This window comes from Dipteris shenzhenensis, chromosome 4 (genome assembly GCF_047967505.1).
Source record: "Dipteris shenzhenensis isolate YYH24624 ecotype China chromosome 4, Dip_SZ_1.0, whole genome shotgun sequence".
In the NCBI taxonomy this organism is placed as follows: Eukaryota; Viridiplantae; Streptophyta; class Polypodiopsida; order Gleicheniales; family Dipteridaceae; genus Dipteris; species Dipteris shenzhenensis.
Window position 1 is genome coordinate 18,364,710 of NC_141599.1, and position 72,089 is coordinate 18,436,798.

Below are 72,089 nucleotides of genomic sequence, written 5' to 3' on the forward strand. Positions count from 1 at the left end.
AAACTTTAATTTTATGCAAGCATGCATATTATAGGAGAGCCTCTAAATACATACCTTTTGGGTCTTTAAAGTGAAGACAACTAAGGCTGACCTTCACATACAGAAACAATAGTTGGAGGATATGGAAAGCAACATTACGAGGGGAAATGGTGACAACAAGGATGAGTTGGAGGATCCTTCCTACCTTTAGCTCGAGGATGAGGATGATGACTTTAGCAAGGACACACAAGAAGGGGGAGACAACAATAGCTCCAATGATGAGCAATAAGGATGGCATGCTACTTTGTGGAGCCTTTTTGGGTAGAGCGTTTCTATTGTGGTAGGTCTACTTGTCCTTGAATGTCATTTTGGAATGAAGAGCTTGGAATAGGCATTTGGTTCTCTTGGCACGTATGTGTGCATGCCTGCATGTGCGTGCATGAGTGCGCATGCGCGCGCGCACGCACACACACACGCATGCACATGCACACACGCACACGCACACAGTATGCTAAGAAGGAGCTTAGTCCCAAAGGAGCTTGGGTTCTGTGGAATAGGGAGCAGAAGATCCCGGATTTTGTGGATGTGCAATTGGCGAATGATGTGGTGGTCACTTAGAAGGTCATCTTTGATCCGTTTCTTAATGCATGTTGAGGGGAAAACAAGTTTGGCTCGTGGAGAGAAGACTGTTAATCCTTCTGAAGAGATTGGTTTACGAGATGAAGGTTCGAAGCCTACGTTGACCTATAAGGGGAGTGAGGGCCACGGATATGTCGATGCCAAAACTGAGCACTTGCAATGCCTTGTTGGAGACAGGGAAACGCACTCTCCACCCAAGCATTGCAAGGCTTAGTTAAGAAAGGAGAAAAAATAGTCCCGTGCGTCCAAAAAAGCCATTGTGACATCTCTAACTTGCCCTGCAATTCTTCAAATGGATCAAGGAACTGCATCTTGAACCTCATGTTGAGAGCTTTTGAACATCGTCGTGGGGATGGATGCTTGGCTATGCTGGGCTAGCCCTGGCATATTTGCTAGCCGGTGGACGGTCGGTGGGAAAGGGCCCTTAGAGTGCTTCCCTGAGTTTGCTAGTGGCTCTGGTTCAATGCCACTGGTAGGGGGAATTTACAGCCCCATAAAGGAAAAATGCTAGCTCAGCTACGTGCTCTAGCAGTTCATTGCCAGCTCAGCTTGGAGCTGAAGATTGGATTCCAGCCCAACATTCCATAGCTGGACTAGGATGATGACCGGTTGTGATTTTGCCAGAAGTCATCAATTCCTCTTCTCTTTAGCAAGTTCCTTTTTGGCCTGCCACTTTTAAAGTGGAAGCCTAAGTAACGGTGTTTCACCTCATGAGAGCGAAAATGGTTGTTTTATTTATTTCATGAAAATTAGAATTGCACATGTTGTCCCTTCTTTGTAGTCCAAGTGCCACCCAAGTGTCCTCTCGTTCTCTCTCTCAACTTGAAGCTAAATTTCTATTTATGCCCCTCTCTTCTTCTTCTTCTCACGTTTCAATTTGCCCCGGCAGGCCTCTTGAATATATTCAACTTGTTTGGTTTTGTTAGCGCGATACGTATGGGGTGCATGGTGGAGACCTACAAAGCATTGCAAAGAAGGTTCCACCCGGTGGTTGCATCCTTCATCCTTCACGCGGGGACACACTAAGCCTTCATGTCTCACCTGCGCTATCAGCTGCCGTGTCCCGAGCCGCTGTGATGCGGGGAGGTTCTCTTAGGAGGGCCAAAAGGGAAAGACAAAACAAACAAGGACCAATGATAAAGCCAAAAGTGCACGTGAAGATATCCAGTGTAAATGGAGCACGTGAAAATGTATATCCATTCAAACATTTGATAGATTTTGAACTTTGAAGCTGCAGTTTCGCCGTCACAGCAGATAGCAACATGGCTTCTTGCACTTCCAGATTGCAGATTATCAACAGTTCGCACAGAACCACTGCCATTTCCCTTTTGCCTCACCATATCCGCTCCTCCTCACATTTCTTCCAACCAGCACAGTTCTTCCTACCAAAAGGTTTTTTCATGCAGCGACCTTTGCAAGATTTTCGACATTTCGTTCGCATGCATTTGAACATACTTTGCTGTTGTAGCTCCGTGCTCGGGAGCTCGCACACACTGCCCACCTTAGCTAATCTTTCGGAATCCGCTCTGCAGGGCCGAGTGCAGCGAAACTTATAGCAAAGGGTGCAGGCATATGTGGCCATGCTGAGCCGCAGGTACTAGACAGCGTGAGCCGAGAAGCTTGTCCTGCAGTGAAACCGGAGATCGACATTTCTGCGTTTTCCGCTGTGGACTTGCGGGTGGGACTCATAGTAAGCTCATGACCTTGGTCCCATATAGCGACTTTGCGTCTGCTGTGCTGTTTAAATGCATATAATCTTACGGATTGGGACTAGCTCATTGACGCGCCTTCATTGAATTGAAAGAAACAACAGGAGGATTTGGACGATGCTCTTCTTTCCAAAGTTCTTGCAATGTGATCTTCAATTCTCTGCTGCCTTTCGCCGAACGTGTCTTCTTGAAGAACGTTGAAAATCGAGTGATTACGTTCTTGTTTGCCACTAGTAGTGACTCTTGGTTAGAAGACCAAAAATACAGCAATGGAACTTATGGATTATAAATCTTCTCATGTTGTGTAGATAGATGCACAAGCAGTGCCGGATCAAGAGATGTCTGCCAAGCGAGGGAAGCCAACGAATAGCAGAAGATACCTTCGGCTCTCAGTATAGTCTGTTGCCTTCCTAGAGCCTTGCTTGTTCACCAAATTGTCTAAAAGTGCATTGTAAAGGCAAAGGTCCGTGCATAAGTGGTTCGAAAGGAAAGTGATAAGGATTAAAAGAAGTGTAATCTTAAGTCGCCTGTGATGTCTAGGTTTTTCTTCATCGTTTATAACATTTATAATCTATAGTGGCAGGTGATGTCCGAGTTGCTCTCACCAATTATAGCACACAAGGTGAATGAATACGTGGTTTAAAAGTAAAGCGGTTAAAATATAGAGGAAAATTGGGATTAAAGAGGGGTAGTCTAAATTCATAGATGATGTCTATGTCATTCCCATCACTTATAGCTGAGATTGCCTTTGATGAGCTTGGACTTACCAAATCTTTCAGTAGTTGTTGCATTTTTTTCTATGTTGTTGGAGGTCCTTTGTTCGTTTTTCCACCTGTGTGGGGTGTCCTATTACAAAAAAGTTATCTGATATTCTCTTCCCCTGCCTTTAACCAATGCTTTGTCATCAGTGTTGAACTCTTGCGCCTCGCAGGCTGCATGGGAGCTGGTTAGGTAGTAGTCATCTCAAACATGTGTTAAGCTTGTGTCTTGTGTTCTTGAAAAGACAAGTTTGCCCATGGTAGTCATTGTCTTCCGCTTTTCTTGAGATTCTGTGCCATGTTTTTTGCATCCTCATTGTCAATGTTAATCTCTGCCATCCAAGTGGATGCTTGCCTTCTACTATTATGGGGCTTGTTTGGAACCTGTCTATTGGAGTTCAATGCATTGTGTACGTCATATCCCAGCAATATGGGTCATGTACCAGTGATCTTGGAGATGCCACATCACGATTTGTGGAGAAGAGCTAAATATAGATCACTTTTGTTGCCTTGGCTCATTATGTTGGTGTTTCTAAAGTTGCACTGCGCTTGCTTTGCTCTTGTCCATATTGTTAGAAAACAGAGGTGGAGGTTGCTTGCTACAGCCAACACTCCCCACATAGGAAGATTGTTAAAAAGCATATGCCCAGAGACTACACCCAAACCACTTTTTTCCTTAATATGTATTGGTGCATAGATAGAGAGAGAGAAAGAGAGAGAGAGAGAGAGAGAGTAGTAGATATTTATTGTCCCAAAGATGGACAAAACCATGCACAAAAGGTTTGCACAGTGTGCCTTCATCTAGCAGCAAGGTGCTGCCTAGGTGTGGACTCCTGTAACTCCAAATTGTTCTTCTACCTCCTCGTGGCACCTTCGAAACATTGTTAGGCCGTGCAAACATGCCTTCTTGCTGTTCCAGTGGATAGCCAATGGTAAGGCAGTGTTTGGTGCTTGATCCTTGATCTTCTTGCTGCTTCCATCTGCAGCCAATGGTGAGGCACAAGCTTCCCTTGATTCCTCTTCTTGTAGGCAGCCTGGTATGAGGGCCTGCTGTAGGTGTCCTGGACCTTCCTGCTATGTAGGCAGCCCAAAGCAAGGCACCTGGAACCATCAACAATGAATATGGAATGTCCCTGTGGGCCAAGCCCTTGGAAAATGCCCGACCAGTCTGCAGACTGTCCCGACCCAGTCTTGCAGACATTTGAACCCTTCTGCCACGTGGCAGTGCAGTCTGCTTCTCTGTCTGCTGCAGGTTTCTGCCCTGCCTCAACCTGCCACTCCAAATGGAACCTGCTAACTCTGCAGGTCTGCAGATCTATCTGCAGCCCTCTGACTTGGTCTCGACAGCCTATCCTTGCAGTGTTGTCCGTTCTTCAAGCTGCTACTGCCTCAGTCCAGTATCCTGACAGCTCTCCTTGCAGTCCATGCTGCCCATGTGGCAGCCCTGCTTATTCCTTCAGATCTGCCCCCTTGGCATACCCTTTCTCTGCCCACGAGGCATCTCCCATATGCTGTTGGTACAGCTCCCCCATGTCCTCCTCATTTGGGGGCTCCTAGGTGGGGAGTGACCCAGATAAACCCAATGCCCCCTCTCACCGACGCGGACCAATACCCACTTGTTGATGCTGAGAAGCACTCTGGGACAATTCAGAGACATCCTCGATCATAAGTCTTTCAACCCGTAGATCCTGCTCCTCCAGGTCCTGTCCCATGCAAGAAAACCATCTTGGTACAAAGGTAACAATCCAAGGTAGTACAAAAGGTCAATGGCACCATCATCCTCGATTAGGAACCCAAAAGTGTTCTTGAGTGATCCTGGCACAAACATTATCCAGCTGTCCCCCTCAAAATCTAAGGACAGCCTGGATCCTGCCAAGCACTACGCTTTCAGGGTGTCTGTTTCAACTCTTCTTCACTCTGGCTATATCTACAACCAAGTCGTTCACCCGAACAATGAGATCCCACTGGCTGATCCACAAGCCAAGTGTCTTTTCAGAAGTCCTAGATATTTAGTTCCAGATGAGCTCCAACTCAGTAATCCTCTGGTAATAGTGTACATTTTCACCCTGTAGATGTCCCTGTCCCCACCGTGAAGACTTCTAGGGCACTGATACCATGTTAGAAAACAGAGGTAGATGTTGCTTGCTACAGCCAATGCTCCCCGCAATGGAAGGTTGTTAAAAGCATATGCCCAGAAACCACACTGTGCTAATTCAAATCACCCTTCTTTCCTTAATGTGTACAAATGCACACACACACACATAGAGAGAGAGAGAGAGAGAGAGAGAGAGTAATTGAACTGGGCTCAAGAGAGTAGAAACAGTAGATATATATTGTCCCAAAGATGGACCAAAACCATGTGTGCACAGTGTGCCACCGTTTGGCAGTAAGGTGCTGCCTAGATATGGACCCTTGTGACTCCATGCAGTAAGGTGCTGCCTAGATATAGACCCCTATGGCCCAAGATTGTTTCTCCTACCTCCTCGTGGCACCTTCAAAACAGTCAGCCTGCGTGTTCTCCTAGATTTTCAATGGGCTGCGCAGTGAGCCCCACGAACATGCCTTCTTGCTGCTCCAATGGACACCCAATGCTAAGGCAGTGTTTGCTGCTTGATCCTTAACCTCCTTGATGCTTCCATCTGCAGCCAATGGTGAGGCAAAAGTCCCCCTTGATGTAGCAGGAGATAGACTGATTCACTCTCTCTCTTGCTCAACACTAACTGAACTGATGGAAATAATGCACTCAATACACAAGTGATGCTGTGGATGTGAATGAGAGAATCAGAGAGAGAGAATATAGTGGGCCTCCAAGAGGAATATATAACTGAATGTATGAATGCCCAATGGCTGAATACAACTGTATGAAGGGATGAAACCCTCATTACCAAACTGTGCTAGAATAGACACTGTAGAGAGGAGGTGAATCCTCATGGATGCTCCCTGTAGGCCAAGGGCTACCCTGCTGGTCTGCTGCTGGGGATCTCGGCTGCCTTTGCTGAGCACTGAAGACCCAAGACTGGATCAGAAATGAGGGACCAAGGGGTTGCCTTTTATAGGCCCCTTTGGGCCTAGAAACTGGCCGACTTCTTCAGTCTGCTGCACCGACTGGCTGACAGGACCATCAACCTGCTGGAGGCTGCACCAACCTATACTTTGCTGACATGGTAGTCAACGCTGAGGTCATCGCTGCTATGTGGCAGCTCTTGCTCCGTCTGCACTGCGGACCCACATATGTTTTGAGCCATGACACATGAAAAACTAGATGCATGGTCCATGTCGAAGGTAACTGCAACTTCATGGACACATCATTCACAACCTTGATGATTGGAAAAGGTCCAAAACTCTGATGAGAAAGCTTCGGGCACTTCCAATCTGCTTGAGACGCTTTTTCATGATCCGAAGATAGACCCATTGCCCTTCCTTGTAACTCCTTATGTCACACCTGTGCTTGTTGGCTTGCGTTCAGTGGGTCTCTTGGTCTTTGGCAATGCGTCCTTTACTGACTTGGTGATTTACTCACAGGTCTTTGTGATACGATCGGCTTCGTATACCTTCTGGGATGTCCTGGTGAGAAGGGACTTGGATTTCTTGCCGAAAGCTGCTTCATAGGGAGTTTGACCCATGCTGGAAGAATGGGTGTTGTTCAGGATCCCTTGAACTAGGGGTAAATATTGTTTCCAGCGGGACTGACCATCCACAACATAGCACTTCAAAATGTCAAATGATAACTGGTTGTAGACTTTTGTCTCGCTATATGATTGCAGATGAAAACTGCTGGAGAAATTGAGTTTGGTACCAAAGTTGTTGAATAGGGCTCTCCAAAAATGACTGGTGAATTTGGATTCCTTGTCGGATACAATACCACCATTTGAGAAAAAGACGAGCTGTCTTGTGCATCGATGGTACCCTTGCATGGAATAAGCATGACACACTTGCTAAACTTGTCGTACCAATAATTGGTAGAAGGTTTGTAAGAAAGTCCATGCTAATCTACTCAAAAGGATGATCCGGAATCTCAAGGGGATAGAGTAATTATGGTAGCTTCCCGTGGGATACCTGTTGAGATATCGAGCTCCACTCGCGATATGCCAGTGTGACCGTTGTGCATTTATGTCACCGACTTATTAGCTGCAGACGCGGTTGGTACATCGCCGACGAATAATAGCTGGATGACAGCTATCCTTATCTACTCTAGTTCGTGGCTCAGTTAGTATGCCACCTTAGTTAGTTGAATTTGGTTTGAGACCCACATATAGGGTTCTTCTATTTCTTTTGTACTAGAGTTCTTTTGGCTTTCACAACTAAGAAGAGGAAAACTGTTTTCAGCCTCCACCTTTGTGTGTATTCCCCCATTGTGCATGTGAGAAAGCCGCAAGTGAGACTCCTTTCCTCTCTCCCACTCTCTTCACATGGTATTAGAGTCTTGTTCGTGGTAAGGAGCTCAAGAAAGCAAACTAAGTTCGCGGTGTCCTGGTAAGAGGACCAGTGTTGCTTTCCTATTTCGAGTTTGGGAGCAAATCTCTGCAGGTAGCACAGCCAGAAGTGCAAGAGTGCACTGTCTCAGATTGAGACGCCCTTCGCGGTGTGGCGAGAGCGCAGTATATGCTGCGGGCGAGGGTGAAGCTCTCGGTGACTTTATTTTTTTGATTCGAGGCCATTTCGGGGCCCGTTTTGAAGGCGGAAGTTCTTCGCAGGCACTCAGAAAAAGACCTTGTTTTTTGTTGTGCGACCACTGCTCGGCTAGTCGGTGAAAAGTTGCCGCAGAAATTGCATCGTATGCCTGTGTGCAGAGATATTGGGAGTTGCAGAATCATGCTTGTTGCCTGTTGATGCAAAATCGTCACTAGGAAAGTGACTGTGTGGTCAAATACCACCTTCGTCAGTTCTGCAGATCTGCCCGTGTGAGGCAAAAGCTGTGTTTTTTTGCAGTGACAGAATATTTTGCAGTGTTCTGTAATGGCATCTGATTCTCTTTCACAGATTGTCACTGAAAAGCTTGACAAGAACAACTTCCAGGCATGGAAGTTTAGAATGACGAATTTCCTTATGGGAAAAGGCTATTGGGAGTTCATTACAAGAAATGAAGAAGAACCTGTTCTTCCTAACGTTCCCAGTCAACAGGAAATGCAGGCATTTAAAGGATGGCATGAGAGAGCCAGGAAAGTTACGTACTGGCTGTCTATCAGTATTTCGGACTCTATGATTGTGCATATTCAGGATGCAAGTACGCCAAAGGAGGCATGGGATACTTTGGCAAAAATGTACAGCACAAATACGCAAGCCAATAAAATGCAGCTCAAACAGGAGTTGCACAATGTGCAGAGAGAAAATTTGAGCATAAATGACTACCACATGAAGGTGAAGAAAATTGCAGATGCACTTGCTTCCATTGGGTCGCCAGTGGAAGATGATGATCTAGTTTCTGTGACCTTTAATGGTCTAGGAAAGGATTATGCACAGTTCCGGACATCCATTGCCGTCCGTGAAAAATTTCCTGATTTTGAAGAGTTGTTTGCTCTTCTAATTTCTGAAGAGCAGAGAAATGGGGGTGCATCTTCTTCAGGAGGAACTTCAAAAGAAACTGTCTTCTACTCAAATGCTGGAAGAGGTAGAGGCAGAGGTAGAGGAGGCCGATCTGCAGGCCGTGGTAGAAATGAGAATATGCAGCAAACTTAAGAAAACCAGTCCTATGTAGGAGGACGTGGTAACTCTAGAGGCAGGGGGAGCCAAAGAGGCCGTGGTGGATGGCAGAGAGGCCAAAATGCAAACAGCAATGTTGAATGCTACTATTGTGGTAAAATGGGACATATGGTTAAAGACTGCTACAAAAAGCAGAATGACATTATGAATGGAAAATTGCAGCAAGGCAATTATGCATCTTCTAGTAGACAGGGGGATGACAGAAATGAGCATCTATTTATAGTGCAGCATATGACCAACTCTGTGACAAGTGCAGAAGAACGAAATGATGTGTGGTATGTTGACTCAGGTGCGTCAAACCACATGACAGGTCATGCAGAATGAATGCAGGATGCAAGGAAAATGAAAAAATCAGAATTTGTGGAGACTGGTGATGATACTGCACATCCTATTGTGCAGATTGGTAAAATTCCTTTGTCTATGCAGGATGGGAAAAAGAAATACCTGTCCGATGTATTTCATGTCCCGAACATCACCAAGAATCTGGTTTCTGTTGGTCAAATGGTTGAGCAGAGCTTGCAAGTCAGATTCAATCCTCATGGATGCTTTGTTGAGGATATGAAAAATAATGATCGCTTGATAGCAAAAGGAAAGAAGAAGGGCAGGATGTTTACGCTGGATGCGGACATGCCTGAATTGAGTGCAGTAATGTTTGCACATGGGACCGGTGTAGTTGCAGATATTGATATCTGGCATAAACGCATTGGTCATGTTAATATACAGCGACTTAAATCAATGCAAGCCCAAAATATTGTTGCAGGATTGCTTAAATTCAAGGTTGCAGAAATGCATAAGGTTTGTGAAACCTGCCAATTTGGAAAACAGGCAAGGAAACCATTTCCTAGGCATGTTCAAGAGAGTAAAAAGCCATTGGAATTAATCCACTCTGATGTGTGGACTACTAAAGCTGCATCTATTGGAAGGTGTCACTATTTTGTCACTTTTATTGATGACTTCAGCAGAAAAGTTTGGGTGTATTTTATGAAAAAGAAAAGTGAAGTGTTTGGGTACTTCAAAGCTTTTAAAGCTATGGTTGAAAAAGAAACAGGCTTGCAAATAAAATGCCTAAGGTCAGATGGAGGGGAAGAGTACCTCTCAAATGAGTTTGCAAGGTTCTTGCAGGAGCATGGTATAAAGCAGCAATATTCATGTAGTCATACCCCACAGTAAAATGGAATTGCAGAAAGGAAAAACAGGCATATTGGAGAGGTATCTCGGGCTATGCTAAATGAGAAAGATATACTAGATTATTATTGGGCTGAAGCAGTTGCTACAGCAGTTTACATAATGAACAGGACTCCCACTGCAGCAATACATGGCATGACGCCAGAGGAGATGTATACTGGTAGGAAACTAGACATTTCTCATTTGAAAATTTTTGGTTGCATTGCTTATGTTCATGTGCCAGCTGAGTTGAGGTCCAAGTTGGATCCAAAAGCTGAGAAGTGCGTCTTTATTGGTTATTCTCTGCACAGCAGAAAGGGTATAGATGCTATAACCCTTCTACTCGTAAGTTTACAGTGAGCAGAGATGTTCTTTTTGATGAGATGAGCAGCTGGTATAAACCAGTAAATGTGATGATTGATGTAGATGCACAAAATGGTAATGTTGCACAGAATTCACAGTAGCAATCACAAAATATCAGTGGACCTGCAATGTTCTCTAGCAGTGGTTCACATACTTCACCATGGACAGGCAGATTGAGATCAAGAGAATCTCCTCAAAGCAATGCAGATAGTGGTACGCAGGTATCACGAAAAGAAAAAGAGAAGGTAGATCAGTCCATGTTTGATGTGAATGCAGGTCACTCTTATGTGGATGGTGAATCCAGTGGCTCAGAACAGAGCATTGATGATGAGTTGGGTATTCCTTCTGTTGTTACACCTGGAGTAAGGAAGACCAGGGATGTTTTGAGAGCACCTGGAAGTGAGCCTATTTTGTGCAGGTCTACCAGGGTTAGGTATCCTGTGGATAGGCTGAAATATGATGGATTTACAGCCATTCACTATGCCTATATGGTCAAAGTGATACAGGAACCGGAACCCACTTCTTTTGAGCAAGCCATGGGAAATAAAAAATGGGAGAAAGCCATGGATGAAGAAATGGATGCCTTGGATGCAAATGCTACATGGGAATTGGTGCCTTTGCCTAAAGACAAGAATGCAATTGGCTGTAAGTGGGTTTATAAGATCAAACACAATGCAGATGATTCTGTGAATAGATACAAGGCAAGATTAGTTGTCAAGGGGTATGCACAGACATATGGCATTGATTATGAAGAAACATTCAGTCCGGTTGCAAGGATGGCAATTGTAAGAGTAGTCATTGCTATGGCTGCATCAAAGGGATGGTCTTTACATCAGATGGATGTGAAGAATGCCTTCTTGCATGGTGATTTACAAGAAGAGGTCTTTATGGAGCAGCCACCAGGTTATGTTCATGCTGTTCATCCTGAGTTTGTTTGCAAGTTGAAGAAAGCCTTGTATGGCTTGAAGCAAGCACCTAGAGCATGGTCTGACAAGATAGGACAGTATCTTGTCACCATTGGCTTGCAGATCTCCAAGGCAGATTTCTCACTCTATGTGAGAAAAACAGAGAAAGGGATTATGTTGCTTGTCATTTATGTTGATGATTTGATCATCACAGGTGATAGTGATGAAGATATCCTTCATGTAAAAATGCTATTGAAGCAAAAGTTTGAGATGAAGGATTTGGGAGAGCTGCGTTATTTCTTGGATATTGAGGTGATTAGATCACCAAGTGGGATACAGCTCTTGCAGAGGCAATATGGATTGGACATGCTGTTCAAATATGGGATGACAGGCTGTAAGCCTATTTAAGTTTCTTTGGAGCAGAATGTGAAGCTAAGCTCAGATGCAGGTGAGCTTCTGAAAGACCCTACTATGTACAGACGCATAGTAGGAAGTTTGATTTATATGACTATTACCAGGCCAGATTTAAGCTATGCTGTTGGATTGGTAAGTCAGTTTATGCAGGCTCCAAGGAAACCGCATTTGGATGCGGCTAGACGCATACTCAGGTATGTGAAGTCCACGTTGCAGTATGGACTATTTTATGAGGTTGGGGTTCAGATACAGTTGCATGGATACACTGATGCTGATTGGGCTAGTAGTATTTCTGATAGACGATCTATCAGTGGATATGTGTTCTCTTTTGGGAGTGCTGCAGTCACTTGGAGCAGCAAGAAACAGCCTACAGTTGCCTTATCGAGCACAGAGGCTGAGTACAGGGGTGCAGCAATTGGCTGCATGCAAGGTAGCTTGGTTGCATAAGCTACTCTATGATATGCATTAGTCTACAGATGGGTCAGTTGTCATTTATTGTGACAACATGAGTAGCATACACTTGGCAAATAACCCAGTCTATCATGCTAGAACAAAGCACATTGAGGTGCATTATCACTATGTGCGGGAGAAGGTCTTACTAGGTCTTATTGATCTAGTTTATGTCAGCACAGAGGATTAGGTAGCTGACATATTCACGAAAGCATTGGGCGCAGAGAAGCTGCGCAAGTTCAGAGACCTGCTTTTTTTGCCGAAAAAACAGTGCTAATTATATTACTTCGAGAACAAGATACAAAAGGTCAGCTTATAGCTGACGGGCTGCGTTCACAAATCGGCACAGCCCTAAAAGGTAACAAAATAAATCACTCTCTCACGGCGGGATAAGGCGAGTGTGAATGAACAGCCATCGGGGTGGTGAGTCGCGCCACCGAAGGCCCTGCGAAGTCTGCTCGAAGAAGAGGCCCTGTGTGTCCCAAGCCCGGAGGAAGCGTCTCCGCTTCTCCCGACCGGACCGGAAATCTCCCTGAATCTGGTCCCACTGGCCTCTGAGGGTATGAATAATCTCGCTCCAAATATCAGTCATGATTTGGGCAGTTGATAAGGAGGTGCCACCGAGGATCTGCGCGCAACGCGAGGTCCAAATGTGCCACCCTGCGATGCTGCTAATAATCTCCCAGACTGGCTGCCTCTCTTGAACTCCTGTATCCGCCTCTGCTAGGTGCTGCGGGATACCCTCGAGCGGCCCCCAAGTTCCCTGTGTGATAAGGAAAGTGGGGTCTTGCTGGCATGCCTCGAATAAGTGATGTAGACCAGGTGCGGTGCTGCACCAACAGAACGCGCCCCAAGTGATCAAACCTAGCTCTGGTGCTGCGCGAGTGAGAATCTCGAAAGTCCACCTCCACACTTCCTGGGCGCGAGTGCAGCTCCACAGGCAGTGTTTTGGTGACTCCTCAACCTCATGGAAGATCTGACAGCGTCCGTCCTGGCCTATCTGTCTCAACCAGCTCCCCACCGGAAGACCTTTGTGGGCGAGAAGCCACAGGAAGTAGGAGATCTTTCGCGGCCGCCAGCTCTCCCACAAGGCCTTTCAGAAGGCCTGCAAAAAGAATCTGGAAATACCCTGTGCATACTCGCTGGGCCGCTGGGTGGGGGGCGGCTCTGCATCCTCCCAAGAACTCGCCTGCCCAAAGTCGTGCTGTAGGCAAAGAAGGAGGTCGGCCCCTGTCCTGTCACAATCTCTGCCAAGTCCACTCTCCTGGGTCCCAATCAAGCTCTGACAAGGCCCGCCCCTCCCAGAGCCAGAGTCGCCAAAGCTGCATTTGATCCTGCTCAATGCTAGGATCGGTACGCCAGACCTTCCCCAAAAGGCCTACGACCCGAACCCTCTGCCATGGGAGTAGGGGGTCGATGAGTGCATCCTCTCTCCTGAGTCGTCCATCCCCCATAACCGCGAAGAAGGAAATAGAGGAGTCGTCCATACGTCCTGCGACCACCAGTGGGATGCCACGGGGGGTGAACTGTCCCAACCAACGGTCGTCACCAGGCATGAGGATCTGAGGCTCAGGTGGAACCAACCAATCAGCTGGGATCGCGTCGTCGATCTCCGTGCGTCTCGCCTGGGCTCCACGTGCACCTCCAGCTGCGACTGTGAGATCAGCCGTCTCCAAATGTCTGTACGTGTCCCTCCAAACTCGAAGGGACCGGGCTGGCCCCCTCATCCAGCCATCCCACTTGATATGTGATCTCTCCCCCAACTGAAGGCCCTCGGCATCTCTGACCTGATCATTCCAGATAAGCGGCTGGCGATCGATCTCCTCCTGACAGCGGGGAGGGGACTGAATGAGACTGAGGCGGAGCCGCCTCCAAACCATGAGGAGGCTACGAGCGAATGGGGAGCGGGGCGGAGTGAGCGGGGCGGAAGTGAAGATCCACCTGAGGGACGGGAGCCACTCTCCACCTCGGCGCGGGACACAAGAACCGACCCCCTGTTGAAGTAGCATCTTCCACGTCTGCCCCCTCGGGGTCAAACCGCGGATGACTAACTTGCCTAACAAGGCTTGACTCTGCAGCTCTGGATCGATGACCCCCAGGCCTCCCTCAGCCTGCGGAAGAATGACTGTCTGCCAAGCAACCCTGGCTCTGGTATCTCTGAGGCCATCCTCCCCGGACCAAAGGAAGTTCCGAACCAGCCTCCTAAGCTGTGCCACGCTGGTTCTCGAGAAACACCAAGAGGAAGCCACAAACCAAGCCGTGGCAAGGAGGACTTGGTTGACTACCAAGGCACGACCTGCAAGGGAAAGCTTAGCAGTGCTCCAGAAAGCCAGCTTCCGTCGGATGGAATCTAGCACCAGGAGAAACTGCTGAGCTGGCGTGATGTCCAGGCCGACCTGAAAACCCAGGTATCTAGCTGTCTGTCCCCGCGGGATCCACCTGAAACCCAAAAACCTCCCCCACTGAGAACGCGCCCCGGGGTCTGTGAGAAAATCAACTGATTTGTTCCAGTTGATTTTCGCACCAGCAGCCGAACAGAAGACCTCCAGGGCCATCCTCACCCTCTCCAGCATCAACTCATTGTCCTGGACATACAGGGCTGTGTCATCCGTGTACTCCGAGTCCAAGAGGTCCGTGTCCTCCCGGAGGGGAAGGCGAACACCCCTGATCCCTGTAGACCTCGCCCGAAGGTAGTAAGTCATAGCCTCGGCGAAGAAGAGAAACAGGTAAGGAGCAAGGGGGCAGCCCTGACGCACTGATCTCTCCAAGCTAAAACGCTCACCCATCCTGCCTCCAATGATGACTCTGCTAGAAGTTGTCCTGTACAAAGCTGAAATACCGTGAATCCAATCTGCTGGGAAACCTAGCCGCTCCAGAGTCCCCTCCAGAAAGGACCAGTCCACTCGATCGTAGGCCTTCTCAAAGTCGAGAAGTAGGATGGCAAGGTGTGATCCGCTGTGCTGAGCCCACTCCGCCGCCTCTGAAAAGGTGAAGACATTATCCAGGATACTGCGATCCTGGACAAAGCCTGTCTGAGTGTCATGAATGAGGTCTGGAAGTAGAGGCCGAACTCTGGCGCTGATCATCTTGGCGAGGATTTTGTAGGCAGTGGTAAGGAGAGTGATCGGGCGCCACTGACGGATCTCCTGTCTATCTCCTCCCTTCGGGATGAGGCAAATCAGTCCCGAGGAGAGGCTCTCTGGCATATAATCGCTGCTGAAAATCCTCTGAAGAGCTGCTAGGAGGGGCTGATGGATCTGGTCCCAGAAGGAGGTGAAGAATGCCCGGGATAGCCCATCCTCACCTGGGCACTTCTGTCCATCGATGGCCATCAAGGCCTCCAGCATCTCATCCGTGGTAAACGGTGCCAACAACGTCGCCTGCATGCTAGGCTGGACCAAGGAAGGAGTGTGCCTCCACACCTCCTCACGGGCACGACGAGTACGAGGAGCAATCGGCTCCTGCTGGAAAAGGGTCCTGTAGAAGTCGGTGGCCAACCCCAAGACCTCTCCCGGATCCGTAACGATGTGTCCCTCCGCTGTCCTGAGACTCCGAAGTTGATCACCTGCAGCTCTCTGGCCATGTGTCCTGAAGAACTCCCTGCACATCCGGTCACCCTTCGGAGCCCAGAAGGAGAGAGAGGCGTGATAGGAAAACTCTGAGCGACGCTGGAGTGTCTCCTCAAGAAGGGCTTTGGCTCGAAGGGCCTGGATCCGAAGCTCCTCTGAGCCCGGGGATGCCTGCTGGAGTCGCTGAATGGAGGCGAGGTCCCTCCGCCGAAGAGCTCTCTCTCTGCCCCACCACTCCTGTCGAACCTGTAGGGCTGCGAGCTGGCAGATCTGGCTGGACTCCTGCAAAGCCTGCTCCACCGAATCAACCAGATCCGCGCACTCGCCCCAGTCTCTGTCCCAAAGACTGCAAATACTGCTGCGCACGTCCTCCCTCGAGAAAATGGAGTCGGGAATCCGGCATGAGCGGGGGGGAAGGGCCTGAGCTGCCGAATCTAATGATAAGAGCACAGGCGCATGGTCGGAAAGTGTCATCCCTATACCGGCCTGACCGCCTCTGCTGATGGCCCAATCACTAACATAAAATCTATCCAGCCTCTCCAGGAGTCTGCCTCCTTCCCTGCGGAAGCCCCACGAGAAGTCCAAGCTCCCGTGCCAACGTCGGAAGGACGGGTCTCGCCAACAGTCCCTTCCTCCTGTCGCAAAGATAAAAGAGTCCCAAGCGGACTGCTTTGCCTGAGGCATACCTGTAAACTCCGGTCCTCTGCCCTGCTGGTCCTCCAAGGTCTCCAGATTGTTGAAGTCACCTCCTACAATCCAGGAATCCATGTCTAGGAGAATCCCTGTAAGTGTCCTCCAGAAGGTGGCTCTACAACGGAGATCTGTGGGAGCATAAATGGTGAGGATTCCAACTCTGGAGCCCTCCAATTCTAGGCCTACCCAAAGGGCACGACCTGGTATCAATGTGCCATGACCGAAAACTCCCTGGGCTAGCTGCTCTCCCACGGAAGTACAGACTCCACCACTCCTCCCCAGTGCGCCGATCGAGGGCTCCCAATAAGTGTGAGAGCGACCAGGGAGAATCTTCCCGCATCTACGAGAGTGAGCCGCCGAAAGCTTGTGCTCCTAGAGCAGAAGTACATCCAAACGACCAATCACTGCTGGCTGAAGTTCCTGTCTCAAAATGAGCTTCCTAGGACCACGGGAGCCAGAAGAGTGAAACCCGTTCACATTCCAGGATACGAGGTGTAGGCTCATGGTGAGGACTGGGAGGTTGCGAACAACTGTCTGCTCGCGGTCGAAGTCGAAGAAGAAGCTGACATTTCGGAGTGGAGGCGCTGGCGCTTATGGGAAGGTTTGGAGGGGGAAGCGGGGTCGTCCTGCCCGTCCTTCAACACCTTCATCAAAGGCGAGAGGCCTTTGGTACCATGAACGAAAGCTTTCTCGAGCCAGCTCGAGATCTCTGAGGTGGACATCCCGTAGAAGGCACGGAGTTTCTGAGGAGTCCAGGCTCTGACATCTTGGGGGAGGGGCCAAGACAGGGGGGGCCTGAGGATCACAATCAGTCTGAATCGTTTGGCGGCGTAGCGCCACCGCAGGCGCACGTCACCCTCGGACCACTGAGTCTCGAGAAGCTGCCCACCGGACGGGCCTATCCAGGAGCAAACCTGAGCATGCGTCTGCTCCATGAGAGCCTCCCAGACCGAGTCATCTGTCCAGGTCTCGGTGCCGTCGCTAAGGAACGTGAAAGCAAAGCTAGGGCCATCCCTAGGGGCCAAGGCGGCTATCTTCCCATCCGTCCCTTTGCGGAGCAGGAAGATACTGATGTCGAGGCAAGCAGGGAAGGTCCTGAGGTCGGCCACATCCAAGTAGTCCCAGGGGCCAGATCTGTAAAAGTCGCGGGGGAGCTCTCTCTCCTGAAGCTGAGGCCTGTCAGAGTCTGCCACTGAGGGGCTAGCGGATGGAGAAGCCTGCTCCGGTAGTGGTGTAGACTCAGGGTGTCCTGCCAGCGGAGGGGGAGGGGGAGGAGGCTGGGGAATAGGCAGCTCAGACTCCTCAGGGGCGGCTAGCGGAGGAGAAGAAGGAGGGGGAGCGGGGGCTGCCCTCGGCTGAGGAACTGTCGGTGCAGCTAGCTCTGCGGGAGAGTTGAAAGAGGCGGGGGGGGGAGGGATGGGGCTGCATCTGGAGCTGGGGCTGAGAAGGAGGGGGAGAAGACTGAGGAGGACGAGGGGGCTGAAGCTTGGGGTCGGGAGATATGGGGTGCAGTTGGGGGATGGGCTAGGGCTGAATGGGAAGAGGCTGGGGAGAGGAAGAGAGGGGGACCTGAGGCTGTGGAGGGCGGGCTACCGTCGAAGAAGATGCTCTCCCATGTCCCTGGGGCGGCTGCCTGTCGGGTCTCTGAGGTGCAGCTGCAGGCTGGGTAACGTCTGCCTCCTTGCCTTTATCAGAAATCTTCTTGTTCTTTCCTCTTTTCCTTCTAACCTCAGTCCAGCCGCCAGCTATCTCTGATCCGGGCTCCGGCTGCCTCTGCTCCTCCTGGTGTGGCTGCCCGGAGGGGGGGGGAGGGGGCGGAGAGGGGGGGCGGGGGAGGCCGAGAAGAGCTGGCGAAGCGTGGGCAAACAGCCGCCAGGTGCCCAAAGCCGTGACACCTCAGACACTGTCCTGGCTGTCCGGTGACTACCATGCTCTGGGTGATGCTGCCGGCACCTGTCACGATCTCGATCACTGCCGGGAGAGTCGTAGGATCCGCCACAGCCACACGGACTCGGGGGGCTATTGTCGTAGTCACCGCATCGGTGAAAGTATCGTGCATAACCCAGCCGAAGTGGGAGCCCAGGTCCCTAACAATCGGCCGCAGCTCAGCAGCAAGACCAGGAAAAACTAGGGTCACTGGATGGCGAGGTATATGGAACCGAGCATCAAAATCTGCTGCGCTGAATCCACGGTACCACGGGACTATCATGATAATCTTTCCATCCACTGACGTGGGGGAGCTAGCAATCAGGTTGCTCGCAGCTTTCGCATTGGAGAGTTTAAGCCAGAAGATGCTCCTTCCCATAAGGGCCACCTCCTCAATATGGCCGTCCTCTAGCATGAGAGTGGACTGGAGCCAGTCCCTGATGGCTGATCTGGAGAGGGAATGTCCAATGACTCTGCCATAGACAGAGGTAAGGGCAAAGTCATTGGCAACTTCCTGAACCCGAGATGATTGTTGCTCTGTGAGGATGACGCGGTAGGCATCTGGAGAGGGAGGGACCGTCTGGGCCTCCGGTTCCGGGCAGGGAGCCGCCATACCGCCAGGACAAACTGCGAGGCTTCCGATGAGGAAGAGGCTGCCACCCAAAAAAGGGGGGGGTAGAAGTGGGAGGGTGGAGCCTGGGTGTGGCGGGAACGGAGGTGGCGCGGGGTGGAGGCGTGGAGGCGGGGAACGGGTGAGGTGGGGAGGCGGGAGCGGAAGCGAGGGCGGGGGAGAGGCGGAGCGGGGCGAGGGGGCGGACGGGGGGCGGGGGGAAGGGAGGGACGGAGGGGCGGGGTGGAGCGAAAGGGCGGGGGGGGGGTGGGGGTGAAGGCGGGAGGGGAAGGCGGGGGTGGAATGGGAGGGCGGAGAGGCGAGAGGGGGCGAGGGCGGGAGGCGAGGGGTGAGGGGGCGGAATGGGAGGCGGAGGTGAGCGGAACGGTGGAGGGCGGGGTGGAGCGAAGGGGTAGCGGGGTGGAGCGGAGGGGGTAGCGGGATGGGGGTGAGCGGAGCGGTAGCGGGGGCGGGGGTGGAGCGTGGCGAGGGGGGGCGGAGCGAGGCGGGGGTGAGGCGGGGAGTGAGGGGTGAGGGCGGGGGGGTTGCGGTGAGGGGGGGGAGAGACGGAGGTGCGAGGGGGGGGGGTGAGGACGGAGGGCAGGGGTGAGGCGGAGGAGGGGCGGGTGTGGCGAGGGAGGGCGCGGTGGCAGCAGCGGGTGAGGGGAGGTGAGGCGGAGGGGTAGGGGCGGGAGAGGGCGAGGCAAGGAGGGGCTAGGGGGAGGTAGAGGTACGGAGGGGGAGGGGAAGCTCGCAGGAGCAGGTTAGATTCAAGTTGGAGAGTTCAGATACCTGCTTGGTGTGCAGGAATTGGGATTGAGCTCGAGGGGGAGTGTTGAGATATCGAGCTCCACTCGCGATATGCCAGGGTGACCGTTGTGCATTTATGTCACCGACTTGTTAGCTGCAGACGCGGTTGGTACACCGCCCACGAATAATAACTGGATGACAGCTATCCTTATCTACTCTAGTTCGTGGCTCAGTTAGTATGCCACCTTAGTTAGTTGAATTTGGTTTGAGACCCACATATAGGGTTCTTCTATTTCTTTTGTACTAGAGTTCTTTTGGCTTTCACAACTAAGAAGAGGTTCAGCCTCCACCTTTGTGTGTATTCCCCCATTGTGCATGTGAGAAAGCCGCAAGTGAGACTCCTTCCCTCTCTCCCACTCTCTTCACAATACCTTCACTTGCTGGTACACCTAGCAATAAGATACATATACATATACATGGACATCACTGCGTAAATGAGGCCAAATAAAATTTCCCTCAATCTTCTCGAGAGTGCTTGCAACTCCTTTGTGTCCCCCTGTTGGAGAATCGTGCATATCATAGAGGATGGTAGCACAGTATGAGGGCAACACACAAAGGCGTCCTTTGAAGAACAACCACCTGTCATGTATAGCATAGTCGCTTGGGCGTGGGTCTAGCATGACTTTGTACCATGGTGTTTGGAATTTTGGATCTGTATGGTATTGGTTGCGCATCTGTTCTATAGAACACTCTTGTACTATGGAAATAGACCATTCCTCGTCTGCTAAGAGCATCTGCTACAACATTCTTTGAGCCGGGTTGATACTCGATCATGTTGCCAAAATACTGAAAAGTATGGCTCCATCGGGTCTAGCGATCGGACCATTGACTGGGGGACATGGTCTCAAGGCCTGATGATCTGTGCGAATGGTGAAATCCTGGAGTTCATTAAGAAAATGTTTCCATGTCTTGAGGGCATGGATGACTTCACATAACTCCTTGTCATAGATTGAGTATCTAGTCTTTGCTGGAATCAATTTGCATCCCTCGAATGCAACTGGGTGATGGTTCTGCTCTAGAACTGTTCCAATGGCAAAGTCGTTGGCATTGGTCTAGGTCGATCCCATTGTGCCAATGCTAGGCGTGGTGCTATGGTGATTGCCTCCTTTAGCTGGTTGAAGGCCAAAAGAGCTGTTGGAGTAAAGGTGATAGGCTGTATCTTGGCCTTTACTTCCTGTAAAAGGTCGGTGATGGGAACTACAATTTTTGCCATGTTTTGAATATGTTTCTTGTATGCCTGGCAAATGCCCATAAACATCCGAACCTCCTGAGCCGTGGTAGGCTCCTCCCACTCCACGGTATCTTTCAACTTGGTTGGGTCCAGGTGAACATCTGTCGGAGTGATGATGTACCTCAAGTAATGTACCTCTTCCAAGAAAAAACTGCTTTTATTGGCATTGATGTATAACTGGTTGTCCTTCAGAAGTTGACAAACCCGTTGAACGTGCTTCACATGCTATGCTAGAATGTTGTCGAGAAACACAAAGACACTCTTAGTGATCATAGGTTTGAAGATCTGGAACATCATACGGTTGAAGAACATGGGTGTCCCTATGAGACTGAAGGGCATCACCACAAACTCATGCTGGGCTTTCTTTGTGCGGAAGGCCGTCTTCTGAATATCCGGCTCATGAATCCGGATCTGATGGTACCCACTCTTCAGATCAATCTTTGAGAACATCTTGGCTCCATTCAGGCGCTAGTCAATCCTCGGCATGGGGAACCTGCTCTTGATGGTCAGCTTGTTCAATGTGCGGTAATCCACACATCTGAGCTGAGTTGTCCTTCTTTTTTAGAAAAGGATTGAAGCTGCATATGGTGAATTATTGGGGCGGATGAAGCCAATGCGTAACAACTTTTCTAATTGCTGCTCATAGGAATTTTCTTAGCTTCTGATTGTCCTCAAGCTGCAATTGTACGAACACTTGAGTGAATTCATTGGCATAATGATTCACTGACTCGGTGTCCCCCTGGCGTAGCTCGTAGAATTGACTATGAAGCCTATCTAGGTACTGGGGTGGCAGGAACCATGATCGAAAATCTTTCACAAATTCCGTCCAGCTGTAAAGAGGTGTCTCCTCATCTACATCATAGTGGTCTCTTTGCCACTTGAGCCACTAGGTGACCGCCTCGCCGATAAGGTGCATGGATGCTAGGATGCTAGGATGCACCGCTCATTGTCTTTTGTAGGCATCACAGAAAAATAACTTTTGAATTGATTGAGCCACGAAGTCAACACTAAGGGCTCCTGCTAACCATCGTACCGTGTGAAGTTCAGCTTCCCGGAAAAGAGGCCTGCATTGGAGATGGAAGCCCTCTTTTTCGCCCCTTGCTGGTTGGAGGAAATGAGCAGCTGGTGTCGTTCTTTCTTCTCTTCTCGAGCGGTACGCTCTTGGTCTTCCTTCTCTTCTTGAGCGGTACATTCTTTGAGCTCCCTGGCCTCTTGAGCCTCATGGTCCCGGAGTTCCTTGGCTTCTCGAGCCTCGCAATCGTGTTCTTCTTTTGCCTCTCGAACTGCCCTCTCACGCTCTCTAGTAGCCTTCTCATGATCTTCCTGCATTTCCTGAAGCTAGGTCATGCGGCTGAAGAGAGCCTCGGACTGTTGTTGCTGCATCTGCATCATAGTCTGCAACATGGTTGTCATGGCAGACATGGAAGCCTCTGCAGGATTCTGTGGTGGTGGGGGTTAGAACGTGATCCCTCTTCCTCTCTTGTTTTGGACTGCTCACTAGTGCTCATGGTGTCCTTTACTGGATCTTGTTTGGACCATAAGTTGTGGGACCCTCCCTATCTCATGAAAGAAAATTGAAGCTTTGATACCAATGTAGCGGGAGATAGATTGACTCACTCCTCTCCTGCTCAACACTAACTGAACTAATGTAAATAATGCACTCAATACACAAGTGCTGCTGTGGATGTGATTGAGAGAATCAAAGGGAGAGAATATAGTCGGCCTCCAAAGAGGAATATATAACTAAATGTATGAAATGTATGAATGCCCAAAGGGCTGAATACAACTGTATGAAGGGATGAAACCCTCACTACATAACTGTACTAGAATAGACACTATAGAGAGGAGGCGAATCCTCACTGGTGATCCTTGTAGGCCAACGGCTACCTTGGTGGGGCTCTTGGCTGCCTCTGCTGAACACTGAAGGCCCAAGACTGGATGAGAAACAAGGGACCAAGGGGTTGCCTTTAATAGGACCACTTGGGCCTAGAAACTGGCTGACTTCTTCAGTCTGCTGCACTGACTAGTTGACAGCCCCACCAACCTGCTGGAGGCCGCACCGACCTGGACTTTGCTGATGTGGCAGTCAGTGCTGACTGCTGACATCAGCACTGATGTCATCCCTGCCACGTGACAGCTCCTGTGCCACCTGCACTACTCCTGTGCTGCTGCTGATCTGACTACTGCTTGCGCGGCAGCCTGTTGACGTGGCTGCCTGCATGGCAAGGGCTGTGTTGGCTGCCCGCGTGGCAGTCCAGCATGGTCATAGGCTTGTGGATGTCCGTTGGATGGACAAAAGTAGTAGAGCCCAGACTGCCTTCACAGCCACCCTCATCCACATTTAAAACAAGTGAACAACACAATCACAAGGTAAAAAGCTTTCATTGGAAACTCCCTGTCTCTACACACCTCTGGATACAACTCATACTCTGGCCACATTTCCACTGAAAGCTAAAAGAACCTACACAGCTCAAGACAAGCTCTCCTACTGACTGAGATCAAGCTCAGAAAATACATAGGAAACCCATGAAACATAAATCCCAAGAAAATGACAACTTCAGAACTCCAAAACTGCCATGAACACTTCCTGACAGCTCAAGGTATAAACAACCATGCTCATATCTGCCCTAACAAAATCTGTGAAGAACAACCCCGGATCTCTTTGACTTCAAGTAGCATATGCTCAAACACCACCCTGTAGAGAACCTACACCGTGAGCTATATAAGCATGTTATGAAATAGCACCTTGGACTCCATGAAGCTCACTTTTTATCATTTACATGCTGCCCATAGTCTCGTCATCACAAGCAAGGCTTCTTCTATAATCAACAATGGACATTGGGTTTGCTATAGCCAGCCACCCTCAAGCTCCTATCAAGATCCTTGAAAAACATGAAGTGAGGAAAACTCCCGTAACATAGCTCGTCATCACTAGAGCTCTTCACTGTTGAGGTTCTTGTAGATGCACCTATCTGGCCAAAGCCTCTCCACCTTCAGCCAAGCTAATGTGTGCTTACACACATTGACTAGCCTCCTACAGCAACACCCGGTTCCTGCCTGTGGCCAAAGGCCTCACTAATCTCCAGTTTTGAAGCAACTGAGTGCTCACACAACAACTAGCCAACCCATGCACATTGCAGCACCCCAATACGTAGCAATTGACCTCTCCTGCTCATATAGTAGCGATGCCCATATCATGAAACGACCCCGTCACCTTCATGGCTCAAGCTTGCATAGTTTATTTCTTGCTCACAGATCACATTGAGCTCCCATCGCCCGACTATGGCTTTCACACCATGTTAGCCTCCTATTCACAGCATAAGCATGGCCAAACTCCCGCCGTCTGTGATCCTCCCAGCCCACACAGTATCGTCTTCATAGCCAAGTCCTACTGTAGAGATCCCACAGCTTCCATGGTCAAAACGCCCCCCCTCCATGCAGTCACAATCCCCCGTTGACAAAGGTCCTCCTCGGCGGCTTCCATAGTAGAGACCCTCGATCAGACTCCAACCACTCAGATTCCAAGCTTCAGTGAATGCACAGACAACTATTCCAGACTCCTTCAGCCCTCAACAAAGAACTCTTGCAGCCGGATGCTAGCAAAGTGCTCCCACGGTCTCTTTGTTGCTCACAAATCTCATGGAACTCCTGGACTCGCGTCGCCTATTTCCTCTAAGCTTGCGCAATAACAACGCCACCTCCAAAAACTCCTAGCAAGAGCTATCTATGACTCTTCTAGCAGGATCCATGAGCTGTTGCAGCTGCTCTTCTGCACACACAACACACATATCTCTTCCAGGCCTGGATATTAGCGATGCCCCAGCCAACCAAGAAGCTCCCAGCAAAGCAACAGTCGACCTCTTCCAACAGGACCCGCTATTGCCCGTCGTCAACAAGCTCGCATACTGCCATAGCTTCTGTCTGCCTGTTGCTTGGACTCCTCATCGACCAACTTCCTACGGCTCTCTCTTCTACTCACACACGACCTCTGCCTCATCCATGGTCCTCCAAAACTGCATAATAAAGACCCTTCCACCAGAGCAGCCCACGGTTGTGCCTCTCCAACCAAGCTCTCCCCTACAAACGATCCCCTCCTCCGTGTTCACGTGATCCCTCCCATCCAAAGCTCTCCATTCCTTCCTACGTAGCCACCTTTGCATGAGCAGGATGCCTTCCCAGTCAATCCAGCCACCTCAGCATAATTTGCCACCTCATCAGTGACATTTTACCACTCTCAAGACATTTCCCCCAAATCACATTAAATGCACATTTTGGACCTTAGTCACACAATTCCCACACACATTAGCATGCACATTAAGGCTTGCATGTACCCCTGTAAATCCACATGAAAAGCCCCTTGACATGGGCACCAGAATATATGAAATTCTCGTAACATGCAAGACTGTGTTGACTCAGGAAAATATAAAAAAACCCCTTCATGACTTGACTTTACATGACCCCAAAAAAGGATACCCTTGCTCTGGAGGTCTGGTACAACCACATTGCATCTCATCATATCCCAAAAGTTCCCATAGAAGTATCTACCATCTCAAGAAAATATCTACTTCAGTGTAGTGTCTTTTATGAGAGTGTCCATAGCTCAAAGCCACTACCCACTAGCTATGTACATAGCTATGTGCCTACTCATCAGCATGCAACAAGTAAAAAGCATATTTACAATTTTATCCACACACTGTGACACTTGATCCCTGTGATTCTTGCTATTGTGTAGGCAGCCTAGGTATGAGGACCTGCTGTAGGTGTTTTGGACCATGTTGCTGCTGTGTAGGCAGCCGAAACTAAGGCACATGGAACCCTCAACAATGAATATGGAATGCCCCCTTGGGCCCCTTTTTTATAGGGCTTGGAAGCCCTTGCCCGATCATGCCCGACCCAGTCTTGAGGACATTTGTCTATCCAAGACATGCACCCTGCTGCTACGTGGCAGCACTGCCAGCTGCATTTGTCTATTGCAGGTCTTTGCCCTGCCCCAACCTGCAGATCCATTCCAAACACAACCTGTTTACTGTGCCGGTCTGCAGATCTGTTTGCAGCCCTCTGACTTGATCCTGATAGCCCCTGTTGGCTGTCCTTGCAGAGCCTTCCCTGCTCCAGGCTGCTTCTACCTCAGTTGCAGTATTTTGACAGCTCTCCTTGCTGTCTATGCTGCCCATGTGGCAGCCCTGCATATTCCTTCAGATCTGCCCCTGTGGCATACCATTTCTTTGCCCATGTGGCATCTCCCATATGTTGTTGATACACCTCCCCCATGTCCTCATTTGGGGGCTTACAGGCGGGTAAACCCAACACATATACCCTTGCTCCTGAATCTTGTGCTCCCTGCTGGTTGTAGTCCTTGTTCTTGTTCATGAATATTTGTCTCACGGGAATCTGCAGCCCGTGGCATGCTGGATTGCCATGCTAGTAGATAACCATATCAGCAGTCCACGCAGGTGGCCACATCAATAGGTTGCATCGGCAGTTAGGTCAGCAGGTGTAGGTTTACAAGGCTGCCACGTAGGTAGCCACATAAGTAGGCAGCCATGCTAGGCTGCCATGTCATCAGAGCAGGGCAAGGCTTGCATCAGTAGCAGCAACAGGCACCACATCATCCTGTAGGTGCCTACATCAGCAGGAGGCACCATTTCAGCAGCACCACATGGCAGTCAGGGGTCAGCATGTCCAGACCAGCTAGGCAGGGGCATGGGATGGGTTGGTGGAAGACGCCCTGGTTGGTCAGTTTCAGGGCATAAGGGTCCTACAAAAGGGGAGCCCCTTGGCCCTCATTTCTCATCCCATCAACTAGAGTAGTTTGGGGGCTTCACCAACTCAGCCAGCAACAAGGGATTAGCGAGGATCAAGTTAGCCAGCAGCGGGGATTAGCGAGGATCAAGTTAAGGACAGGAATAGCAGATCAGCTTCTTCCCTGCTATCGTCTTCAAGTCATCTACAGGACCTGATAACTCAAGGTCAAAATCAATTGGTTCTAAGGTGCATGTTTCATGTATTGGCAGCTTGGGGAAGCCATATCTACATTCTCTTTGTGGTTTCTTACACCCTCCACAATGGTGATGTGTTTGAGGATCACGTAATGATGAGGGCAACAAGTCACCAACAAATATGTATTCCTCTATAAATGTGATTATGCTTGGTACGTCTGAGCTTGCAAGAGTAGGAGCATCTTTGATCCAGATAGCAACAGTTAGAGTTTTGCATCAAAGCAGTCCTTTCCCTCCTCTAGCACTTAGTTAAGCAATGAGGGTTTGGTCCTCTATACAATATTTTCATTCCTCTTTTGTAGTGAGGGTTCATCCCCCCCATACAGTAGTCCTTTTGGTTATTTAGACTTGTATTCAGCCATTTGGGCAAGACAGAGTGCATATCAGTGCAGGTAGTAGGAGGAGGGAGAGAGAGAATTAGGCTTTCTCCCTTCTACATTGGTATCAGAGCTTCATCCCTTAAGTGAGGGTTCATCCCCTCCATACAGTAGTCCTTTTAGTTATTTATTTAGGCTTGTATTCAGCCCTTTGGGAAAAACAAAGTGCATATCAGTCCACGGAAGCATTTTGTACTGATAGAGTGTTTTGCAGGTGGATATTGGATGCGAGACGCGGATAGTAGTTTCTGAATGTAAGTATGTGATGGATGTTGAAGATGCAGTGGGAAAGAAGGTGCTTTTAGTGGCCAACGTGCCACCTGCAGAAATTGAAGGCATCAGAAGTCATGGTAAGGCCCATAAATGTGGTTCAAAGGTTTTTTGTAGAAGAAAATTATGATGTGTGCTTTAAGGCAGTTGCAATAGGCTTCTTTTGAAATGTGCGTGCTTTCACTAATGCATGTAATGGCAACAAATGTATCGTTGCTTGCACTGGATTTGCAATTATATTTACAGCTCTTACCAATTTGCCTCACATCAGTGACAAAGCAGGGAGGCTTGGCCTGTGTTGAAACCCACATACCCTCTTATATAGATACCTAAGCCTAGGGCTTGCCTTAGTTGTCATGTCTTATATCCTGTGTCAATTCTGCCTTAAAAGTTCTCTGAGGGCCCCTGGTTGCATATTGTGCCAATCGTAGGAACTATGAATGTATGGTGGCTACCTTCCATAGCGAACCCTTACCATTGATGCAGTGACCCCTGGTAGGTTGTATTTTGACTTCCCACCATTTTCTTGTCTGAAGCATGATGCTAGTCTCATAAGACACCTTTGCATTAGAGTAACCCTCGCACCCCTTATTACTGCTGAGGCCTTGGTATACTCATAGGTCCTAGCCTCTTTGCCTTTGCTTACCTAGCCCTCATGGTTTCCCTCTTATGTTGTAACTCATGAGCACTGGTTCTGAAATTATATTGTGTTTAGCATCCCCTCCCCCTTAAGAAAATTCAGGTCCCTTTAAATAAAATTAGGAAACCTTATTGGAGATGGCTTACTTTTTGGTAGGTTGAACTCTCTTCTAAACTATTTTCCCACTTGATAATATATTCTATACATTGGATTCTTTTTCTTGGTTCATATGTGGTAAGGATGATGGTTTGATTAGTTCAATTAGGATCCACTCGCTTACTAAATTGTCATCATCACTCAATTTCTCTTAAGTTTGCCACATGAAATCACAACGGTTTTAGTTCAAGATCTCTATGTTGTGTTATGACATGTGTAAGCTGTATGAAGCTTCTAAGGCCATTTCTAGAGTCAGACCTGGAGTTAAGACTCCTGTTCAAAAGGATTCTGGGTCCTCCATATTTTTAGTAGAATAGTAACTTTTGTGTGGACGATGCAATCTTAGTCTATGGTTTAGGGTTGTCAATAAAACCATTATTTTTTGGATTTTACAATGTGTGCTATCTTTTTTATCTTCAATGATGTGTGCCCTTTCTGCTCTCACAAAGTTCACAATTGTTATCAAAGCCATTCTACCAAACTAGTCTTGTACAAGGGTGCACATTTGTGAATCTGCGGGGTCGCTCAGAGAAGACTCTAGCAGGTACAAGGAGTTCCATCATTGAAACTTGCGCCCAGTTGGAGGCACCCATCTCGAGAGACCCGAGCACTCGATGTAGCTGGAGGCAACAATAAAGAGTCTGAGCAGCTTGGGACACACTCTAAGTTGCATTTTTTAGCAGGTGAATCATTGTTCCCTGATTTCATTCCATTGTATATCACAAGTAAGCGCACACATTGAAGAGGAAAAACAATTGGACAATATATATGGATTCCATACGTCATGCAAAATTGTTGGTGTAGTTAGTACATCATCACATGGTTGAAAGAGACGAAACAACAAAAATGTGCAAAACAGCTTCGAAAGGGGAAACACTATGCAAAAATAGCACTGAGATCTTCAAATCTAGCATTTTTGAATCGTATTGGAAGCCACCTCTGTAACACTTTCTAGTAAGTGGTTATTGACATGCACAATCATATAGCCTGTGCATATTCCAACTCACTACTCTACAGCTCATAGGGAGGAGGTGGAGTGGTGAAAGAGGCCTTCCTAGAGCTGAAGGCTTGTTTAGATCTGTTTGATTAATAGCCTTTGAAGGAGGTTTGGAAGTCCATCGGCTGCACTCTTTGGTTTTAGGCCCATTGTTTTCCAATTTGGTTCATTGGCTAGCTTTGATTGTGACTCTGCATCCAGCTGAAGTTGGATCAAGAGCTTGCCTATCCAAAGCATAACAGAGGTAATTCAAAGCTTATGCCTAGCCCTCTCTCCTCACAGAATCTACATGTAGCACCGAGTCAAAGACCAGGCATATGCATGACCTGGTCCTGATGTGAAAGTCCTCAAGACTATGTTGTGGTAGCCTCTAAAACTTTGTCGAAAGTTTCATGTCTTGTCCATCAACAGGCCAAGCAATCCCAGTCTAGGCTGTAGGCTGAAGATCAGAATGAATTAAAGAAATATGGACACTTATTTTTCCAAACAGGAGGGTGGGTGGAAGAAGCTTCCACAAGGGCTTCAAGGAGAGTTGGAGGTGCGATTCTAGTAGGTTTACAACAGTAGTGGATTCAAGGGGGTCAGCTGTGAGGAGACATTAGGTGCTCTACCTGTAGTAGTGGAAGGAAGATGAGGAGAAGATTGAGAAGTGGCATTCAACAGGGACGGGGGTGGGAGACGAGGTTGGGGGTGAAGAAGCAAGGGGATCCGGGGTGGGAATGTGGCTCTCCAGGCTTCCTCCTAGGGCAATATTTATCTCTGATGTCGAGGGTGCCAATAGTAATTGAGTGGCAACTCCATGTTACCGTTTGCTCCCCCGAGCATCTGTAACTACTCCTGAATTGGCTCTTGTGTGATCAATCTAGGAGGGCCATCCTTTGTGGTTGGGGCCAAAGGTGCAACTGAGCACTTAGGTGACTGCCATGCTTGGCTCCTGAGCAAGCTCTGTAGAGGATCCATTTCCATCTTATCCTACCCTCATTGCCACCTTGGGGCCTAGTAGGCCTTATATTTTTACTGCATACTTACTCTTCTCCTTCTTTAGACCACAGTGCAACCCATTGGTCAAGAGCAGCTGTCAAGGTTGGGCATGCGGACGATTATGATAAATCTGGAGGCTTTTAGGGTCGAGCCTCCCTCACCAAGATGCCATCTATGAAACAGGGTTATGCCTTGGTTTCCATCTCCAGCAATGCGGCATTGCCCAAGAAAACATGCTATAAGACAGATTCTGGATCCTCTATGGCTAGACGTAGCTTCAGGAGCCTATCATCCATCAAGACCAAATCTGTTGTTGTGGAGTCTCTTAAATTCTTTCAAAGTTGGTATTGATTGAGGCACATAAGGCTTAATCTCCATGCCCTCCACCATGACTCCACCATGAATCATGGTACCATAAGATTAAAAAACCCAAGCGAGGACTCCGATTTATTGGGCTTTGCTCAAGAAAGTGGAAAGTGGGCTGGAGCAAGAAGACGCACCCATAAGTAGTAGCATCCTGAATGTCATCGCCCTCTAGAGAAAGGCTCAATTGAACCAGTCTCAAACCTGTCGTCCCATGGGATTGAGATCAACAATGCAACCATACCTCTCTATCCTCAAGTGCATGAACTGCCTACTGCACCTGCTGTTATCCTCAGGAGAGCAAATTATCCCTATGGCTGAGAGTATCTAGAATGCTGCCATGGGAGCAATTCTTGGCGAGACCAATGGGTCACCGTCCTGACATCTTATCGTGAGACAAACAGAGTTCCGATAAAAAACCCATGTAGTAGGAACGAGGTGTAGAAAGAGAGCCTTGGGGATGGTGGGAGAAGATAGAAGGAAGAAATAGTATGGCAGGTGAGAAAGTAAGGGAGGAGAAAAAGGGCGAGCCTCTTGGGGCAGGAAGCAGAGGGAGAGAGGAACAGATATGGAAGGGATACTGGCTGTCCCAAAAGGCACAAGATAAGGGCAAGGAGGGCCAAGAATGGGAAGAAAAGCCTCAACCCCACCGTGAGAAGGGGTGGGTGAAAACACAATTGGCTGAAAGAAAGCTTGGCGAACAAAAAAGAAGGGCAGGGGGGGGGTGTTTGTTTCCGATGTGAAAGGGATGAGAACAAGGGTGAAGCAGAAGATGGCTTGCTGGGCATCAGTGGGCAGAAAAGGGAGAGCGAATGGGAGAGGCAGGCTGTGGCAGAGAAAGATAAGGACCCATTTATGGGATAAAGCGAAGGGCAGGAAACAGCAAAGGAAAAGGAGAGATGGAACACTTGAAGGCTCAGATATGGGCTCAGAAGGAAGCTCTTCGATGTAAAATCATCATGATCAAGAAGGCACCCTTTATGTGTTTATATACACACATGCTATAGATTCGTCAAAGGCTTGGGTCGCCAGAATTTCAATTGGGGCTGTCGGATCTGCCCGAACTGCCCGAATTTGACACGTGTGAACTCCCCAGCCTTTGAGGGCTGGGAAAGGTGGGGGCGGCATCCTTCCACTCAGAAAATGGCGAGCGGGCTCCCGCCACGTCCTCTCCCACTTTCCCTACTCCGTCATTAGTAGCTCATGTCTTCTCTTTAAAAAGTTATCTTACTGAGTCTTATCACTAAACAACTGTCTCACCACTTTGATCATCATATCACTATTTGAATTCTTGCTTTAGGATTGAAATAACAATGTGGCTCGTGCTCGTTTCAGGAATAGTGTTGACTGGAATCAATTATGATCCTACCCCTATGCCACGCAGTTTCAAAGTAATATTGCCAGGTCTAGGCCGTCTACCACCAGGATCGCAAGTAGCAGCAGCAACCATCCCAACGTGACTTGATTCACAATACCAAAGTTTTTCTCGGAATTATTGCAGACTGATTGGCTGGCTTTTGGAGGTAGACATGTGAACACATAAGAAACTCTGATATTATTTAAGCATATGCAGAATGCACAGATTGATCATTTTATATTGCCAATGCATGCTTTGTTATGTTCAGCAGAGCTCACATCAGCAAGGAGTATTTTCTTTACATAGTGCATGGTTCTTGGGTTCTTTGTGACAGCCATACATGCCTTGCAGGATGAAGTACAGAATGATGTAATTTATAATGGTTGAGCAGTTTCCATTGCAGCTCTGTATTTAGTGGTAAATCTACTTCCATTAATCACAATCTCGCAAAACTCCTTTCAGAATGATAGGTCCCGTGGTCCCATGAATGACAGCCAAAAATTTGAATGTAGGGAAACCTTGCACTCATATCCTAGTGATCCACCCTGAAAGGGATGCCATTATTAGATTAACAATTCCACCTGCAAGAGTTTTCTCAAGTAACTGTTTGAAATTGCTTTTCCTTTGCACAAGATGGGCACACAACTTGAGTGAATCACAATGAAGTAGAAGCCATGTCCCATTTTCTATTCCTTCTCCATCTTTGGCAATACTAATGAGCTTGTGCCCTTAAAGTCTTGAAAATAGCAAGTCGAATTTGGCCATCATTGCAGCGAGGGTGGCCTGGGAGACCATTTTTCTCCCTACATCTGAAGGGGGCCTTAACATCATTGACCTGGACTTGCAGTGCAGGGCATTGCTTTGTAAGGTGGTGGTGAGGGGACTCATGCCTGGGCAGGAACCTTGGAAGGATTTCTTTTTTGGACGCATTCAGGCTTGCACACCAACCTTGGGAGATGATTGGGTGGACAGCCCAAGATGGATTTTTACTTCAGCCCCTCTCAGATCTCCTGCCTCTCCTCTCATGTCTGTCATCTTGAAAGCTTGGGAGAGCTTCAGGAACACTCTTCGAAGGGTTCCGCCCTTTACCCTAGAAGAGATTGATAGGCAGTCGGTCATTTGGAATGATAATAGGCAGCCGGTCATTTGGAATGATAGTATACTTGATGAACATGGTAGACCACTGGGCACTTTCCATTACATGCAGTGGTCTAGATGGGAGAGAGGCTTCGCTTACTCAGTAGGTACTTGGAAGGCATTTATCAGGCTACCTGAGGATCAGAGACTACAGTCCGTGAGTCACTTCAGAGGGGTAGCACGTAGGGTTTAGCAGATAGATGCAGCCATCCCGGTGGAATGGGCAGTTGTGTTGCCTATTACTTCCACCACTTGGATGGGAGACAAGATCCTCCAGGTGGTGATATAAAGACAAGATCCTCCAACTTGATCCCATGTTGAACTAGAAAACGATTGAGCGATGTAGTAGTACCATCAATAAAATGTAGTTTCTTTTGATTCTTGAGATTCTTATTGACATAAGCAAGAAGACAAAACCTTTATATCATTGGGTTAAAAGCTTGATGCAACATAGGATGCATGTCCTCGAATGAAAACTTGCTCTTAGGTCCATCAGAAGTTACCTGTAGATCTCTCTCTTTCAACCCTGCTGTCTTCACCTCATTACCATCATTAACTATATCCGAAGGAGAGAGATCCGTGTGTAGCTCAAAAGATTGGGACTCAAATGATTGCAGAGGCTGGTTGAGACTCTAAAAGAGACTGCTGAGCTGAAGAGGGCTCTCGAGAGTGAGGAGCATCAACATCTGAAGGTGGGAGAAAGAAATAACGTCAAGAGAAGCCGTTTGGGACATCATTGGTTCAAGCATAAGGGCAACCCGGAATGAGAGAGTTCCAAACACACACACACACGCGTGCATCACTTCCTCAAGGCTTTAATAGAAGGAAATGAACTTCACTCAAATAAGCTACAGAGATTTATAATAACCTATTGAGTGGAAAAGAGTCTCAAAAGAGTGCTCACATGCACACACAACACTCACATACTAAAAGCATTTTAAAACCGCAGTGAACTGCCATAGCTTCTTCAATAATTAAATGATGGCCAAATTTTTTTTTTCCAAAAAGAGACTTCTATTAAGTATTAAAGAAAACCGTTAGAGCAAGCTCGGGATACACCATGCAATGCATGAAAAGCTCAAGAGCCAAAAAGAAAGAATTGGGGCTGATAGTGCCATCTCAATCCAATAGAAACCTCCAAGAAAAAGGGAGAACCCTTCCAAACTCGAAGAAATACAATCCTTCTAGAAGAGGTTGCCCGTGAAGAGCCTTGCATGCTAGCCCAAATGGCTATCAAAGTGTGAACTGTGTCAGTCCAAATACCCGTGAACACCTGTGAAGGGTGTATCTGAGTGCCATCCAAGGCCTTTGTACATCTGGCTCTCCAAATGTGCCAAGAGGAAATGCTAGCCAAGATCTCCCAAGAGGTGTCCACTGAAGCAGGCGAAGCCCTGAAGGGAGTAAGTGGTACATCCTGAAGAGAGCAGGCAAGGGGTAGGGGGGGGGGGGGGCATGTGAATATATAGTACTTACTAAAGAAAAATGTGTATTGGTATAGTGTAACACACATCACTCCAAGGACAACATCAAGCTATAGATGTCTTCAAAGCATTGCACCACCACAACTTTAAGACATGGATTCTAGGCAATAGTACAAGGACAAGATTTATAAAGAATGTGGGCATGGCCATGAAGTTCACATTTGGATCTAAATGGGCAAGGTTGTCTTACTCTGCATGTCTTTTTTGTTTCAAAATATACATATGCATAGAACAAAAACTATGTGGTCCTACAAGCATGTAGATGAAAACTCTCTTGAAGATTTACTTGGGATGAATTGGGAAACCAGGTTAGGTGAACAAAAGGTTGATGTGTTTCAATGTCACACATGTAAGAAAAATGTGGTTATTAGATACCATATATCACATCAAATGTTGTACTTAGCATTTTAGTACAAGTGTTGGAAGAAAACAAATGGCTTGTGGCTTCCCCTTGACTCTAAAAAATGAAGACAATACAGGGGCAACTTTTTCTATTGATGTTGATCAGGCAGATGTCAAGAATTTGAGTGTCAAGTTGTAATGGACTCTAAGGGATGTGTGAGAACACCTATTGGCCATGATGGCATGCCAGAGTCCTTCAAGTTTACCTTACATTGTGAAAATATCAATCGACATGCAGAGAAGTGCATGCATAGTGCCAATCTCATTCCTCCTACAACTTTGGAGATGGTTAACAAAGTGTTTGACTAGTGCAGCATTGAATTATTTGCCATTTCCTAGTTCTTGTTTCAAGAAATGGAGGTCATTGAAAATGAGGTCTATTTTGCTTTGATGTTTTTTCCTATGCTTTCATGTCAAATTTTTTGGGAATCTTATGATTTAGGGTTTTAAATTTTAGGGTTTTGATGTATATAGAGGTAAGAGCTAATTTTACATTCAAGTCTCACTTTCACTTTAGAGAGCCATAGAACCTCCCACTTTGAAAAATATCTCACTCCCTCAGTCGCGCTGTTTGAGTACATCTTCCATGGATTCAACAAGAGATACGTTCCATGTTTTCATCTCGCGAATTGCATTTGTAGATTGTGAGGAAGATTTCTTTTTGGTGTTTGACAGGACCTTAGATGTCCTAGGTACATATATGCGAGCCAAGGATGACTTCAAAGATTCATTAACTACATGCAAAAGGATTTCACTGATTTTGTATATCAACTTGATGAGTCTTAGAAAAGATGGCTTCTTGGTACCATTAGGGGAATTTTGAACTCAAAAAGGGCCTCTTGGATTAGGACCTTAAGAAATGAGATTAAGGGATTGGCCTATAGGAAAGCTCGAGAATTTAAAGAATGGAGGTTTTCCATCCTCTTTTGGATAACTGACAACATGTCCAACTTACCTCTTGTCACTTTGGTACGGGTGTTCAAGTGGAACCTTGGCCATTGGATCGTCCTTGGATATCGAAGGTGGATTGATGCACAATGCCTTAGTATGATCCTAGACTTTGAGAGTATGCATAGCGGCAGTGATCCAATGGCTCAAATTCTTATTGTTGGTCCCATGTGAATAGTGAATTATTGCATGCTCATGGCCACATCTGAGCCCTTAGATAGAGTCCAAGATCTATGGTGAGGGATAGGCGCGGCATGCGCATCCTTAGATGGAAGGAAAATTGGACAGTGGTAACTTGACGCATTGCATGGAGACCCATGTAATTAATGAGGTAGCCACGTGGCTGGCAGTGGCTTCTGGGCCATTAGATGAGAGGCAGATCTAAGGGTGAGGGATAAGCGCCTCGCCATACCCTTGGATGAAAAGATCATCGAATGCTGGAGATTCGGCCACCTTCCACTAGTTAGTTCTTGTGCTTTGGACCATTAGATGTAGAGAGATCTAATGGTCATGATTGACTGTATTGTGGGTAGAGCCGAAAGATAGGACACAGATGCGTGCACGAGTAAGTAGTCTCTCATCACGACGGATGGGTTTTCCTGTTTGTCCATGTGGCACACTTGACTTAAATGTGCTACCACTTGCACTGCTAAAGGCTTTAGACCATTAGATTGCTTTAGATCTAATGGCTACCATGGTCTTAACATAAAGGGAGTTGGACACATGGTGCACGTAGGATCGCCTACCTGCATGCCTTTAAGAGCCATAGGATCTTCTCCTCATCGAAGGGCTCGCATGATCTTCCCTTCTCCAACCATTGGATCCATATGTGATCCAATGGCTAAAAGCGCCCCTTAGGAGCCATTTTTGAGCCCTTTGATCCATCTTCCTTGATCCATCTGCACCGTTCAAAGCAGTCAAATAGTGAAAACTCTCATTGACTCATAGAATACTTGCATTTATTGCATCTTTTCCCCCTGAGATGAAGGACATTACCAATCCCCTAATCCTCTCCTTATGAGGCCCTTTTTGAGCTCAAATTTCCCCTAATGATACATCAAGTATCTATTCATGGAGGAACCCAAGTTTGTGAAGTGCTTGGCCCATTTTTGTGATAATCTTATAGAGGATGGGTTTACTGAGCTAGAAGCCAATGACAAAAGGGGATCATAGGAAATACAGTCTCAATAGGTTCCTTTCATGGGAGATGACATTCATCTTTCTTCTTCAGGAAGGAAATTCATAGGAAGAAGCCTCATTCTTAAGCACCCCCTCTACCAAATCTATTGATATCCTCATCCCTAGAATGGACTTTGACTTGTATGTGGAAGAGACTCTTGACTAGGCAAGGGAGGATATGGAAGTAGCTGAAGCATTGGACCTACACCAATAGCACCGTGCCAGCATAGAGCAAGCATTTGCAGTAGAGACCATGCTGAGCCCTAGCATCAGACATATGTTCAATGTCCACCATCCTCATTGATGGAGAAGAGTATGTGTTCCCCCAAGACATCAAGATGCTTTTTGGATTGTGGGAGGATGAGGAAATGGGGGTCCTATCTAGGTTCAATGTTGACAAAACTATCCAAGAACCCAAAATTTTACGTTTAGATGATAAGACAATGGAATACTTTCTACTGACGAAGCTGGTTATGTTGAGAGATGTAGACAAGTCAATTTATGATGCACAGATCGCCGATTCAAAAGCTTCCATTTCCAAGATAGAATGGGAGAAAGATTCCACCTCTCAGATGGAATAGGGTATAGCACAGAGATCCATCAAAGTTACAAGAGAGAAAGGAATAGAAGCTGACAATGCTATAGCGGTAAGTTAGAACAATGTTTTGGTGGCCTTCCAGTATAACTTGTTTTGTTGGTCTTCTAATGTTTGTTGAATTCTTATAGGAGGCATACGAGGTCGATGAGTTCTCATCTCAATAGGGCCATCTTCACAGTGCATTTGGGTGAGATCATTATTTAGCCCATTACCTTGATGAAGTGGCAAAACACATCGTGGTCTTCCACAATAGATTTTCACCTCGAGGGCCTATGGAGCTACTGAAGTGCATGTCATTATTGCATGCATTCCAACATCACTTAGAATGTCAACAAGGTCATTTTTGTCCACCACTTGGCTGCCATCAATGCATTTGGATTGAATATTCATGGTAGGGCATTGATGGCAACAACTATGCAAGGGGGAATGACCTTAGTGCTATTACAACTAGGTTTACATCTAGGAGTGAACTTGGGGATTCAAAGACCCCTATTCTTGATGTATTAGAAGTAGCTCATAAGAAAGATATGTTGTAAGGCCTTTATAATACACTTTGAAATACAAACATCTATTTTGATTATCTTCTCCTCCATCTATTTAATGGGGATAAATGTCTTTTGTATGTTAATCTATTGTTTTTCTTCTCTTGTATGTTACTGTTATATATATTTTTAAGTCGTTTTTGTTCTTGATATTTCTCCATGGTTTAACATATTCCATCCTATTTTGTAAACATTGCATCCATTGTTTTAAAGCATCTGGATGTAAAATTAAAGTCAATATTATTCTCTTGGCTAGTTTTGGGCCCTATCATGATCATTTTTGTCAAATGCATGAGAAATTTACCATGCCGCAGACGGCAAAGCTATTCGAGATGTCGCAAGGAGTTCAAAAACCCTAGACCCACCATGGCATGAATTTGGGCATTTGGGGAGCCCCTAAATGCCCAAATTCATGATGTGGTGGGTTTTAGGGCTTTTGGGCTTCTTGCAACGTCTCAAACAATTGTTCCTTTTGTGGCATGGTAATTTTTATATTGGATTTGACCAAAAAATACTGTTATCATGAAATTACAACATTTACCCCTTCAAAATGTATTCTTTATAAAGGAAGAGCTTGAGATGCATCATATCAACATTGAAAATATAGAAAAAAAACTTAACAATGCAATGTTGCAAAAAATCAAAGTATTTTGTAATGTAGGATTTCCCCCTGTGGGAAATAAGTACAAAAATGTGCCTCGAAAGAGTAAGGGGATATTCTAGAGCCTAGTCTCCCTAAATGCCCAAATTCATGATGTGGTGGGTCTAGGGTTTTGAACTCCTTGCGACATCTTGGACAGCTTTGCCTTCTGTGCCACGGTAATTTTTATCTTGTATTTGACCAAAAAATACTGTTATCATGAAATTACAACATTTACCTCTTCAGAATGTATTCTTTATAAAGGAAGGGCTTGAAATGCATCATATCAAACATAGAAAAAAAACTTAACAATGCAATGTTGCAAAAAATCAAAGTATTTTGTAATGTAGGATTTTCCCTTGTGGGCAACAAGTACAAAAATGTGCCTCGAAAGAGCAAGGGGATATTCTAAGGCCTAAGACTAGGCTCCATGCATAGCCACTTTGCAAAAGCCATATCTTTATCCATAACTATATTAAATCATATAGACATAAAATTAAAGCTGATATTATGCTCTGGGCTAGTTGTGGGCACTAAGATGATCATTTTTTGTCAAATGTAGAAGGAATTTCACAATGTCGTGGAAGGCAAAGTTGCACAAGATGCCACAAGGAGCCCATAAAACCAAAACCCGCCGCCACACAAACTTGGACATTTGGGTAGCCCCCAGTTGGCCAAATTCATACCATGGTAGGTTTTAGGGTTTTTGGGCTTCTTGCGACATCCCAAAAAACTTTGCCTTCTGCGGTAGGGTAAAATTCCTATTGGTGGTAAAGTTCCTCGTGGATTTGATAGAAAGGGAAGTGCCATCATGAAATTACATCATTTACCCTTTTAAAACATATCGGAATTGAAAAGGAAAAGCTAGATGCATCGTATTCACATTTGAAAACATAGAAAAAGAAAACAATGCAATGTTGAAGAAAATCAAAGTACTTTTTATTATAAGATTGCGCATCAGATGAAAAGACATGCCTCCAAAGGAAAGGGGCTATTCTAAGTCCTAAGGCTGGGATTCATGCATAGCTAGTTTGGGCAAGGGAATATACTAAAGCCTAAGGCTGGCTCCATGTTGCTTTATGGGAGCCATATGCTTGTCCATCATGGTGACACTCTGCGCAGATGGTACACAAGTTTGCATCTCTAAGAGCCCTATTGTAACCTTCTTTGCAGCCTCTTGGAGTATCCCCATAGTGCCTGTAATAAAACACATATCATCCTTGTTACCCTATGTGATCTCACCTACAATGCATTGGAAAGGAGCACATGGGATCACATTCTCAGTGCTCTTCTATAGTTGTCTGATTTCTCTGAGAGCTCTCGCTCTTGGTTTTTCTCTATATAGATTTCTCACTCTTGGTGGAGGCTATACAGGTACTTACATGTGGCTCCATAACACCTCCCCCCCCCCCCAACTTGTTCTTCCTCATTGTCTGAGTCCTCTTGGCATGCCCATTTCAAACCTATGGCTTGATGAGCATCCTTGTGATGGGGCTTTCATGGTATTTTCTTTGTTCTATTTTTTGGAGCTGAATGTGGCATAGATGGTGGCAAAGGGACCCCTTGTGGTGGTAGAGGTACTATATCCAAGATTGTTTGTAGAAGAGGTAGGGAAACTATGGTCAACTTTCTTACTATCTTGCTTTCCAGCAAACCTATCAACAAGATTCTCAATGTCGGTGAGATGTTTTACATTTTGCTCTTTAGTTTGATCAATGGTGGGAGAATCTCGTTGGCTAGGGAACTTTTTAGTAGATTTGTCATGGAAAGGGGAGGTTTTTTTTTCATGGGGAGGAGTGCATGTGCTAGCTTACATATTTCTTAGTGCCCCCCTGGGGGTAAAGGACTTCCTGGTCTTTGAGCTATTGAACCTTGCTTCTTAAACTTTTGAAAATTGAGTAGTTCATTAGAGTAGCAAATGAGTAGCATTTTTAAGCTACTATCCCAGGAAAAAGTATTGCAAATCTACACTCAATTTGTACAACGTAGCAGTGAAGCTTTGTAGACCAAGAATGATGTAGGACCTAGGTACAATGTCCTAGGGATATCCCATTTTGAAGAAGCAAGTGCAGGAACCCAAGAATGACAAAAAAAATCTAAAGCAAAATGCCAGATCTAGGAGCAGGATAAGGAGGGAAGGATGCAATCCTATGAAAGGCTCAGGGAGGGTTGAGAGTAAGGGTGATTAGTCTAGGTAGAATATAGGAGGAGAAGCACAATGGGCAAGAGGATCAGCATTCTTTTTCCACTTTTGGCAACAAATTGTGTACAATTGTTGAAAAATTGTGAATCATCATGCTTATACCATACGTGTATGTATGGCATTGTCTTGAAATAATGCAAAGACCTTTCAATGTGAGTAAGGACATTATGCTCACAAAAGTTATAATAATAACAAAGTTTCATAGGGATGGGTTTTCATTTTTATGGTTGTACATCCACATCTTCCCATTTTTGAAACACATTGTGTTTGAAACACATTATGCAATGTGTTTCAAAAATGGGAAGATGTGGATGCATAATGTGTTTGAAACACATTATGCAGAGCTGCTGCTCCTCCCCGCTCCCTTGCTGCACCCTCTCCCTTAGCCTGTCCCTCCCTCTCTCCCTTGCCCTCAGCCCCTCCCTCTCCCTCAGCCCCTCCCTCCCTTCTCCTCCTCCCCTTCAGCCTGCCCCCTTCTAGCCTGCTCCCTCTCCTTTCCTCTCAGCCTGCTCCTCTGTCCCCTCCCTGCATGCTCCCCTGCCCCCTCCTTGCCTCTCCGCCCCCTCCCTGCCTGCTCCCCCGCCCCCTCCCTGCCTCTCCGCCCCCTCCTTGCCTGCTCCCCTGCCCCCTCCCTACCTCTCTACCCCCTCCCTGCCTCTCAGCCCGCCCCCTGCTCCCCCGCCCCCTCCCTGCCCCTCCGCCCCCTCCCTGCCTGCTCCCCCGCCCCCTCCCTGCCTCCCCGCCCCCTCTCTACCTCTCAGCCCGCCCCCTCCTCTCCCTCTCCTCCCCCTTCCCTTCACCCCCCGCTCCCTCTCCTCCCCCTCTCAGCCTGCTCCTCCACCCCCTCCCTACCTGCTTCTCTGCCCCCTCCCTGCCTCTCAGCCCGCCCCTTCCTCTCCCTCTCCTCTCCCTCTCAGCTTGCACCGCCCCCTCCCTGCCCCTCCTTGCCCCTCCCTCTCCTTCCTCTCCCTCTCCTCTCCCTCTCAGCCAGCCCCCTCCCTGCCCCTCAGCCTGCCCCCTTCCTGCCTCTCCTTCCTCTCCCTTTCCTCTCCCTAGCCTACCCCCTCCCTCCCTCTCAGCCTGCCCCCTCCCCTTCAGCCTTTCAGCCTCTCCCCTCTACCCCTCCCCTCCTCGCCCCTTCCCCCCGCTCCCTCCTCACCTCCTTTCCCTGTTTTCTACCCCCTATCTCCCGCAACTTTTTTTGGGAGCGGAAGGAGCCTTCAAATTGTCAGAGTCGGCCTCCTCACCTCAATTGGCGATGGATACTCCATCAGCCAATCCTACTCCACCTCCACCGGCCACAAAAACTATTACCTTTTCTAAAGACGAGTTGCAGCAGCTCAAGAAGGATGTAGAGATTGAATGCTCTACCACGTTGCTAGCACGCATCTTCGGGTCTCACCCCTCCAGATCTCAAGCCAGAGACTGGATGCTTGCGGCTCTCCCCCTAGACCTTACTCCACGATTGTTAGATGTTCGTCTTCTGGGACGAGGTTTTTTCTAGGTTGTTTTTGACACTCCAGAGGCTGCGAGCACTATGCTCAAGGCTGAGTTTTTACACCTGGGACACAGGAAGATCTTCTTTGAAGCCTTTCATATTGGTTTCGACCCAGTGGAGGCAGATAAGGAAATCTTTTCGCTCTTCATCAGATTCCCCAGGCTTCCCCAGGTTTACCATCGACTTCTTTTTGTTATTGGGGAGCATTTTGGCGTAGTTGCTCTGAGATCCCACCCCTCCCTGGGTTGCCATTGACTGCAGCAGAGGCAACCAAGGCTGATGGGGTACCTAGAGTTAGGTTCCTCTGTAAGGATCCTAACCTCAAGATGGATCATGTTATGATCCAGCGCTCGAATGGTTCCTTTTTTCACCAGAGAGTAGAGATTTCAGGCAGACAGGACCAGTGCAGGATATGTAGGACCATTGGACACTTTGCCAGGGATTTCCCCAGGAAGAAGAAAAGGCCCAAGAAGCCCTCTGGTACAGCTACTGCCCCATGGCCTCGATAGGGGGGACAGGGGGGTGGTATAGGTCCAGCACTTGCTCCTCGGCCTCAACAGAGGGGTGGTACAGGTCTAGCACCTACTCCTCGACCTTTGCATGGTGGTCCTCCTCAGGATGGTGGTGGTACAGGCCCAGCACCTACTCCTCGGCCTCGATAGGGGGGTGGTACAGGTCCATCACCTGCTCCTCGACCCCCACCTACCTCAGGGGCATGCGACGCTCTCCAATGGGTTCCGGCACGTGTGCAGATCCCTCCTTCAGTTCACGAGGGTACATTAGTGGACTCTGCTTCACCTCGAGCTGTCTCTCCAGTCTCACCTTGCACAGTCTGAGACACTGAAGCTTCGACCTCCTCCCTGGTTGCAGCTTCTTCCCTAGATCCAGCGGTGCCAGACGCTCTTCTTGAGGCAGTAGAGGTCTCTGCGGCTGGGCAGACACAGGATAGAGAGCAGTCCTCACTTCCTTGGATAGGGGGAAGGGGATGGTTTACACTATTGAGCCTCTTCCCTTAGAAGGGATCCTTCACACTCCGGTGTCTGGCTTGCTTCACAGGAACTCGTTTTCAGCCCTGGTAGATGGTTCAGATTTCCCAGAGAGGGAGTTTGTGCCCGCTACTTTTGGGGAGCCAGTGATTGGGTTTCCTGTTGACAAGGCTTCTTCTTCAGGTGGCAGGGTTCTTTCCCCTGTTGATTTTCTGCCACTTGGTTCCATCCCTCCCTCCTCGAGCATGAGGTCTTCCCCTGTTGAGGGGTTTGTTTCTGCCACTAGGTCAGGTAAGGTGTTCCACTCTACATCCTCCCGTCGATGAGGATTATTAGTTGGAACATACAGGGCCTAGGTGGCATCCCACATTGCCGCTATCGACAGCTGATCCGGGATCTCAGCTTCATCCAGGTGTTACTGGGGGTTCCATTGATATCTTCTTTATTCAAGAGCACAAGCTGGATTCTAGAGATTGTGCCAAGTCAAGCAAGTTACTTTCTGGCCATACTTTTTGGTCGCCTGCCTTGGGCACCAGGGGGGGCACTTCTATTTCAATTTCGCAGTCGGTTCTCCCCTTAGTTGTTGGACACAGAGTCATTATTCCCTCTAGAGCTCAGTGGATTATTCTTTTGATTGGAGGGCGTAAGGTTGGTTTCCTTAACCTGTATGCCTCCAACATTAGAGGGGAACATGTCCTTATGTGGAAGACTTTGCTCTCCTGGGCCCCCATTGTGGATTCATGGGTGATTGGAGGTGACTTTAACATGGTCGAGTTACAGTCAGATAAAAATGCGGTAGAGAAGGCGGACTTCACTCTTTGGAGAGAGCAGCTTGGGATGCCTTCCTTTTTCACTTCTATGGCAGAGATACTTGGTGGGATGATGCCTTTCTTATTCAACCATAGTCCCTCCTGTTCTCTTAGTCGAACAAGAGGCAACAGATGCCTATTCATGCACGCATTGACAGATTCTATGTAGATGACTGGGCACTAGACAGAGGTGGATCGGTATGCATTGCTGCTGGGGTTTCCACTCTAGACCACTTTCCTGTTGTGCTGGCTATCTCAGAGCCTCACTTGAGAGGCCGGTCTGCCAGCATCAGGATTCCAGATGCCTTTTACACATAGGAGGACCTTACAGAGGTAGCCCTGTAGATATGGGTTTCTCATGTCCAGGGTGGGCAGCCATATCCATCACAAGTAGCCGCTGCCCTTTCTGGTATTAAATACTTCTACCGCTCAGTTGCTTGTACCAGGAGACGAGATATTCTCAAACGTGAGATTGGTGTTCGCCAGTAGTTGGCAGCTTTGTAGAGGGAAGAGCAGAAACGGCCTTCAGATGCTTGGATTTAGGAGCGCCTTGCCGCAGTAAGGGCTCATCAATAGTTATTGCTTGATCAGAGAGTAGAGTATGCCTTTCATGCATGGGAGTCCTTTTGGATTCAGATGGGTGGTAGAGTCAATAAACACTTTTTCTGTACTCTTGGCCCTAGACATAGTAGAGAGAGTGTATCCCAGCGTATTGACTCACATGGGGTTTTACAGACAGAGCCTGATGATGTCTTATGCATAGCTTCAGATTTCTATGCCACCCTTCTTTCTACTGATCCTTAGACACATGATAGAGAGGATGCTAGACATGCTATTTGGTAGAGCATCCCTGTGTTGGTGAATCCGGGTATGCATGTTATACTCGATGCACCTTTCACCAACACAGAGTTCAGGACTGCACTTTCAGCCCTTCACAAGGGCAAGTGCCCAGGTTCGGATGGCCTCACTGTTGAGATATCGAGCTCCACTCGCGATATGCCAGGGTGACGGATGTTCATTTATGTCATCGACTTGTTAGCTGCAGACGCGGTTGGTACACCGCCCACGAATAATAGCTGGATGACAGCTATCCTTATCTACTCTAGTTTGTGGCTCAGTTAGTATGCCACCTTAGTTAGTTGAATTTGGTTTGAGACCCACATATAGGGTTCTTCTATTTCTTTTGTACTAGAGTTCTTTTGGCTTTCACAACTAAGAAGAGGAAAACTGTTTTCAGCCTCCACCTTTGTGTGTATTCCCCCATTGTGCATGTGAGAAAGCCGCAAGTGAGACTCCTTCCCTCTCTCCCACTCTCTTCACATGGTATCAGAACCTTGTTCGTGGTAAGGAGCTTAAGAAAGCAAACTAAGTTCACGGTGTCCTGGTAAGAGGACCAGTGTTGCTTTCCTATTTCGAGTTTGGGAGCAAATCTCTGCAGGTAGCACAGCCAGAAGTGCAAGAGTGCACTGTCTCAGATTGAGACGCCCTTCGCGGTGTGGCGAGAGCGCAGTATATGCTGCGGGCGAGGGCGAAGCTCTTGGTGACTTTATTTTTTTGATTTGAGGCCATTTCGGGGCCCGTTTTGAAGGCGAAACTTCTTCGCAGGCACTCAGAAAAAGGCCCTGTTTTTTACTGTGCGACCACTGCTCGGCTAGTCGGTGAAAAGTTACCGCAGAAATTCCATCGTATGCCTGTGTGCAGAGATATTGGGAGTTGCAGAATCATGCTTGTTGCCTGTTGATGCAAAATCGTCACTAGGAAAGTGACTGTGTGGTCAAATACCACCTTCGTCAGTTCTACAGATCTGCTCGTGTGAGGCAAAAGCTGTGTTTTTTTGCAGTGTTTGGTAATGGCATCTGATTCTCTTTCACAGATTGTCACTGAAAAGCTTGACAAGAATAACTTCCAGGCATGGAAGTTTAGAATGACGAATTTCCTTATGGAAAAAGGCTATTGGGAGTTCATTATAGGAAATGAAGAAGAACCTGTTCTTCCTAATGTTCCCAGTCAACAGGAAATGCAGGCATTTAAAGGATGGCATGAGAGAGCCAGGAAAGTTATGTACTGGCTGTCTATCAGTATTTCGGTCTCTATGATTGTGCATATTCAGGATGCAAGTACGCCAAAGGAGGCATGGGATACTTTGGCAAAAATGTACAGCACAAATACGCAAGCCAGGAAAATGCAGCTCAAACAGGAGTTGCACAATGTGCAGAGAGAAAATTTGAGCATAAATGACTACCACATGAAGGTGAAGAAAATTGTAGATGCACTTGCTTCCATTGGGTCGCCAGTGGAAGATGATGATCTAGTTTCTGTAACCTTTAATGGTCTAGGAAAGGATTATGCACAGTTCCGGACATCCATTGCCGTCCGTGAAAAATTTCCTGATTTTGAAGAGTTGTTTGCTCTTCTAATTTCTGAAGAGCAGAGAAATGGGGGTGCATCTTCTTCAGGAGGAACTTCAAAAGAAACTGTCTTCTACTCAAATGCTGGAAGAGGTAGAGGCAGAGGAAAAGGAGGCCGATCTGCAGGCCGTGGTAGAAATGAGAATATGCAGCAAACTCAAGAAAACTGGTCCTATGCAGGAGGACGTGGTAACTCTAGAGGCAGGGGGAGCCAAAGAGGCCGTGGTGGATGGCAGAGAGGCCAAAATGCAAACAGCAATGTTGAATGCTACTATTGTGGTAAAATGGGACATATGGCTAAAGACTGCTACAAAAAGCAGAATGACATTATGAATGGAAATTTGCAGCAAGGCAATTATGCATCTTCTAGTAGACAGGGGGATGACAGAAATGAGCATCTATTTATGGTGCAGCATATGACCAACTCTGTGACAAGTGTAGAAGAACGAAATGATGTGTGGTATGTTGACTCAGGTGCGTCAAACCACATGACAGGTCATGCAGAATGGATGCAGGATGCAAGGAAAATGGAAAAACCAGGATTTGTGGAGACTGGTGATGATACTGCACATCCTATTGTGCAGATTGGTAAAATTCCTTTGTCTATGCAGGATGGGAAAAAGAAATACCTGTCGGATGTATTTCATGTCCCGAACATCACCAAGAACCTGGTTTCTATTGGTCAAATGGTTGAGCAGGGCTTGCAAGTCAGATTCAATCCTCATGGATGCTTTGTTGAGGATATGAAAAATAATGGTCGCTTGATAGCAAAAGGAAAGAAGAAGGGCAGGATGTTTACGCTGGGATGCGGACATGCCTGAATTGAGTGCAGCAATGTTTGCACACGGGATCGGTGTAGTTGCAGATATTGATATCTGGCATAAACGCATTGGTCATGTTAATATACAGCGACTTAAATCAATGCAAGCCCAAAATATTGTTGTAGGATTGCCTAAATTCAAGGTTGCAGAAATGCATAAGGTTTGTGAAGCCTGCCAATTTGGAAAACAGGCAAGGAAACCATTTCCTAGGCATGTTCAAGAGAGTAAAAAGCCATTGGAATTAATCCACTCTGATGTGTGGACTACTAAAGCTACATCTATTGAGGCTGTCACTATTTTGTCACTTTTATTGATGACTTCAGCAGAAAAGTTTGGGTGTATTTTATGAAAAAGAAAAGTGAAGTGTTTGGGCACTTCAAAGCTTTTAAAGCTATGGTTGAAAAAGAAACAGGCCTGCAAATAAAATGCCTAAGGTCAGATGGAGGGGGAGAGTACCTCTCAAATGAGTTTGCAAGGTTCTTGCAGGAGCATGGTATAAAGCAGCAATATTCATGCAGTCATACCCCACAGCAAAATGGAATTGCAGAAAGGAAAAACAGGCATATTGGAGAGGTATCTCGGGCTATGCTAAATGAGAAAGATCTACTAGATTATTATTGGGCTGAAGCAGTTGCTACAGCAGTTTACATAATGAACAGGACTCCCACTGCAGCAATACATGGCATGACGCCAGAGGAGGTGTATACTGGTAGGAAACCAGACATTTCTCATTTGAAAATTTTTGGTTGCATTGCTTATGTTCATGTGCCAGCTGAGTTGAGGTCCAAGTTGGATCCAAAAGCTGAGAAGTGCGTCTTTATTGGTTATTCTCTGCAGCAGAAAGGGTATAGATGCTATAACCCTTCTACTCGTAAGTTTACAGTGAGCAGAGATGTTGTTTTTGATGAGATGAGCAACTGGTATAAACCAGTAAATGTGATGATTGATGTAGATGCACAAAATGGTAATGCTGCATAGAATTCACAGCAGCAATCACAAAGTATCAGTGGACCTGCAGTGTCCTCTAGCAGTGGTTCACATACTTTGCCATGGACAGGCAGATTGAGATCAGGAGAATCTCCTTAAAGCAATGCAGATAGTGGTATGCAGGTATCACGAAAAGGAAAAGAGAAGGTAGATCAGCCCATGTTTGATGTGAATGCAGGTCACTCTTATGTGGATGGTGAATCCAGTGGCTCAGAACAGAGCATTGATGATGAGTTGGGTATTCCTTCTGTTGTTACACCTGGAGTAAGGAAGACCAGGGATGTTTTGAGAGCACCTGGGAGTGAGCCTATTTTGCACAGGTCTACCAGGGTTAGGTATCCTGTGGATAGGGTGAAATATGATGGATTTATAGCCATTCACTATGCCTATATGGTCAAAGTGATACAGGAACCAAAACCCACTTCTTTTGAGCAAGCTATGGGAAATGAAAAATGGGAGAAAGCCATGGATGAAGAAATAGATGCCTTGGATGCAAATGCTACATGGGAATTGGTGCCTTTGCCTAAAGACAAGAATGCAATTGGCTGTAAGTGGGTTTATAAGATCAAACACAATGCAGATGGTTCTGTGAATAGATACAAGGCAAGATTAGTTGTCAAGCGGTATGCACAGACATATGGCATTGATTATGAAGAAACATTCAGTCCGGTTGCAAGGATGGCAACTGTAAGAGCAGTCATTGCTATGGCTGCATCAAAGGGATGGTCTTTACATCAGATGGATGTGAAGAATGCCTTCTTGCATGGTGATTTGCAAGAAGAGGTCTTTATGGAGCAGCCACCAGGTTATGTTTATGCTGTTCATCCTGAGTTTGTTTGTAAGTTGAAGAAAGCCTTGTATGGCTTGAAGCAAGCACCTAGAGCATGGTCTGACAAGATAGGACAGTATCTTGTCACCATTGGCTTTCAGATCTCGAAGGCAGATTTCTCACTCTATGTGAGAAAAACAGAGAAAGGGATTATGTTGCTTGTCATTTATGTTGATGATTTGATCATCACAAGTGATAGTGATGAAGATATCCTTCATGTGAAAATGCTATTGAAGTAGAAGTTTGAGATGAAGGATTTGGGAGAGCTGCGTTATTTCTTGGGCATTGAGGTGATTAGATCACCAAGTGGGATACAGCTCTTGCAGAGGCAATATGGATTGCACATGCTGTCCAAATATGGGATGACAGGCTGTAAGCCTATTTCAGTTCCTTTGGAGCAAAATGTGAAGCTAAGCTCAGATGCAGGTGAGCTTCTGGAAGACCCTACTATGTACAAACGCATAGTAGGAAGTTTGATTTATATGACTATTACCACGCCAGATTTCAGCTATGCTGTTGGATTGGTAAGTCAGTTTATGTAGGCTCCAAGGAAACCGCATTTGGATGCGGCTAGATGCATACTCAGGTATGTGAAGTCCACGTTGCAGTATGGACTATTTTATGAGGCTGGGGTTCAGATACAGTTGCATGGATACACTGATGCTGATTGGGCTGGTAGTATTTCTAATAGACGATCTACCAGTGGATATGTGTTCTCTTTTGGGAGTGCTACAGTCACTTGGAGCAGCAAGAAACAGCCTACAGTTGCCTTATCGAGCACAGAGGCTGAGTACAGGGGTGCAGCAATGGCTGCATGCGAGGTAGCTTGGTTGCATAAGCTACTCTATGATATGCATCAGTCTACAGATGGGCCAGTTGTCATTTATTGTGACAACATGAGCAGCATACACTTGGCAAATAACCCAGTCTATCATGCTAGAACAAAGCACATTGAGGTGCATTATCACTATGTGCGGGAGAAGGTCTTACTAGGTCTTATTGATCTAGTTTATGTCAGCACAGAGGATCAGGTAGCTGACATATTCACGAAAGCATTGGGCACAGAGAAGCTACACAAGTTCAGAGACCTGCTTGGTGTGCAGGAATTGGGATTGAGCTCGAGGGGGAGTGTTGAGATATTGAGCTCCACTCGCGATATGCCAGGGTGACCGTTGTGCATTTATGTCACTGACTTGTTAGTTGCAGATGCGGTTGGTACACCGCCCACGAGGATGACAGCTATCCTTATCTACTCTAGTTCGTGGTTCAGTTAGTATGCCACCTTAGTTAGTTGAATTTGGTTTGAGACCCACATATAGGGTTCTTCTATTTCTTTTGTACTAGAGTTCTTTTGGCTTTCACAACTAAGAAGAGGAAAACTGTTTTCAGCCTCCACCTTTGTGTGTATTCCCCCATTGTGCATGTGAGAAAGCCACAAGTGAGACTCCTTCCCTCTCTCCCACTCTCTTCACACTCACCCCGTCTTTTTTCATTGCATTTTGGGATATGATTGGAGACTATATTACTTCAGCCCTGCAGGCCATTTGGGACTTTGGCGAGATGCCTGGGTCGCTTACAGAGGGTCTCATCCACCTTATCCCAAAAGGAGGTTGCAGAAATTTAGTGTCCTAGTGGAGGCCTATCACAGTTCTGGGGACTTGTTACAAGATTCTGGCCAAGGCTATTAGCCTCCGTTTGCAGCCCCTTCTCCCTGATCTTATTCATGACACTCAGATGGGATTTGTGCATGGTAGAAGCATTTTTGATAACATTTTCTCTTTCTGGGAAGCTTCAGAGTGGGCCATGCAGAGTGGCCAGAATCTTCCCATTCTACTTTTGGATTTTGAGAAAGCTTATGACAAAGTAGATTGGGGTTTTTTGGAGGGCACCCTTCTACGCTTTGGCTTTACTGATGCTTGGATCAGAGGTGTTTCGTCTTTGTACAGATCAACCCACAGCCAGGTACTTATTATTGGGGTAAGGGGTGAGAGATTTCAGATTTCGAGATTAGTCCATCAGGGATGCCCCCTTGCTCCTTTCCTCTTTTTGTTCGTGGCCGAAGCTATGAGTATCTATATTAGATCTCAACCTGACATCTTTGGGATGAGACTTCCCATCAGAAGGGAAGAGGAGCTACTTGACAGTGAGTTGGCAGATGACACAACAGTTTACTTGGATGCCACTCCACAGATGCTCACTTCTTTCAGGACAGCATTGGATTTATTTTGCTTGGCGGCAGGGGTGCAGATAAATTGGCATAAATCCAATGGCTTTTGGATTAGTGATGAGGACACTCTAGTTTGGGGGCTTGACATAGGATTCACTTGGGTTCAGAGGGGTGAGCCTATCAGGTATTTGGGCTGCCAGGTCAGCTTGGATATTTCTACCATGCAGCAGTTTGCTCCTGTTTTGGAGAGCATCAGAAGGAAGCTTCTTTTTTGGAGCTCAACCAAGCTGGATCTTGCCTCTAGAGTTGTGGTGGTCAACCAGGTCCTCTTGGCCACGGCCTGGTTTGTTTGTTCATGCTGGTGCCGTTCTAGGGACTGCATTATTCAGCTCAGAAGACCGATCAGAAACTTTCTCTAGAGTGGGCTTGATGGCACAGCAGATGCCTTAGCCAGGGTGGCTTGGGAGACCCTCATCCTCCCTACACAGGAAGGGGGTCTCAATATTATTGATCCAGATTTATAGTGCAAAGCTTTACTTTGCAAGATGGTGGTGTGAGGACTTATGCCAGGGCAGGAACTGTGGAAGGACTTTCGTATCAGTAGCATACAGAGGTGAACAGCTTCTTCAGGAGGAGACTGGATGAGCAGTGTTAGGTGGATCTTCACCACAGCACACCTCAGATCACCTTCGTCCCCTCTCATGGTTGCCATTCTGAAAGCTTGGGCCAGTTTCAGAAGCACTCTTCGGAGGATTCCTCCTTCCTCTTGAGAAGAGATTGATAGGCAACCCATCATGTGGAATGACAATATTTTAGATGATCATGGTAGACCACTGGGTGCCTCACTCTACATGCAGTGGTCCAGGTGGGAGAGGGGACCTGCATCATCTTTGGGGTCTTGGAAAGCTTTCCGCAGGCTTCCAGAGGAGACCAAATCAAGGTTGACAGGACATCTCAGAGGGAGTGCAGGGAGGATCTTGCAGATTGAGGCAGCCATTCCAGAGGTTTGGGTAGACACAGATGATATGCCACTCACTTCCTCCACTTGGGTGGGTACTTTTACAAGAGGCGGTGTTCCGCTTCAGGTTTTGGCCTTTCGAGATGCACAGGAGGATGCTTTGGTTTTTAGTGTCCAAGATGGTGGTAGATTGCTCAGGTCCACAGAGGACATCTTGCTTGAGTCTGCTTTTCAGATTTAGGGATCAGATTTAGAGTGATTCCTAGACCCAGACCCCCGGCTACTCTCCACCGGGTCTTGGAGGCTCTGGCTATATGGGGGAGTTCCCATCAGGTATTTGAAGTGGGACCGCGGAGAGTGGGAGTGGATTGATGCAGGGCATTGAGAGAAGAGCATCCCCTTCTTTCGTTACATGGTCAGTAATGCCAGGAGATTTCAGCTCAATAGTAGAGGTTGGAGACCTTCTAGAGTTCCTCATTGGGAGACATTTGATATCACTGCGGATATGCAGAGGTGCTTCTGGAGGAGACTCTGGAAATCCCACAGGAATAGAAAGATCATTATCTTCTTTTGGCTTTCTATCCATGGTGGGATTGCAGTGAACCTTTGGAGGTCCAGGTTCGGAGCCCCGAACCTACTTGCCCTCAATGCCTCTCTACTTCGGAGACTATTCAGCATTGCTTATGGGATTGCAGATAGGCGAGGATGATTTGGATGGGGGTAGCCAGGATTTTCAGTCACTTTGCCCACTCCCCATTTTTTATGGCATGGGGCTCAGTGGCTTGGCTTTCTCTTACAGGACCTTAGGTTTTCTATGAGAGATTTGACTCCTCTCGGGCCATTTCGGTTCGACGTCATCGGATTGAGTCCTGTTCATTGGATGTGGTACCACACCTTCCTTTTACAGCTGTACATGCCTCTGTGGATACTTCTTGGGAGATTCTAGCGAGCATAGCATCCTGGCATATCTGGAGAGCCAGATGCACAGAGGCTTTGGAGGGTACTCAGGTTCATCCCTTGCACACATTGGCTAGTATCTCGACAGACACCGTACATACTTTGATGGCCGTATGGACGGGTATGCAGGGAGACTCCCGTGCAGCCTCAGCTAGGAGGGCTTCTTTCTTCAGGGAATGGAAGGATTCTCCTTTCTTCTCTGAGACTACTACAGGGTTGAGGTGGCACTTTCAGCCTCAGCCTTGGTTTTTTTCCACCTCACTCTGAGGGGATTTTTATTTATCCTCATGATTTCATGATGTATTCTGCTTTGAGCTTGCTCTCGCGGGCTTTTTCTCTTACTCAATAGATGTCTCTTTCTTGGAAACACATTATGCACAATTGTCAAGAAATTGTGAATAGGCATGCTTATACCATACATGCATGTATGGCATGGTTATCAAATTTTTGAAAGAACCTTTAATGAGCAAGGAAATTATAATCACAAAGTGTCGTAAGGATCAAACATTATTTTGTATGATGGTGCATGCACATTTTCTCATTGAATGATGGTGCATGCACCATGCATAAGTGCCAAAACATTGTGCATCAGGATGCTTATACCAACACTTTATTTGTTTCATGGTCACAAAACTCTGTCAAAACCCTTTATTATTACTTTATTTATACTTGAAAAGTCTCATCAGGATCAAAGATCATTCAAAGATACACGATGCGTAATTGCCAAGAATGTGTGCATTGGGACGCTTATACCATAGATTATGTCTCCAATGGTAAAAAACTTTGTAGATATTGTCAAACAAGTAATTTATTTATACTTCTAGATATTTTGATATAGATATTACATCATTTTTATGGTGCAACATGCATAGTTTCTCATTTTTAACCATCGATGGTACATAGGTGCTGAAAAATTATGCATTGGTATGCTTATACCATAGGTATGTGTCCGATATCATGAAAATTTCAAATAAGTTTGGATCAATAAGGACTATATACTTGCATATATTCATAAGTCACATCAAAATTTCTAAAGGGACATGCACATTTTCTCATTTGTGACCATGGATGGTGCACTACTACCAAAAGAGTATGCATCTATACTCTTAGACCATACCTATATGTGTCCAATGGTCATGATACTTTTCAAAGACCTCTAAATGAGTAATTCCATTATAATTTTAAAGACCTCTAAATGAGTAATTCCATTATAATTTTAAATTTTCATAAGGGTGGTACATCATTTTTATGGTGGACATGCACATTTATTCATTTGACAACTTAGTGTGCATACTTGGTGAATAGGCATGGTTAGGGAGTAGCCTAGCTAAGTGATCAACACATGCACTTGAGGTCTGGTAGAGTGCTAGTATTTGACCTAGGGCTACACGTTCGAGTTAGCAATTCCAAGAACATTGAGATAAGATACGCTAAGTTGGTAACTCCATGCACACCGAGATAGGATACATTTAGTTAGTAACTCCATGCACGAAGGCTTAGTATCCTAGTGCACATCGCAATACTAAGTCAGTGCACATGCCGAGCTATTAGACTAATTGATAAGGGAAATTGAGAAATTCATAGGTTGAACCTCCTAGTGAGCACCCACCCTGAGCTACCTACATGCATTTGAGATCTACAAAAATCCTAGGAGCTGAGCTAGAACCAGAGGATAGTGCATCAAACATCTTGAGATTGAGACAAGGGATAGTGCATCAAATAGCTTGAGATTGAGCCAAGGGACCACCTTAGTATCAGCCTCATCAAGGAATCTTGGTCCCTAGCTCTTACTCAATACACAGTCAACCACGCGGTGACACTTCAAGCTCAAAAGACTCAATGAGATTCGATGCCAAAATAGGGGAGAACCCAAATCCAGGAGCCACTCTAGATCCCACAACTCTAGCTTGGTTAGGCCCAATCCCCCACCTCCTCCACTACAATTGTGCATCTAAGGGAGACATTCTCCAATTTTATGGGATAGTTTGGCTTGGCTAACCCTGACCTAGTCAATCCCTTTGTCAGGCAAGCTCAAATGAGCGAAGAGCATCAAGACTTTCCACTAGCTTTTACATTTGGTAATGCTCAAAGAAATCCCTTTTCCGCACCTGCTAAAGAGCCTTTAGGGTGGCATGCTCAGTTCTATGAGGGTGAACCCTCCTTCACCAGAGCGTCTGAGCCATGGAAAACAAGTTCTAGCCACCAAGTCCCAAAGGGCAGGGTATCAATCAAACGGACTTTGGGGAGAGCACCTTGCCTCATCCAATGGCCCCTTGCCCAAATCTAAATGCAAATTGGGGAGGAGCTTGAGAAGTTCCTCCCTTCCCCATGGCTAAACCTTATAGGCTGGCACGTAACATAAACATACAACCACCAAGTCCCATACTAGCAGTGAGGCTAACAAGAGCCCACCATGCGTGTTGGCTCTGAGTCCTCGACTCTAGGCCAAGACTAGCCAAAAAAATTTCCTGATTGGCCAATGAACTTCTATAATCCACCCCCAGGACCACCCAACTATGGTACTTACATCAAGAGAGTTAAGAAGGTTACACACACACACACACACACACATGGATATATGGTTGTTAAGTAAGATCAAATTAATTTACAAGAACAAGTAATGTCTATTTAGGGACACAAATTTAAACCAAATGCCAACCATTAAAAGAAAAAATCCAACCAATTTAGAAAAAAATTTAATATTAAATAACATTATCATTAAAAATTTAAAAATCTTAAAAGTAGTCCCATATCTAGGGAAGTCATAGGGTTGTAAATATTATTAAGAAATTAACAAAATCGGGGAATAATAATGAAATAATTTTAACCAAATGAAGAGAGAATCAAGGACTTGTAAACAATCTAGGGCTCCTATGCATGAGACAACAAGAAAATGGGGTGGCGGACATTCGTGGTTTAGGGCAAGAATAAGGACAAGGTTACTTTAGGGGTTGGGTTTTTGGGGTTTGACTAGGTTGAGGGGAATAGGTTGGGCTTTTGGCGAGGGATAGTTTATGCAAGAGTAGTAACTAAGATTATAATTACATTAAATTTGTTATTCAATAAGTCAAGGATAATAAATAGAGGGGGTTAAAAGTGAGAGAAAGAGAGAGAAAAAGAGGGGATGGCACATTAAAGATAAGATTATTTTTTAATTTAAATAAATAATTAAAAAAAGTAAAAATGAAATGAAGCAGGACCTGAATGAAAATAATATTGGGAAAAATATAAAGTTAATAAAATTAGCAAGGATAAGAAATAAAATATAAGGGGGGTTATTTTGAAAAAATGGGGTGTGCAATGTGCATGTGTGAGAAAAATTTATTGAGAAACATTTGTGTGTGTGTGTCTGTGTGTGTGTCAATGTGACAAATTAAGGATTAATATGTGTGTGTGTTTGGGGGGGTTAGGAGTATGTGTGTGTGCATACATAAATGTGTGTAAGAGTGTAGAAAATATGAATTCTCCCATTGAATATAAATGCATCCAATGTTCAACCATACTCATCATCCTAGTTGGAGGACTCCATGATATCCAAGGGGGTGTGTGTGTGTGTGTTTTAAATATAAAAACCCACAAAACTTGGTACACGTAGACTAGAATCTTGAATTGAGAATACATTTCTATTCCATTGAGTGAGATACAAGTTCCAAGTTTTTTCAATGATGAGAATGGTAGAACCCAGCACTGTCCATAGCTCCATGGTCGAGAATTACTTACCTGTCACCATCCAAAAAAAGCATGTGTTAGTGTTAGATATGCTCAATGCCCCACCCTCCTGGTAACCACCAGTGGTCCAAGGTGCTCAAGTTGTAAAGCCCCCAAATGAGGAGAAGCCATGTGTGAGCTCAAGACACTGGATGGATCCTGACTTGCATGTTAGATGAGGTCTATCAATGAGACTGTTGATGGTAGAAAGGTGATTGTGTGGGAGCCCCTTATTCTTGTTGTGGGGCCTGGGGGCTAGCTGGCCCCCAGTTGGGGGGTCCCAGGGGGGCCAGGGGAAGGATCAGCTTCAGGGTCATCTTCAGAGACTCTGCATTGGGCCAAGAAGGTAGTTCACCTACGGGTGGACATTGAGGGGGTTGTTAGATATGCTCAATGCCCCACCCTCCTGGTAACCACCAGTGGTCCAAGGTGCTCAAATTGTAAGGCCCCCATATGAGGAGAAGCCATGTGTGAGCCCAGGACACTGGATGGATCCTGACTTGCATGTCAGATGAGGTCTATCAATGAGACTGTTGATGGTAGAAAGGTGATTGTGTGGAGCCCCTTATTCTTGTTGGGGCTTGGGGGCAAGCTGGCTCCTAGCTAGGGGGTCCCGAGGGGGCCAACGGCCCCCCTAGTGGGGGTTTAGGGGCAAGAGCCCCCCATGCGACGGTATAGGGAATATTCCTTGAATATTCCATGGACGACTAGTCGGTTCCACTGACTAGGTTGACTTGTCGGCTCCATTGACTAGGTCGACTAGTCGACTCCACTACCACCCTCATAGCTGTAAAGAGGTGACCTCCTCAGTCCATTATGTCAGATGAGTTCAGATCAGATCAGATCTTCCAGCTAGTAGCTCTTCACCTAGTATCTGTCTAGATCACCATCTAAGCTCCATTGTGGGAGTGCACGGGTGGACGAAGCCATCATCTGTACTACATTAGTATTGAAGGAAAGGTTTGTTCCTCTCCAGTTTGCTGTGTACTCTCTATTCTTTGTTCAGTTTTTGTTCTATTGCATCATGTAATTTAACATGGTATTAGAGCCCAGGCGGCTCTAAGGATCGAAGAATAGAAGAGAGGCAAGGGCTTCAACAGCATATGGAGTGATGGCAATAGGAAGCGGCTCCATAGGAAGTGGCTTGAGTTCAATAGCTGCTGCTGCACCAACAATCTAGGCGTTGAGGATTCGACCACCAGCCTTCACTGAAGGCAAGCTAGATGGTACGAACTACACTATGTGGAAGTTTAAAATTACTACTATTTTGGATTCATATGAGCTTCTGGAGACTGTACTGGGGACTGACCCAGAACCACAAGGAACCCCTGACCTAGCAAATCTGGGGAGTATGATACCTCCTAATGCCAACCTTCTACGAGCTTGGAAACGTAGGAACATATATGATCTGTGTGCCCTGGTTACAAGTACTACTGATAGTGTTTTGACCTTGATTTAGCATACATCTAGGGCAACTGTGGTGTGGAACATATTGAAGAGGCCGTATGAGACGTGGAATTAGAAAAGGATCCAAAACCTGGAGAATCAGCTCGCAGTAGAGAAGTTTAATAAAAGAGAGACAGTGGAGGTGTTCATACCCCAAATAAAAAATCTGTGTGACCAAATGGCTGGTGCTGGGATACAAAAGACTAGCAAAGAGCTAGCTCGGCGGTGTCTCCGGATATGTCCACCAAGGTTTGATGGATTGGTAACAATGCTTAAAATTGAGGTGAGACCCCAACCATTGTCATTTGAGGAGTTCTGTGCTTTACTTATGGAGGAGGAATTGAGGCTTGAAGCTCGAGATGGAGGCGGCAATGGGGATGCTGCTTTCTCTGCCACTGTAAAAGGCAAAGGTGGTTCCTCCACCAAAGGTGAGTCCTCTACTAGTGGTTACTGCAAAAAAGAAGGGCCATATGATTGCAAATTGTCGGGTCAAGAAAGCAGATGAAAAGAATGGTATCCTAAAGAAGACAGAAAAGGGGAAAGAGACAGCTAACACAGCGGAAGTAGAGTTGGACCTATTTCTAGCCATGGAGGAAGAGTGTTCCTCGATTCAAGAAGCTCTCAACCACTGATTCATGGGTGTTGGATAGTGGTGCCTCTCGTCACATGACCTGCAAGAAGGGTCTATATTATTCCATGCAGCCTCTATAGAAACCCATCACTGTGACGGTTGGTAATAACGCAAAATGCCCTATTGAGGGTATAGGTACAGTTTCATTTGTTTCTATGAATGGAGATGTTAAGAAACTATCTAATGTGCTGTATGTTCCACAAATCAATAGAAATTTGCTATCAGTTGCTTCCATAATTGACCTTGACCATGAGGTGAGGTTCAACAAGACAGGAGCAAAAATTCTGGATAGTGCAAGCAATCTTGTTGGCACAGGAGTAAGGAGGAACAACCTGTATGAGCTAAGTGCTCTTACAGCCATCGCTGGAGTGGGCACAAGCAGACTTTGGCATGAAAGATTCGGCCACATTGGATTTGCAGTGCTGAAGGAGATGAAGAAGCAAGGTATGGTTGCTCACTTACCTACAGTCACAAAAATCAAAGAACCATGTGAAGCTTGCATGATGGGCAAGCAACAGAGAAAGGCATTTCCACAAGAAAGCAAGAATAGAGCAAACGCTCCTCTAGAGTTGGTGCATGTTGACTTGTGCGGTAAGATGCCTACACAAGCCTTGGGGGGATCTTCCTATTTTTTATTGATTGTTAATGACTATAGTAGGAAGATGTGGGTGTACTTTCTTCATGAAAAGGCTCAAGCTTTTGGTAAATTTAAAGAATGGCTACAGCTTGTTGAAAATGAAACAGGGAGAAAAGTGAAGAAAATCAGATCAGATGGTGGTGGTGAGTTTGTTTCTACAAAGTTTGGAGATTTTTGCAAGAGCAAAGGGATCAAGCGACAAACGCCGACACCACATACGCCTCAGCAAAATTCGGTTGTTGAATGCCGAATGCAGACCACGGTGGAGATGGGGAGGTGTATGTTGAAAGGTGCTAGACTGCCAAACCACTTTTGGGCTGAGGCTGTCAATACTACGGTTTACATCCTTAATCGTTGCTATACAAAGGAACTCAAAGGTAAAACACCACATGAGGCTTACAACGGTAAGAAGCCATCTGTCTCCCACTTCAGAATGTTTGGGTGTGAATGCTATGCGCATGTACCAGACAAAGAGAGAAACAAGCTACAACCAAAAAGCACCAAATGTATCTTCTTAGGCTATTGTGATGAGAAGAAAGCCTATAAGTTGTATGACCAAGAGGCAAAGAAGATCATAGCGAGCCGCGATGTGGTGTTCAGGGAGCAGCCACATGCGGCGGAGGCAAAGAAGAGCTCTTCCTTTTTATCATCAAGCAAAGAGGTAATTCACTATGGACCTGTCCCAAGAGCTATAAAGGAGGAGGAAATATCAGATGATGAAGGTATAAGTCACCAACTTGTTGTTACACCACCGGAATAGCCATTGCCACGATGGGTAAGGCAGCTCTACAACCATGATGACCAGATGCCTATGTCTATTGAGCAGCATGCAGATGGACCAACACAGTCTCAGAGAATCGAGGGGCAAAAGAGGGCTTCTGTTCACATAGTCAATATGGCCTTGATGGCTGAGATTATTGCAGAAGTAAAGGAGCCTACGAGTTTGGAGGAAGCACTTGCAGACCAAGATTGGAAAAATGCTATGCAAGTAGAATATGACAGCATCATGAAGAATGAAACTTGGGAGCTGGGTAGATCGACCACCTAATAGAAAGGTTATTGGCACCAAGTGGGTTTGGAAGGTAAATTACAAGGCCGATGGGACTTTGGAAAAGTACAAAGCCAGCTTGGTTGCACAAGGATTTTTGCAGGTTGAAGGGTTTGATTTTCAGAAATCTTTCGCTCAGATTGCCAGAATGACCACTATTCACACAGTACTATCGGTGGCTAGTTTATCAAAATGGATGTGAAATCAACATTCTTGAATGGTGACCTCAAGGAGGAGGTGTACATGGCTTAGCCACCTGGGTTTGAGGCCCCCCATTCTGAGAACAAGGCATGTAAGCTGAAGAAGGCTCTATACAGGCTGAAATAGGCCCCAAGAGCACGGTACCAATGGATAGACAAATTCTTTCATAAATTAAACTTCAAAAGATGTGCCTCAAATGCTAACTTGTATGTGTACAGGAAAGGTGCAAAAGCTGCTATTATTGTTCTATATGTGGATGATCTCCTTAATACAGCTGACTATGAAGACATGATCTAGCATACTAGAAAGGCGTTGAGCATGGAGTTTGAGATGACACAGACTTAGGCTTGATGCACTACTTTTGGGGATTGAAGTATGGTAAGATCCAGGCAAGATCTTCATCTCTTAGCAAAAATATGCAAGGGAGATCTTGAAGGCATTTGGTATGTCCGAGTGCAAGGAGATAGCTACACCTATGGAGGTAAATGCGAGGTTGTCTATGGAGGATGCCTCACTATCGGTAGACATCGGGAGGTACAGGAAGTTGATCGACAGTCTCATCTATCTGTGCAACACCAGACCGGACATCGGTTTTGCTGTTGGTGTTTTGAGTAGGTTCTCCAATAAGCCTCGGGAGAATCATTGGAATACAGGGATGAGGGTGCTCAGGTATGTGAAGGGCACTCTTGATTATGGCATCACCTATGGTACGGACACTTCCTTGGCTAGTCATTGTGACTCAGATTGGGCTGGAGATGTTGATTCCAGGAAATCAGTTTCTGGATATTGTTTCTCTTTAGGTTCAGGTATCTTCTCTTGGATCAATAAGAAACAACCAATAGTGGCATTGTCTTCTACTGAGGCTGAGTACAAGGCAGCATGTTTTGCTGCATTTGAAGCAGTGTGGCTGAGGAGGATCTTATGGCACATGGGAGTGCAAGAGGATGAGGCAACTGTGCTGAGGTGCGACAATCAAAGTTGCATGGCCATTGCTAAAAATCCAGTGTTTCATGTATGCACAAAACATATAGAGATTCAATATCACTATGTGTGTGATTTGATCGAGGACAGGATAGTGGAATTGGTCTACTATCCAATAAAACAAAATGGAGCAGATATCTTCACCAAGGCACTCGGGAAGGATCAGCTTCAGAGACTCAGCATTGGGCCAAGAAGGTAGTTCACCTACGGGTGGACATTGAGGGGGGGTGTTAGATATGCTCTATGCCCCACCCTCCTGGTAACCACTAGTGATCCAAGGTGCTCAAATTGTAGGGCCCCCATATGAGGAGAAGCCATGTGTGAGCCCGGGACACTAGATGGATCCTGGCTTGCATGTCAAATGAGGTCTATCAATGAGACTGTCGATGGTAGAAAGGTGATTGTGTGGGAGCCCCTTATTCTTGCTGGGGCTTGGGGCCAAGCTGGCCCCTAGCTGGGGGGTCCCAAGGGGGCCAACGGCCCCCCTAGTGGGGGTTCGGGGGCGGGAGCCCCCCAGGCGATGGTATAGGGAATATTCCTTGAATATTCCATGGACGACTAGTCGGTTCCACCGACTAGGTTGACTGGTCGGCTCCACCAACTAGGTCGACTGGTAGACTCCATCGACTATGTTGATCCGACTACCGCCCTCATAGCTATAAAGAGGCGACCTCCCCAGTCCATTGTATTAGATCAGTTCAGATCAAATCAGATCTTCCAGCTAGTAGCTCTTCACCTAGTATCTATCTAGATCGCCATCTAAGCTCCATTGTGGGAGCACACGGGTGGACGGAGCCATCATCTGTACTACATCAGTATTGAAGGAAAAGTTTGTTCCTCTCCAGTTTGCTGTGTACTCTCTATTCTTTGTTCAGTTTCTGTTCCCCTGTGCTGTGTAATTTAACAGTTAGAACAACATAACTTCTTTTACGTAGACAGGTAATGCCTATACTTCCCAACTTGTTATGGTCTTACTGTGGATGAAGACAATAACTAGATTCTAAAAATGATATACAAATACCAAGAAGTCAAGTTATTTTCCATCTACAGCAAGGGTTTATCCTTAAATTACACCAAGTCCTTTATTGAGGCAGCATTTCGTCCCCAATAATCTAGTCCTTCTATTGGGAGGGTAACAAAGGAAACCTAGCCTTCCATTAAGGAGGCATGTTTAATACAATTACGTTTCTAGCCTTCCATGAAGGAGGCAAAAAGAAAAAGAAGAAGAAACTTTGTAACCATGCATTAAGGAAGTATTAAAAACTATCTTAGCCTTCCATTAAGGAGGCATGTTTAATATAGAAAATACAGTGATGTTCCCAGCCTTCCATGTAGGAGGCAAAGAAAAAAGCAACCTCATAACATGTTTCAAGAAAGTTAAAAACTGAAAATTATCTTAGCCTTCCATTGAGGAGGTAGAGTGAATATATAAGAGACCTATTAGTAAAGATCATAGCCATCCATCATAGGAGGCGTTTAACAAAAAACTGTAATAAAAAAGGGGGGAAATTTTTAACTTGTCAGGAAAAAAGGGGTCCAAACAAAGATGATAACAAGTCGGGAAAGCATTGCATGGTTTACTTATGCACCTCCGTTGCTGTGTATACGTCGATCTAAGTGCAATATTTTTTGGAGGGCCAAGTGGATTTTAAGCGAAAGGGGAAATGGGGGTTTTAGAGTTTTAAAGTAAGAGGAGGGAAGGACTAAGGAGTAGTGTAGGAAGGAAAAGGGAAGAGCAGCGTAGGAAGGAGAAGGAGGAGGAGCGTAGGATAGAGAAGGGAAGGACTAAGGAGTAGTGTAGAAAGGAGAAGGGATGAGGAGCGTAGGAAGGAGGAGGAGCTTAGGGGGAGGAGGAGTGTAGGAGGAGGAGACTCAATGGCAAAAGAAGGGAGATGTTAGAGAAAGGAGGAGGAGCATAGGAGGATTGTAGGAGAAGGAGCACAGGCAAGAAAAGGCAAGACCAACATAGGATGGAGAAGGAATGGCCAGCATATGCTGAGACCAATGGTAGATAAGCAAGAGGAAGTATTCCAAGCAGAGCACAAGAAGCTACGCCAGTGAGAGCAACCAAAAAGACTACGTAGAGTGAGTCTTTGTGTTCAAATGATGAAGAAAGACAATGTTACAAGTAGAAAAAACTTGATTTGTCACCATAAGAGCAGATGGAGGCAACAAGTCATTAAGAGAGCTTGAAGCAGGAGTAAGGATAAGGGGAGTACAATAGGAAATGAGGGAGTCACCTTAGTCATATACTATAGGACTCATTAAATGCACCGGAAAACTAGATGGGTGACTTGAGATAAGGATTGGTTTAGTAGATATTTAGCAAAATTAATTACCCCATAATGAGCAAAGACCTTTTGAAACATATGAGAATCCAATGTTAATTTGTAGCATTATTAACACTCTTTATGATGATTACGAGCAAAGTGCCCGGTGAGTAATTCTAATATTTATCATGCTCTTGTGTTTGCGAGTGAACCATAATGTGAAAAGAGAGTAAAAATATTTATGAGATGCTAACCCAATAGTAAAAAAAGGGAAAACTTTTTATTGCTAGTAATATACTGAAGTACAAATGTTCTCGTTGGGAACTACAAGCTATATCAACCACTAGCAAAGGGAGGGGAAACTTCCAAGGAGTACATTAAGTGCTCTCGGAGAACTACCATGCTCAGTCATGGGACACAGGAGATCTCCATAGTCTAAGATACAAGACTATGTGTGTGAGTGTGTGTGTGTGTGTGTAAAGGGGTAAGGAATGAGTTAGAGAAGAGGGATAGAAGTGTGTGTATGTATGTGTGTGTGTGTGTGTGTGTGTGTGTGTGTGTGTGTGTGTGTACCCACCTTGACCCAAAGGGGACACCAAATGATGGGGGCAAGACATCAAATGGTGTCCTGCCCCACTCCTAGAAGAGTAATTAAAGAGGAAGTATCGATCCTACAACCAAGAAAGTCATTTTTCCTAAGAAATTAATGATGAGTTTTTTTATCATTTGTAACGAAAAGCCATTATCACAAAATAATTTCATTAATTTATTAAGATCAAGCCAATCAATGTCATGGGATGAAGATGCATAGATAATAGTACAACTTGAGAGAGTTACACCTTATAGCAATTAATTCTAGGTCTATTGCTATGAAGATGAATAAAGGCAACATTAGGAACCGGTACTTTGTTTTTCTTCCAGGCAATTGATGAGGAATAAAAGGTCTAAGAATGGTAAAAGAGGTATTGAGAAAGGTGGTATGACGGGTGATAGATCTAATGTATTTAGAAGTAGGTTTCCTTGATATAATATTTAGAGGATAAATCCACCATGGATTCTTAGGTGACCTTTCTTGAGAAAGATCAAGACATTTTAGGACAAATTGATTATTGCAGAGATGAAGGTTATCGATAAATCTAAAAGACAATAGAAAGTTCTCAGCGAGCTCCCATTGATTCAGTGCCATAAGTCTTTTAATGAAAGCAATCTCAAACTTAAGGAGGTATAGATTGCACTAGGAAGGAGAACAAGAATATCCCATGGGGATACCCAGAATCTATTTGAAAATAGACTCACCAACCTTAACAAAGGCATTAGTAAGTACATAGAGGTTCATGTGTAGGAATTCGTCAAAGGAGACGTTAGGTTTCTTCAATTTGGTGAGTAAAAGTTCTTGCTTGAGTATCCTAAAACTGGAATAACCTTTCTTCTTTGTTGAGAGATCAACAATGAAACAAAGAGAAGACATTAGACTATCATCCCCTAGATGAGGGATTGCTTCATAGCAAGTAGTAATGTCAAAGGTGTGCATAGAGAAGATTTGTGCGAGAACATTAACCAAAAAAGCATTTGAGCTATTAATTATCCAAAAGGCATTTATTTTTTTCTTGCAAAATTTCCATGCATCTATGTGAATAGTGTTTGTGACCTCTTTAATTCCAAGCATCATGTTAGAAAGTCCAGAATTAATTACAGTAGTAATATGTGAGAAAATACATGAATGAGCATTTGTAATCCACCTAAAACTATTCTTACGGGATTTATAGTTGCACATAAGATAAGGTAGAGTTCCAATGTTAGTTTCCCCAAGTCCAAATAAATTAATTCTCTCTTTGATGCATGTTGTAATCTCACATTCTGTCAAAGAGCATCCTTCAAATTCCAAGCTAGATACCCTTTTCTTTGCTAACATTTGGCATAATCTTTTGCAAATAAAGGTGGGTGTTTGTGAGGATTTGTCAAGTCCAACAATAAATAGATGTGAATGCAAGTATTCAATTTCACTAAGGATATGATCCTCCTTAAACCAAGGTTGGGAGGCATTCCAACTTGGGCACCTCCTATCAATGATATCAAAAACCAAGGTTTTGATTTTATCTTTGCGGGAACTAATTGGCATAACATTCATTAATTTACAAAGTGAGCACCATGCTTTGTATAGTTCTTCAATAGCAATGTATGGGTTAGGAGGAAGAGGAGGGATATGGTTAAGTCCTTTATTTGGATGATGGCAAATAGAAGTGTCAGTAGTAAGAATATGTGGTTCATTAAAAAAGTCCACAGTTATAAATGGAGCAAAGCATTTGCTTTGTGCACATATGCAAGAAGTGTTTGAAGAAGTGATGAAAATGTCCAATGGTCGATAAAACCACTTGGAAATACTAGAAGTGTATTTCCAATAAAAAACAATGTTATTAAAAAAGTAGAGCTTTGAAGGATCAAAGCATTTAGTAACTTCCATAAAGATCCATCGTGGTTTGATTAATTCAAAAGCCTTTAAACAAAAGCAAACATGAATAAACCTTTTCAAGCGTTTTCTATTCACCACAAACCTTTTCAATCCATTCACTTGAGTATCCAAGGATCTTTGAGGAACATCACTCGAAAGAAATTTTCTTGATTGTGTCCACAAAGTCATTGTAGTGCTTTGATCCATGCATAGGCCATTTGGAGGAGTAGGAAGACAAGGATCCATGTGGAGTGGAAAACCTGAATTTTTTGCCTAAGCCTTTGGATGAGTCAATAGCAAGGCTAGGTTTCAGAATCTGTTCAATACTGCTGCAAGAGGAGTATGGTTGATCTTGGGAAGAAGTGCGGAGTTTGGACTAGCTCAAGATAAGTTTTTTGCCCCTTCAAGTAGCTACTCTTGAAAATGTAAAAGGCAATAAGTGAAGTCCTTACCTCAAGAGGGAGGGAAGCCACCCATGCTATCAATGCATAGAACTTAGCTTTAAGTTTTTTGCCCCTTCAAGTAGCTACTCTTGAAAATGTAAAAGGCAATAAGTGAAGTCCTTACCTCAAGAGGGAGGGAAGCCACCCATGCTATCAATGCATAGAACTTAGCTTTAGGAGAATCAATCTTAAAGAGGAAGTGGAGGTTGTGTATCATAAACCATAGCACTTGGTCAATTCACATGATCGAACCAGTGCAACCAGATCCATCCTAAGAAGAGCATCGACACTTAATGTAAGGTCTATGAATGTTCCATAATGTCTTAAGATATTTCTTTCTAGCTTTTTCTATAGGAATGGCTTTGGTTCTAAAGTAAACACTATGAATGGCACATTTAGATGGATCAAAGGTGTGTAGAGCAAAGAGTGGAAGAGTAAAATTCAAATCATCAGAAAGATACACTTTCCCTTGCCAAATAGACACCTTACATTGGTCCACAACCTTCGAAGAAAGGCTGCATAAAGTAATGAGGGAATCCAAGGTAAAGGGGGCCCGATGATTTAAGGTCTCAAAAGCCCAAATCTTATGAGAAAGCCCAAGAGAGTCCAATTCCAACTATCTAGGGGGCAGAAGGGGGATAAAGGAAGCAAATTCAGAAAGAGGATTGTCAGAGGTGGTTTCGCTAGAGGAAAAGGCTTGGGTTAAGTTGGCTAGAGCCTCTTTCTCTTCTGTGTCTAGTCCATCAACATCAACCATGGGATTGAGAGGGATGCAAGCAATCAAAGCTAGGAGAGAGATCAAGGGAAGATTGTTTACTAAGTGGAGCTTGTTGATAATGGCTGGAAGACTCTTGTTATAAACTATGGGTCCTGTTCATCCGTGATATTCACGTCGTTGAGTTGTCGGAAGAATTTGTCTAAAGTTGCATTGGCAAGATGAGGATCCTTATGAAAGGTCAGTAGCAATTGCAACCAATCATTGAAGGAGGCAATGCTGATGGCTAAGGGGGTGTTGTCTTTCTTGGCATCTTCCTCAAACTTCAGTAACTTCTTGTGGAACCCATTATTCAGAAAACAGGCAAGTAATGATTGGATCCCTTGAGAAGAAGGAAGGCAAAGTTCATCCTTGAATCCAAGTTGTGCGAGGAATGCACTCCACAATTCCTACACAAGACTAGGAGAAATTAGAGTCATACATGGCCCAAGGTTAAGCTGGCCAAGGGTTAACTAGGGTTTAGGTTAAGCTGGCCAAGGGTTGACTAGGGTTTAGGTGAGTGTGTTTTAAATATAAAAACCCACAAAATTTGATACACGTAGACTAGAATCTTGAATTGAGACAGTATTTCTATTCCATTGAGTCCGATACAAGTTCCAAGTTTTTTCAATGATGAGAATGGTAGAACCTGACACACAAGTGTGTGTGTGTGTTTAAAAAATAAAAAAACGGCACACGATGCTCAAATAAGGGTGGATAATAAATTTGTCATTTTATGGGTGTACATAAAATATGTATACAATTGGAACAAAAGTGTCGAATCCGTTGGATAGTCCAGGCTCTAGGGTCAGGGTCCACTTACCTATACCACCATCCAAAAAAACCTAGATGTTAGAACAACATAGATTTGTGAGGGAAGATAGGTAATGTGTGTGCACCCCAGCTTGTTATCGCTTATACCAAAGACCCAGAAAACCATCAATATTCTAGAGTAGATATCACAATTTAGAAATAAGGGGGTTGCAATCCACTCATTTCAAGTAAACATTTAGAACATCAAGGGGGGTAGGCCTCAATCCTCAACAAGATGGAGTTAAGACGAGAAAATATTGTAAACAATTATATTTTTTGAAGGCACAATTCAGAATTAAAGTGTTAAAGTAAAAATCCTTAAAAGAAAATTAGATTGCTTACAAGATTAAGAATGAATACGATAATAACGTATATGTTTGGTACACAAGACAAAACAATCCATGGTTAGTCTAGTAAATAAATGACTACGTATAAGGAATAGAGAGTAACATGAATACATTTAAAAGAAAGAAAAGTCCCCTACAAAAACATACTAGAAAGTACTAAGGAAATTAAGAAAATAAATAAAGGAAATAATCATTTAGGAGATGAGATAACAAATTTTTAATTTAAAATTAGAAACAACAAAGTAAAATTAGAAGGTAGAAAAATTACAAGAAAATTATAAGGAGTTTTAAGAGAAGAAAAAAATTGTAAAAAGGCAATTATTAAAAATTAGAAAATTAAATTTAAAAATAAAAAATAAAAAAATTAATAAATTTACAACATTAAAAAAGTTAAAAATCTAAAAATATATATAATAGAAAAGTAAGGGGGGTAAGGTGGGAATATAAGGAAGCAGGCTTTTGTGTGTGTGTGTGAAGAGAGTGGGAGAGACGTAAGGAGTCTCACTTGCAGCTTTCTCACATACACAATGGGGGAATACACACAAAGGTGGAGGCTGAAAACTGTTTTTCTCTTCTTAGTTGTGAAAAGCCAAAAGAACTCTCTCTCTCAGTACAAAAGGAATAGATGAACCCTATATGTGGGTCTCAAACCAAACTCAGCTAACCTAGGTGGCATACTAACTGAGCCACTAACTAGAGTACATAAAGATAGCTGTCATCCAGCTATTATTCATGGGCGGTGTACCAACCGCATCTGCAGCTAATAAGTCAGTGACATAAATGCACAATGGTCACCCTGGCATATCACGAGTGGAGCTCGATATCTCAACACTCCCCCTCGAGCTCAATCCCAATTCCTGCACACCAAGCAAGATCAATAAAACCTACTAGAACCTTCTCCCACACATAGTGGTAATGCACCTCAATGTGCTTTGTTCTAGCATGATAGACTAGGTTATTTGCCAAGTGTATACTGCTCATGTTGTCACAATAAATGACAACTGGCCCATCTATAGACTGATGCCTATCATAAAGCAGCTTATGCAACCAAGCTGCCTCACATGCAGCCATTGCTGCACCCCTGTATTCAGCCTCTGTGCTCGACAAGGCAACTGTAGGCTGTTTCTTGTTGCTCCAAGTGACTGCAGCACTCCCAAAAGAAAACACATATCCACTGGTAGGTCGTCTATCAGAAATACTACCAGCCCAATCAGCATCAGTGTATCCATGCAACTATATCTGAACCCCAGTCTCATAAAATAGTCCATACTGCAATGTGGACTTCACATACCTCAAAATGCATCTAGCTACATCCAAATGTGATTTTCTTGGAGCCTGCATAAACTAACTTACCAACCCAAGAGCATAGCTCAAATCTAGCCTGGTAATAGTCATATAAATCAAACTTCCTACTATACGTCTGTACATAGTAGGGTCTTCCAAAAGCTCACCTGCCTTTGCACTCAGCTTCACATTCTACTCCAAAGGAACTAAAATAGGCTTACAGCCTGTCATCCCATATTTTGACAGCATGTCCAATCCATACTACCTCTGCAAGAGCCATTTCCCACTTGTGGATCTAATCACCTCAATGCCCAAGAAGTAATGCAGCTCTCCCAAATCCTTCATCTCAAACTTCTGCGTCAATTGCAATTTCACATGAAGGATATCTTCATCATTATTACCTCTTGATGATCAAATCATCAACATAAATGACAAGAAGCATAATACCTTTCTCTGTTTTTCTCACATAAAGTGAGAAATCTGCCATGGAAATCTGAAAATTAATAGTGACAAGATACTGTCCTATCTTGTCAAACCATGCTCTGGGTGCTTGCTTCAAGCCATAGAAGACTTTTTTCAACCTGCAAACAAACTCAGGATGAACAGCATGCACATAACCTGGTGGCTGCTCCATATAGACCTCTTCTTGCAAATCACCATGCAAGAAGGCATTCTTTACATCCATCTGACGTAAAGACCATCCCTTCAATGCAGCCATAGCAATGACTGCTCTTACAATTGCCATCCTTGCAACCGGACTGAATGTTTCTTCATACTCAATGCCATATATCTGTGCATACCCCTTGACTAATCTTGCAGGCTTGTATCTGCTCACAGAACCATCTGCATTGTGCTTCACCTTATAAACCCACTTGCAGCCAATTGCATTCTTGTCTTTAGGCAAAGGCACCAATTCCCATGTAGCATTTGCTTCCAAGGCATCCATTTCTTCATCCATGGCTTTCTCCCATTTTTCTTTTCCCATGGCTTTGCTCAAAAGATGTGGGTTCTAGTTCTTGTATCACTTTGACCATATAGGAATAGTGAATGGCTATAAATCCATCATATTTCAGCCTATCCACAAGATACTTAACTATGGTAGACTTGCGCAAAATAGGCTCACTACCAGGTGCTCTCAAAACATCCCTTGTCTTCCTTACTCTAGGTGTAACAACAGAAGGAATACCCAACTCATCATCAAGGCTCTGTTCTGAGCCACTGGATTCACCATCCACATAAGAATGACCTGCATTCACATCAACCATGGGCTGATCTACTTTCTCTTTTCCTTTTCGTGATACTTGCATACCACTATCTGCATTGCTTTGAGGAGATTCTCCTGATCTCAATCTGCCTATCCATGGCAAAGTATGTGAACCACTGCTAGAGGACACTACAAGTCCACTAACATTTTGTGATTGCTACTGTGAATTCTGTGCAGCATTACCATTTTGTGCATCTACATCA

General features: G+C 45.7%; 1 protein-coding gene across 1 annotated transcript; it reads left to right on the forward strand.

Annotated features, from left to right (window-relative positions):
* The first annotated feature begins 1,830 nt into the window (after positions 1 to 1,830).
* Positions 1,831 to 32,451, forward strand: LOC147902545 (uncharacterized). Its single transcript, XM_087373587.1, has 5 exons — positions 1,831 to 2,010; positions 2,151 to 2,308; positions 2,636 to 2,719; positions 27,511 to 27,646; positions 32,039 to 32,451. Exons 1-5 carry the CDS (start codon positions 1,881 to 1,883, stop codon positions 32,161 to 32,163), a joined length of 633 nt encoding a protein of 210 aa, XP_087229713.1. The 5' UTR covers positions 1,831 to 1,880; the 3' UTR covers positions 32,164 to 32,451.
* The last annotated feature ends 39,638 nt before the right edge of the window (positions 32,452 to 72,089 follow it).

What these genes read in the sequence shown, in the direction of transcription:
- LOC147902545 (XM_087373587.1), top strand. Translation starts at nt 1,881, where the DNA reads ATGGCTTCTTGCACTTCCAGATTGCAGATTATCAACAGTTCGCACAGA. An exon ending in ACTTGCGGGTGGGACTCATA is followed by an intron (nt 2,309 to 2,635) that starts GTAAGCTCATGA and finishes CATGTTGTGTAG; the next exon opens with ATAGATGCACAAGCAGTGCC. An exon ending in TGAAGGCATCAGAAGTCATG is followed by an intron (nt 27,647 to 32,038) that starts GTAAGGCCCATA and finishes TGCTCGTTTCAG; the next exon opens with GAATAGTGTTGACTGGAATC.